The 72089-nt window shown below is 42.6% G+C and overlaps 3 protein-coding genes across 3 annotated transcripts; all 3 read left to right on the forward strand.

Annotated features, from left to right (window-relative positions):
- Window positions 1-3411: 3411 nt before the first annotated feature.
- On the forward strand, window positions 3412-15096 carry LOC127584157 (scavenger receptor cysteine-rich type 1 protein M130-like). Its single transcript, XM_052040737.1, has 5 exons — window positions 3412-3548; window positions 10255-10361; window positions 11091-11405; window positions 13357-13447; window positions 14985-15096. The coding sequence occupies exons 1-5, from the start codon at window positions 3412-3414 to the stop codon at window positions 15094-15096; spliced, it is 762 nt and encodes a 253-aa protein (XP_051896697.1).
- Window positions 15097-16279: 1183 nt separating this feature from the next.
- Window positions 16280-44052, forward strand: LOC127584158 (deleted in malignant brain tumors 1 protein-like). The gene is made up of 11 exons (XM_052040738.1): window positions 16280-16457; window positions 16885-17199; window positions 18611-18925; window positions 20063-20377; window positions 21193-21510; window positions 21746-22057; window positions 37630-37944; window positions 38329-38445; window positions 41360-41614; window positions 43394-43590; window positions 43927-44052. Exons 1-11 carry the CDS (start codon window positions 16280-16282, stop codon window positions 44050-44052), a joined length of 2763 nt encoding a protein of 920 aa, XP_051896698.1.
- A 216-nt stretch (window positions 44053-44268) lies between these two features.
- LOC127584159 (antigen WC1.1-like) lies at window positions 44269-52942 on the forward strand. Its single transcript, XM_052040740.1, has 8 exons — window positions 44269-44359; window positions 44783-45097; window positions 46313-46627; window positions 47668-47985; window positions 48223-48534; window positions 50389-50502; window positions 51483-51590; window positions 52809-52942. The coding sequence occupies exons 1-8, from the start codon at window positions 44269-44271 to the stop codon at window positions 52940-52942; spliced, it is 1707 nt and encodes a 568-aa protein (XP_051896700.1).
- The last annotated feature ends 19147 nt before the right edge of the window (window positions 52943-72089 follow it).

Below are 72089 nucleotides of genomic sequence, written 5' to 3' on the forward strand. Positions count from 1 at the left end.
CTGCTGAAAAAAACAAAGTTTCAGTTGACTGTTTGACACCGGTTCATTTGAGGCCACTACAGAGGCAATTGAAACCTAAAGTTACGGGACCCGGACGCCGTTGATGCTCCGTGAGGCTAATTGTAATGGGTGAGCGAGAGTGTTGAGTTAAGATACCAGTAGTAAATCTTTGGATCAGTGCAAGTTTCGGGCGGGGTAGAATCTAGGCTAAGAAGGTTTTGGAATTATGGACAAGCCCCCTGTATATATCAGTGTACTTGACGATGGAAACATTACTCGTAAACTTTGACTGAAGAACTTTTAAATCTGGAAGCATTGCAATATATGAAACTCATTTCTGCGCCCCCAGATGTGAAAAAAATTCTCACACATCAATTAGCTATCAAGAGCATCCGGTTCCCACACCTTTAAATTTCAATGAGCGCAGCGTTGACTTGAAAAGTTCTGGTGCCAAACAATGACTTAAAACCTTCTTTAACCGTTCATTGGTTCGAATAAAGTGAAATATAAGTATGAACGTTACTTCCCACGTTTTAACTCACGCCATTTCCTCCGACCCAGTGGCCTTCTGCTCTCTGACCTACACCAAGACTTGGAATAGTAAAGATTCTTCTCTAAAAATTTCAACACTGCATTCAAATATTTGTGTATTCTCATAATTCTGTTTCCTCCTCAAAACCTACAAGACTCTGAGGTAGTTGTCGTCCTCCTGTTGCTACCTCTTGAATTTCCCTAAATTTTTATGTTCGACCATTGGGGACCGTGAGGCACAGAAACCTGAAGTCCCACACCACCATGTTTAGTAACAGCTACTTTCTCGATCCGAAACGCCAACTGCCCATTTCCCTCCATAGATGCAGCCTGACCCGCTGAGTTCCTCCAGCTTTTTTGTATGTTGCTCCAGGTTCCAGCATTTGCAGTCTCTTGTGTCTCCATCAGGTTCCTGAACCGACCTGCATAACCCTAAGCATAGGAACACTGCCGACCAACCTTTGCACCACCACGGACTTGTCTTTGACTGTTTCTTTTCTTTTTACTAATGCCTTGTGTTGCACAGTCTTTTTTCTTCACTGTGTTGTATATTTTTGTATAATTTGTGTCCTGTGTGTTCTCTGAAACTATGTGCCTGTGATGCTGTTGCAAGCAAGTTTTGCATTCTACCGGTACCTCACCGTACTTGTGCATAAGATAATAAACTCGATTTGACTCGACTTAAACTTTCATCAGCACCAGGGCTACCTCCACAGAATTCTCCGTTACCTGGAACTTTAAGTAACACCTGGCTCGACAATCAGCAATCTGATTGAGAATATCCTCGTCTGCCTCCCGACGAATTTTGTTTGACAATACTCGTGTGAAGAGCCGCTTGAAGGCCTGCTGTAGGCAAGATTCAATCCAATTTTATATGCAAGGTAATCTCACTTAATTCGATGGGTTCTGTTTGATTGGCTGGGCGTCGGTAAAAAGGGGATAAGAATGAATGGAGTAAACGCGCACAAGTTGGAATAGAAGTTAAAACAGTGAATTATAAATAGAGGAGAACTGACAAATAGTTTTCAATATTTTACAAAGTTTCCAAGAAAATGACGATTTAGAAGAACAAAGCTGGTAAGGGAAACTGAACCAGTCTTTACAGTAGTGGCACTAATGAGTTTACGTTAGAATGTAATTTAGTAATTTTTCACAAACATTCCACGAATCTTCAGAATCAGAATCAGGTTTATTATCACTGACATATGTCGTGAAATTTGTTGTTTTGTGGCAGCAGTACAGTGCAAGACATAAAGACATAAAATACCTATAAGTTACAAAATGAATAGTGCAAAAGAGGAATAACGAGGTAGTGTTCCTTGGTTCATGGACCATTCAGAAGTCTGATGACGGAAGGAAGAAGCTGTGCCTGAAACGCTGAGTGTGGACCTTCAGGCTCCTGCATCTCCTCGCCGATGGTAGTAATGTGAATAGGGCATGTCCTGGGTGGTGAGGGTCCTTAATGATGGATGTCGCCTGGGACCCACGTACAAAGTCACGGCATCTGCACAAAACATATCTTTATCACACGGAATGCATGTTGTGGATGTCGGAGAGTTCAAGATTTCATGAAAAATAGTCATGGAGTGATGCAGCTTGGAACCAAGCCTACCAAGTCCGAGCCAACCCTCGCCACGCATTTTTACATTAATTCTACATCAGTCCCTTTTAATTCCCCCACATTCCCATCCCCCCCCCCCCCCCCCACACACACACCATCCCCTACATACTATCACTCACCTGCGCATTGGGGACAATTTACAGTGGTCGAGTAATCTACCAACCCGCGCTTCTTTGGGATGCGGGATGAAACCAGAGCACTCGAGGAAACCTACACGGTCACAAGGTGAACGTGCCAACTCCACACAGACAGTACTGGAGGTCAGGATTGAACCCGGGTCACTGGAGCTGTGAGGTAGCAGTTCTACAAACTGTACCACTGTGCCAATCGACGTTGGAAAACAGATGAAGCTACTATGTATGATGTAACTCCTCCGCCACTGATTCAGAGTATTGTCTCTCAATTTACTGTTGCGATACCAGCGTCCTCCTGTTTCCCTAACTGCATGCCTACCCCGCTCTCCTCACTACCTTTTCCAGTTACCATTCCAACGAAATCCAATTCTCTGTTTCCCATTCCAGGCTCCCAGGGAGATTGTCGAGCTCTTCCATCAGGTAATCCTCGCTTCATTTCTATTCTCCCAAGGGGACTGAAAGGGAGGCGTTGTTGACAGTCACTAGAGATCTTTGCTTCTTTCTGAGATGAAACTGCTGGTGTCATGAAGAGTGACAACACATGAAAACCTTAAAGGCTGGAGAACAAGGAAACGTATCCCTTATCACTGTTGCCGGCCCCAATCTGTTTGTTACTGTTGACTTCACCATTTAGTAATGAGATGGATATCGTGGGAAAGGACATCCCGATGGTGTCTCCATGGGCAGCCACTGGTGGGTACATCTTCATCCCCGCTCCCTCCCACTTCTGGCCGGAGAGTGACAGTGAATGGAGCGGACAGTTGATAGTTCCAACCACATACAGTATCCTCTCTCTGTCGCCCACCTTGTCTCCATCGTGCAAGCAACGATTTAATCACTACTCGATCTCCGGACGTTTGGAAGCTTGCTGTAAGTTTTTGCTTATTTAACATTTTACCGGGACCTGGTCTGATAATTCTACTGATCAACTCATGGTCCATTGTAACCGTTGAAGTGGGCGGGTGGAGGAGAATGCACTGGGCGACCCTTTGTTCAACTTATTGCGACTGTTTGACCTCTCTATGTTCTGTCATTGGTCTTTCAGAAAGCGTGAAGTTGAGGTTGGCGAATGGTGGCAGCCCATGCGTCGGTAGACTGTAGGTTCACTACTTGGGACTCTGGGGGATGGTGGACGATGATTCTTGGGATCTGACTGACGCCGCTGTGTTGCGCCGCGAGCTGGGCTGTGGGGCAGCGTTATCGGCACCGGGCGGGGATCCCTTTGGGGAAGGGACCGCACAGCTTGTGGCACAGAATTTTCGGTGCTTTGGGAGCAAGGCCGCTCTTCGGGAGTGAAAATCAGACCCGTAGGGTGATCACCCCTGGCCGCACTCCTACGATGTAGGAGTTATCTGCGCGGGTAAAATTCAGCCTTTCCATTCTAGAGCCACGAACAGTCTGCTGGAGGAAGTCAGCGGGTCGAGCAGCATCTGCGGGAGTTTTGGGTTGAAACCCCAAGTCCAGTCCTGATGCAGGGTTCCAACCCAAAACGCCAATAATTCCTCTCCCTCCACAGATGCTGCTCGACCCGCTGAGTTCCTCTAGCAGATTGTTTATTGCTCCAGATTGCAGAATCTGCAGTCTCTGGTGTCTCAGCCTTTCGACTTTTGCCTTCCGGCGGGTTTGATGGTTTCCAAGATACACAGGAAGAAAGTGACCGTGATGGTCGGTTCACCGAAACTGATCTTAAAATAAGTCAATTATCTATATTATTTCTGAGATCCTGCGATTGATATTTATATTACAATTATCCAACATTCTTATTTATTGAACACCAATTACCTGGTCCGGTTATTCTTGGCACTTTGGTTCGGAGAATGGGCAAAGAAGTGGCAGATGGAATACAGCGTAGGGAAGTGTGCAGTCATGGACTTTGGTAGAAGGGATAAAGGCATAGACTATTTTCTAAATGGGGAGCGAATTCAGAAATCGGAGGTGCAAAGGGACTTGGGAGTCCTTGTGCAGGATTTCCTAAATCTTAGCTTGCAGGTTGAGTCGGTTGTAAGAAAGGCAAATGCAATGTTAGCATTTATTTCGAGAGGACTAGAATATAAAAGCAAGGATGTAATGTTGAGGTTTTATATGGCATTGGTTAGATCACACTGGAGTATTATGAGCAGTTCTGGGCTCCATACTAGTCACCGGCAACCAACCAGAAATAGCCTCCTTTATTCCCACTCTTTGTCTTCTGCCAGTCAGCCAACCTTCCATCCGTGCTGGTAGCTTTCTGTAATACCACGGGATCCTGTCTTGTTTAGCGGCCTCATGTGCAGCACCTTGTCAAAGGCCTTCTGAAAATCCAAACAACATCCACTGACTCTCCTTCGTCTATCCTGCTTGTTACTTCCTCAAAGAATTCCAAAAGATTTGTCAAGCAATATCTCCCCTGAAGGAAGCCATGCTGACTTCGGCCTATTTTGTCATGAGCTTCCAAGTACCCCGAAACCTAATATTTAATAATGGACTCATTATGGTGTAGAATCAATACAATTAAGGATAATGATAAGAACACGTTCAGCTAATGTACTAATCTTGACAACGCACAAGATGTCTCTGTGAAGTGGGTAAATTCAGCCAATTCACAACATATAATGGGGTTCAAGTGCAAGTTGCAAACGTGGAAAAAGGTAAAAAAAAAAATGGGATTCTGAGACATAAGTGCAGTCTCAATCCGGTGGTGATAATAGTCAGAGCAATGTTTTTCTCACTGTACTGAAGGAGGATCAAAGTACATGTTTGCAAGACATGGTCGGTAATCAAATATACTATGCGGGAAATGATGTAGCAAGCTTCACAGTTGATCTGGGTGTAATCATTTCATGCTTTACTGTTGTGATCGTTCCTTGTTAGGCAGGAGGAAAAAGTATTGGGGCGCCATAATTTGACAATGCGACCTTTCAAATGTCACACGGATCAAATGTACCAACAACGCGGTAGACTGTAGGTCCCTCGCTTTCCTTGTACAAACAGGGACACAAGAAATCACGAGACAGACCGACAGACAGACTGACAGACAGACAGATAGACAGACAGATAGATAGATAGATAGATAGAGAGAGAGAGAGAGAGAGAGCACCTGGGAGTCAAAACAGCGAGGAAGAAAGTAAGATCAGAAATTAGAGTCGGATGAAAATAGAAGCAAATAGGGAGGAGAGTGAAAGCAGTGTAGTGCACATTCACCATTGCTGCAGTTACTTCAAAGGTCTGAATGGACATAGGGATAGTGAATAAAGCCATCGGGAGAAGACTTCAATGATGATTGTGCTAAGGGAATGGAGCACTGATTAATGAAGAGAATTTTATCCACGAGAACTCATGAACAGGAGCAGGAGGAGAGTCAGTGGCTCGGACACGGCACAACCGAAGTAAGGGGCTTATCGTGTGCTGTATAATTCTTTCATGTGACAAGCGTCGATTATTTTCCTTTCAGGTATACAAGGGTCTAGCATGTTCTTGAAATAAAGTGGATAGTTATGATAATCTCAAAGGTTCCGCTTTCAACATATCTGGGTCATTAATGACCGGGCCTTATTCTTCAGGGGAGGAAATCTGCCTCACTTCTCCCTTGCCGACTCTTAAATGTGGTTTGAAATGGCCTAGGAAGCTAGTCTCTTCATAGCCTACTGGAGGTCGGCATAAATGTTGACCTTATCTGTCCTGCAACCTGCACAAGCACTTTTTACAAAAGAACGAGCTCATTGTTTCCATTTATGGGCAGGGTCCTTCTGATTGGTGTATTTGTACCAGACTGAAGCTCATAATCTGCTGGTTATTTGGAAGTGAACGACCATTTAGTGAAAGAAAACTGCCGTAAACAGAATCAGCTCCAGCATTAGTTGAGGTCTTCAAATGTTAAGAAGCGACGATGCACGATAAACGAAATATTCTTATCCTACCGCCTAGACCAACTGCTGCGATGCTGCGAAATTATTTATTGATACAGATTCTTCTGCAGATTTGGAACTGTGAGTTTTGTGAATATGGAAAATATTTGTTTATCTGCCGATATTCTGATTATTATTCAAGTTTACCCATTCACATGTTTATATATTTATCTCTCAATTCAGTGGGGTACTATGAAATGTAAGTATTCTTACCTTGAACTTCAATGGTGCAATGTAGAAATGATTGGTATGGTGGGACAATGTAAATTCTCTTCGATTTACAGTTCTGACGGAGAGAGAGAGGAGACTGAAGCTGAGAACATAATGGTAGTTTTAAAAAAATGGACGCAAAAAGCTAACAGAGCAGAATGCTTTCAAAATATCATTATTTTTCTAAATTCGTAAATGTTTGACTATGGAAATTGAAATGGAATGTAGTTATTTACTTGGAAACGTTTCATTTAATACATATTTTGGCATGAGTGTTTTACGTTCAACGTTATCCTGCATGGAATCAAGTCTTCATTTCTCTCGGCGACATTCATACATTTCTGTTAAAGTGTTTATATTATTTGTATTTGATTGATAAAGTTACTGCCCCTTGGTCAGGTTTGCGTCAAAATTTGATGTTACTGAGAAACCGCGCCCAAACATTGAGAGCGCATCGTTTAATTGTGATGAAACTGAGGAGAGTTGCTTTGAATTTCAAATAAGATAATTCCAGCATTGAGAAACAGAATGTGGAGCCCGGAATGTCTGAAATCAGTGGGTGTGAAACATCAGTCAGAGCTGCACCTGCTGCCGAATGAACCCGCATAAAAATTCCTGGCGCTGATACTCATCAGTCACAGCTGATGCAGTAAACTAAACTAGTTGAAATATCACATTCAATATTACACTGTTGTGCAAAGATTTTAAATATCGAGTGATTTTACTGTCAGCATTTTGAATCCAACCTATATTTCAATTTCGAATAATAATGCTGAAATTGCAAAAAAACACAATTTGTTCATTTTCTTCTGACATATGAGGTTGGATTTTCAATTTCTAGCTTTCATTGTGCAAAGACGTGCAACGACTATTTCAATAAGAATGTCTTAGCTTACCCGTTGGGCTGTTTGTTGAAGGTAATGAGATATTCTGGCTGCTTTTAAAGTTCCGGCCACATCCATCACGCTGTAGAAGCTATCATTTGGCATTCAGTTTTATATTGGGAATGGATTCTGAATCTCTTTCCAAGTAGTCCAAAATATTTCGCAAATTCTGTGTCGTATTTATTGAGATTTTTCGGGCTGTTTCTGAATGTTTATTCACTGTCTTCTATCAGTCGATAACTCAGTTCAGTTTCTCAGCGTTGGCGGTTGGCTCTCGGATATAAGTACTAATCATTCCCAATAGAAAATGCAGGCCTACTTAAAGAGAAGCCGTATCTAATCCTCTGTATTTTCCCCAGAATATGGTTTGGATATATTGTAATCCTATATACTGTATACCGGTACAAAATGATCTATGCTTTTTTTTTCAAATTATGGAACAGGTAGAAACATGAAGTGTATAATCCTCTGAAGCAATCTCACAAATCGAATGGTTTCATAAGTATGTACTTTTACCTTTAATCGTCCTAATTCATGCGTTGAAACAAAAATGTCTCCTCAGATGACATCGCCATTTATTCCTCTGCTTTCCGAAAAAAAGTTAAGCCACCTCGGTTGAGATATCAGGAGTACATTCAGTTTTCTTCCCCATACATTAAACTTCTGTTTGAAAAATCTGTCAACGGCTGTGTTCATTTCTCCGCCATTTCCAAATAATGTTTGATTATATTCCTTTACTTCAATTATAACAACCGGTTTAGTGTCAGGGCAACATCCCTCTTCTGCTAGCAGTTAATTTCTGCGATGGCGATCTATGTTTGCTTGGCCTTTTATTTGTCTCGAAAAGTGACACCAATATCAATTTTTTTTAGATAATTTAAGAAAAGGGTCTTATAAATCATAGATTGGGAAAAAATAAAACTTTTCAATTCGATTGCAGAAAACACTTCCCAGTTAATATCACTTTAAAGCAAATTGTCATATTTCATTCAGACTTTGCATTTATGTGGCATGATATGAAGGAATAATCTTCAAGATAATGAAAGGCCCAGGATTATTCAGTATTCTAAAACATTTGTACATGTTTCAGTGGTAATGAATCTTTCAAAGTCTCTTTTAATTTCCTCCCTACTTCCTACAAATCATAAATAACACGTTGGGGCCAGTTTTTCGGCGTCCTTCCCCATGCAATATTTTCGACAAATAGTAGCATGAAGTCTATCACTGTTTTCAGTTTGTATTTGATTAGATTCATTGCCTGTTTTCAGGACGGTTATTGCAACTAATCGTATCGAGTGCTTAATTGATGAAATTTTCTGTCACAATTCATTTTATTTTACGATTCTCGGTGTTTTGTTGCTGATAAATTGGGTTTCTCTATTCAATGCATTATTATTAGTTTTAAATACATTATCTAGAAGCATGATTGGCTTAAATTAGGCGATTTAAAGGCTCAGCCCCAATTTACATGGAAGCAAAGGAGGCTGGAGGTTCCACATGCCCTATTGCTATTCATAGCACACGCCTTACTCTGGTTCCTTTGGGCTACACATTTTGAATTCATTCCCATGTTTTATTTTAACATATAGTGACAGGAAGAATTTATATGGATACAATGAATATTAGGTGCGTGCCTGACTCTTTTATTCGGCGGTGTTGCTCGCTCAGACGGCAGTAAGTTGTTTCCAGTTCTCTGATGTCGCATGGCGATGTTGTCTATTGGCCCATAAATTCTGTACTGAATGGTGTGAGTAAAGCCGGTCTTCAGATTTAAATGGCCTATCAGCAAAAATATTTTAGAGGCTTCTCTTCGCTTCAGAATACACCAAGAGTCAACTATTTGCCAATAATTTTTATAGAGGAAATGAGGTAATTTAATGTAAAACTATTAATGTTGTTATTACAATATTTTAATGTTAAACTAGTAAAAGGGGAAAGGCAGAATTTGGCTTAACGGCTTCTACCCATTTCAATCAGTTTTAATACTATCCGTAGCATATAAAGTTGAGCATAAAAATCTCTCGAGATATGAGGATGCAACTTAGCCAAAGCGGAACGCTGGTGATCAGCACCCAGCGTGGACTGTAGCATTGTGAGCGCTCTTGGCAAACGGTTCATTTCATTCGAGTTTTACTTCGGGATGTGAGAAATAACATTGGAATCAGAGTGCGGTCAATCTCACAGTAAGAACGCCACCAATATAAGCAACATAAATCTGCTGGAGGAACTCAGCGGATTGAACAGCATCGGTAAGGGGAAAGGAATTGTCGACGTTTCGGGTAGAAGCCCTGCATCAGACTGGTGATGGCGGTGAACAATAATGAAGGCAACTTGGCCCTCAAAATAAATGGACAGACTAGCATCAATACACATTATGTGGGCTATCCGGCGAGTCCAGGGAAATTAGCCTGACTTCCATTAGTCCTTTAATAAATACCGGACACAAACAGTGCTTCTACTTATGTGATACGTCGTTCTATAATCTAGATGGAGCAAATCCATCAGTAGGTCACAAGGAGGAAGTTCACCCCTCTGTTAATAACCACGTAAAAGATCTTTTCATATCGAAGAAGAAGAGTTAAAAAAGGTAACTTTCTGCAGTGAAGTTCTTAGAGATGCTTCATAAATGGCAATAAAAGGATTATGTCATAGAGACTGGTATCACCGCTCTGCAATATGTCTGGAATATTTCCATCTCAGTTAAGTGTGTGACTTTTCATTTTCTTACAGGAACCTCCCTCCACTTCACACTACCCCTCACACACAACAATCTCTAATTCTAATTTTCTCGTTACAGGCAGCACTGTGGTCTCTCAGGCTGACCCTTCAGGTGATTTCCCTTGATTTACACTTCGATAGGGGCTGGGGGGTTTTCATTGATTTTTACCGATGCTCTTCAACCCCAGTTGCAAGCTTCATTTCCGGTGCTAATTAGTGAGGCTATTGAAGGGCAGAGAGTGAGTAAACGGTTTTCCCGACACTATTGCTAGGTCCAAGGTAGCTCTCACCTCACCAGTACTTGCCGAGATCTCGATCGCACGGTCGAGCTCGGGATCAGTCTCTGTGGACGCCCAGCTCCGCGTTCGTTTCGCTGCAAGTCAGCACCTGGTATTCTGGCTTTCTGATGTGTACTGCGTCTGTCGGACACGGCAGAGACCCTAACAACATGTAAATATCTAGACGGACACATGACACACTAAGACAGAGAAGGCTAAAACGAGAGCTGATAAATGGGATTAGTGTGGACAGGTACCTGATGGGTTGAAGGGATTGTTTCTGTGCCGTATGACTCCATGACATACACAGAGTATTTCCCCCCACAGAGCTCCTTCCACCGTGCATGGAGAGCGGGGGTCGGGATCCCATCTATGGTAGCGCGGTCCACCCCTGCGCGCAACAGGTCCAGGTACAGCTGCTCAAGTTCATGTTCAAGTATTTGTTAAGATGGAGGCGCACTTAGGTGCAGCGGCGTATTCGTCCGACTCACACAATTGTTTAAATGTTAGTGTCATTCCTGATCTTTTCGGTTTTGCACTAACTCTGCACTAAATTTGTATTTTGCATATACCTTATTTTGCACTATTTGTATTTGCCCTTTTATGATTTTTTTTGTTTTTTGTTGCGTTTATTGTATGTCCTCTGTTCTATGTATGTCCACTGTTGTGTGAGTCTGGGGGAAACGACATATCGTTCCGCCATGTGTTTTTATAGCATGGATGAATGACAATAAAGTAACTTGAACTTGAACATCTGGGGGACAGTCCGCGCTCACAATAACAACAAGCTTCAACCACTGGCTGGGTGACGTTTATTCTTCTGACAACAGAAAGCGTGCAAGTGAGACTCGCCAACGGAGGGAGTCGATGCGCCGGGAGAGTGGAGATTCAGTACATGGGGAACTGGACAACCGTGCTTGATGCTGCATGGGACCTTCCGGACGCCGCTGTGGTGTGTCGGGAGCTGGGCTGCGGGGTCGCTCTGGCGGCTCCAGTCAGGGCTTACTTCGAGGAAGGATCAGGTCCCATTGCGACTGCGCTTTTGCAGTGCCGGGGAAACGAGACTGAGCTGCGGAACTGCCAGTCATATCCATGGGGTCACTATATTGTGCCCCACTCCAACGATGCCGGCGTCATTTGCGCAGGTAAAAAAAAACGACTGTGGTTTTTTACCTCGTGTTCGATAGTTTCTGGCATTTACTGGCAGGAAAATAAACCGGTAATCTCTCTGCGGGGCCAGAATTGCACTGCATGTGCTCCGTCCGCACCTCGCCTTCTCCTCCCGCTCTCCAACATTTATGGACCCGCTGCTCCAATGCACCACACAGGCGAACTGGCAATGCCCAAGGGTCGGCGTTCAGGTATGTGTCCTGCTGTCAGCGGGACTTGCACGGCTCCAAATTTCTTCCACGATCAACGACATATGGAGATATTATAAGATTATAAAACTATTGCGTAAAACCTTTTCCTTGATGGAAAGACTATTCCAAGCAAAATCAATAGCTCAGTGTCAGAAAGGTCATGAATCTGATGTGGGGAGCACAGCAACCCGGGTTCAACCCTGACCTACCGGTGCTGTCTGTTCTCCAAATAACATGTGGGTGTCCCCTGGGTGCGCTGGTCTTCTGCCACATCCCAAAAATGTGCCGGTAAGTAGGTTAATTGGCCCTGGTAGATAGCCCCTGGTGTGCAGGTGAATGGCAGAATCTGGGTGGGGTATTAGGAGAAGGGAGAAAATGAAAATGGCATTAATGTAGTTGAAAAAAGTATTTTCTTCAATTATCCTCATATAATGCTGAGATATTAGCACACGAGTAATATATTGTTAAGCATTTAGAAGCATAAATTAATTAAAACGTGAATATTAATTTAAATTCAGGGAAACCAAACCACAACTGGATTTTCATATCATTGTGCGACCCGTCTATTCATATGAATGCCGCCACAATATACATGCGAGGTTGACTGGGACAAGGCGGAGGGTAAATGGAAAATGCTGGAAATAGTCAGCACGTTGAGTCCCCGACCTGAAATGTGAACTGTTTCTCCTTACACAGACGCTGCCTGACCTGCTGTGTGTTTGCAACATTTTTTTTATTTTCATTTCCGATTTCTCGCATCTGCAGTTTTTTTTCATAAAGTTGAGGGATCTCGGCTAAGTAGAATTTGAAATGCCCCTGAGTTTACCGGAAAATTCAGAAGCCGATTCCATTGCGTTGCGCAATCGCGCAGTGCATTGCAGAGGCGCAAGGTTTTGGAGGGGCCAAATCGCCCGGTAGAGCAAGCCGGCGATTCTTTGTGGAATCTCCCACGAACTTACATCGCGCTCCGGTCCAACACTTCCTCTCTACCGGTGTTGCTGGTATTGTTGTTTGTCCGATAATCATTTCACTGCCACTAGAAGCAGTAAGTACCTCAGCGCTAAATAATCCCACTTCCATTCCGGTTCAACCATCGCCGCAGCATTTGTTCAGAACGGCAGGAAACGGCACAGACCCAATCCAATCTCAATCCTGATCCTTCATGACTGGTGCGGAAGAGAAGTGGCCAGAGAAATAGTTGATGCTTTGGGTTTAATTTCCAAATCTTCCCCAGATCCGGAGAACGTTCCATGATATTGAGAAATTACGAAAGTATCTCCCTTATTCAAAACCGTGGTGGGGGAAAGAAAACGGCAAACTACGGGCCGGTGAGATTAATAACTGTTTTAAGCAGAATGGTGGAAACTGTTACTGAAGACTTTATAGCGGCAATCGGGCAAAGCCCACATAGTTTTGAGAAAGGGAAATCATGTTTTGACCAATTTACTGCAGTTCTCTAAAGAAATAGCACGTGTTGTGGATAAAGGGGAATCTATGAATACATCAGGCCATACTTAGCTTTCTAGAATGCATTTGATAGAATGCACATTAAAGTTTATAGTGGAAAAGTAAACCTGATGGTGGAGCTGGTAACATGTTGGCATGAGTAGAGGATTGTGCTGGCTGTGCTATGTAGAAACGGCAGCTGAAACGGCCTCATTTTCACTTAGCAACATTTATGTGCCTTACAGGTATGTATAAAAATATTTTAAAAATATTTAATATGTTGAATCCACACCGGTGTCACAACCCACACCAAATCCATTCTGCCTTGCGAAGTTTTCTGAAGATATATTCTACCTGACACCACGAGGGCGTTCGAAATTGTAACGCGCCGTCAATTATTCAGCTGCAGTGCCGAAGCTCTCGGTAAAACAAAATAAAAGCTCTTCACTTTTCTGTGGAAAAAGAGCAGAGAAAAGTTATTTTATAAATAGTGCTCAGAATTAAAGACATGTTGGGCGGGGCATGAATGAGAAAATATGTTTCTACATCTGAGTTGAGCTAAGCTTGTTACCATAAACTCAGCAAGTCATTAATTATCCCATTAGGAATTTCAACAGAAAGGCGATGGTTATATTTTATAACCTCAGGCACACCAATGTCTACTAATAGATATTATTTACTTATTTGCCTTGATATCTTTGCTCGTTTACCCAGCTTAGTTTTATTTTGTAGGTGCCATTCCCACAAAATGCGTGCCATCGTCCTTCTCTATGCGAATATGTATTTGCCAATAGCAGAACCATTCTGATACCATGCTTTAAATTTTTATCACAGTCTTCATCAGTTTTAATGACTATCCTATTACAAGTCATTCAGAAACTTCGCAGTTTCCCTCTCCTTCTTGTGAGAACGATCTTTATTCTCAATGATAAACAATAATTTTAGACGGCACATCTTTGTGATCTAAGATTTTCCACCAATTAATTCACTGCATGGCCACATTTAAATGTTATGTTGTATTCTGCTTCGAGCCCAATTTTTAATCCCGTTACCCCGAAGATTACTCCACATACTATTATGGACTTGCACAGAGTTTGGGTGGGATTAATTTCTACATGATTTACACTCCATTAAATGTTGAACGAAACGATTAGCGGTAGGTTTACTTGTTTTAAAAAAAACGGAAGGTCCTTATGATACATATGGATCAGATAGAAACTGATTATATCAACGTTTCCTTTCCCGTGTACAGCCAAGAGTCAAAGTCAAAGTAAAAATCGAGTTTAATGTCATATGCACAAATGCATGTATGCACAGGAGCAATGAAGAAACTTACTTGCAGCAGCATCACAGGCACATGGCACCATGTAAGCAGCATTCATGAGAAAAACATCAATTAAACATGAATTATACACATTTTTACAAGAAATAATATAATTAGAACAAAGTAAAACTAAGTCCATTTTAGTGTAAAGAGATCAAGGTTGTCATAGTGTTGCTACACTGGAGTGACTAGGGGTGTGCCGGTTGGTTCAACAATCGAATGGTTGAAGGGAAGTAGCTGTTCTTGAAGCTGGAGGTGTGGGACTTCAGGCTTCTGCACCTCCTGCCCGATGGTAGTTGCGAAAAGATGTCATTTAGACAAAGATGACAAAAGCACACAGCATTTAGAGCACGCATCGTCTAACTGAAAAATCGCTGCCTAAAAGTGAAATTATTTGTATGATTATGATATTTTAATGTAACATTTAATTTAACATTCTTGTTTTCGTCCGATTCACAGGAGACACCAAACCCAGATTAGTGAATGGGAACAGTCCTTGTGCGGGGAGGCTGGAAATTCACGAGAATCGAACCTGGAGGACAATTTGCAGTGACGAATCCTGGGCCTTAACATCTGCTGATGTTGTTTGTCAGCAACTGGGTTGTGGCTCTGGAGCTGTGGCGCCGCCTGATGCTCACTTTGGAGAAGGAACAGGTCCAGTTATCGGCCCGCCCGGCTGTGAACATCAGCGAGATCTTGGTGTGATCTGTTCAGGTGCAAATTACGGAGCATTAGCGAAACAAACGGTCAAAAGCGGGAAAATATTCGACCGCCTCAACACAGATAGCTATTCTAATCATAGTTTCGTTTTAAATGTTATAACTTATGCAAATGTTAACAAATTATAAAACTATTGCATAAAAGCTTTTCCTTGATGGAAAGACTATTCCACGCAAAATCAATAACTCATTGTCAGAAAGATCATGAATCTGATGTGGGGAGCACAGAGACCCCGGTGCAATCCTGACCTACCGGTGCTGTCAGTTCTCCGAATGACCACGTGGGTATCCCCTGGGTGCTCTGGTTTCTTCCCACATCCCAAAAATGTGCCGGTTGGTAGGTTAATTGGCCCTGGTAAATTGCCCCTGGTGTGCAGGTGAGTGGCAGAATCTGGGTGGGGTGTTGGGAGAATGGAGAAAACGAAAATGGAATTAATATAGAATTTGTGGTTGATGGTTGGTGATAAATACTCCTCGTAATTGACTGCAGAGTTTGTCTTATCTGCCATTTGCCTTACAGTCATACCGCAGGTCTCTGAGATATGGAATGCTCAATTACATTGTCATTAAAATATCTCATTCACTAAAAAGAACGGTAGAGACGGTCAGGATGGGCTTGATATTTGCTGCTCCTACCGCTGAGCGGTGACTTCTACTCCAGTTGCATGTTACAGCCTTTAGAACTCAATACGGATTAACGGGAGTAATAAATCTCCTCCCCACGCTCAGTCCAACGTCTCTGTCTTTGAACTACTTCACTGTTCCAAATGATATTTAATGTAAGCTGGAGGAACAGCACTAATCATCCGACTCGGAGGTGCAGAGGGATATGCGAGTCCCCCTATCTGATGAGGGCAGGGGGTGAAAGGTGGCCGCGACAAGAAGTGAATGCGGTGTTTGGGTCATAATCAGATCAGCCACGATCTTATTGAATGCTGGAGGTGGTTCAAGCGGCTGAGTGGCCCACTCTTGCCTGTAATTCGGATGGTCTATGTCCATGTCCCGTTTCCTTATGAGTTTCGAAACAAAATCTCAACGTAATTTAATTTGCCAGAACTTAACTACTTACAGTTTGTTAAATCCTTTTCACAGGAACCATCGCGCCTCGACTGGTGAATGGAAACAGTGCTTGTGACGGTAGGTTGGAGATTTATGCGAAAGGCACTTGGATGACTGTCTGCGGTGTTGGATCGTGGGCCTTATCGAGTCTGGACTTCGTTTGTAAAGAACTGAACTGCGGCTCTGCAGTAGAAGCACCGCTTAATGCTCATTTTGGAGAAGGATCGGGACCCGTTATTGGACCGCCTGGCTGCAGCCATCAACAGGACATTGGAGTGATTTGTTCAGGTACAACTTCGGAACGGAATTGTTACAACTTGCTTCCTTTCTCCCGTTGCAAAACAGCACCCATTCCAAAGACTTTAGTACGTTAATTAGCAGCTTTAAATTGCCCCTAGAGTCCCGATAAGCGGTAGAATGCGGTTTCAGTTGATGAGAATGTGGGGAGAATATAATACATAATAGAATCCGTGCAGATGGGTGCTTGATGGTCGCCGCAGACTTGGTGGGCCGAAGGGTCGATCTCCATGTTGTATCTTTCTACGAGTTTATGCCTTGCTGTAGGTTGATGATAGCAATAGCAATAATAGGGACATTTATATCCCTGCACGAATGTGTGATTTAGCACTAAATGCACCTTGTCATCGGATCTTTACTAGTTAAGACGTTAATGACGTTTACTTTAATACGGACTATTTCTATTACCACTGTTTAGAAAGCAGAGATCTCAGACTGGTGTCTGTGGACTCCCGATGCTCCGGTCGTCTCGAAATCCGCCAGCGGCAGCAATGGGGGACAGTCTGTGACAGTTACTTCGATTTGGAAGACGCTGCGGTGGTCTGCTCGCACCTCCGGTGCGGGACAGTAGCGGCGATCCCAGGAAGAGCTCAGTTCGGGAAGGGAACCGGCCCAGTGTGGAACCAAAAGTACATGTGCCGGGGCTACGAATCCCGATTGTGGGATTGTCCCATTTCTCCTTGGGATCGATTCAGCTGCTCACATGAAAGTGACGTCAGCGTTATTTGCTCGGGTGAGTCTGCTAAATCTGAAATAAAGCTGAATATTTCTTTGGACATTAAGCACATCTCTGCTATTATTTCCAAACTATTTACCTCATGTAAATTGGTACTGAACAAAAGTGTTTCAAATCGGAACTAAGAACGGCTGGTGTCTTCCGCTTTTTCTGTTTCAAATTAAATCCAAAAACATTGTTTTAAATCTGCAACCAGGAACAGTTGGTAAACATTGTTCCTGTAACACAGCGTCGAGTGGAACATAGTCAAAAGTGAATGACGAGCTGTTTTCATACATTGACAGGACGAGTCATTTCAGTGCTTCGGCCATTATACAGTATGAGTGATCATGGATAATAGAAGAAATGAATACTCACATTGAGTATTTTACCTTCCATTTTGGATGTCTAGATGCGTATTGCTGCTGGTGCATGACCATTGACGGCGGTGGGTGTTTCCTTGAATGCAGGAAACGTGGCGGCTAATATTTGCAAAGCAAATTCACATCAATATCCATGCGATGATACCTACCGTCTGCTACTGTTTGGTCACACTGCTGTACAGATTTGCCTTGGCTAATGCACTGGCGTTATTTCTCCTGCTTTACTTCAAAATAATGTAATTGAATACCTTCGGGGAAGCTGATAAGTTTCGACTTATCCTCATCTGGAAGATTGCAGCTCAGTCCTGTTCTGGAGTGTCCAGAACATTCTGGCTCAGACTCCAAATGCATGCAAGGCTGGCAAATATTAATTTAAGGGCCCCGAGAAATGATTTGTTGATTTTAACGTCAGTCAGTTGTTCCCCACACAAGTTTGGAGAAAGTTTAATCCACTTGCCTTGAGTTCCGTCACATTAATAACCGACGTCGGGTACCGCTCTTCCAGTTTGAGTTACTATTTCCCTAGATTAAGCAGTGGAAATTGCATGACATTTCCATAAATTACTACCTCGGTGAAATGGTAATACCAACGTAATAAATGTACTGGCCGTGCGTTCTGAGAAGCCCGGCACAGTGGCGCAGCTGGTGGAACCGCTACCTCACAACACGAGTTCAATCCCGACCTCAGGAGCTTATAAATTTTGGGTATACACGATCTCCCTTCACAAGGATTGCACCCTCACCTTCCCCCCTCGTCCCGGTTTCCTCCCGCATCCCAAAGCCATGCAGGTTGGGAGGTTAATTGGCCATTGTGAATTGTCTCTATTGTGTATGTCAGTAGTACAGTGAATTATAGAGAAATGTGGGGAGAATGATATTAATATAGGATGAATGTGCATGGGTGGTTGGGCTCGGTGGGATGAAGAGCCTGTTGCCCTGGTGTTTCTATGACTTCATTTCTATTAAGAAAATTGGGTGAGAACTAGCAAAGCATAAAATATTACCGCTTCCGTTTAACATTTTCGTTCAATGCATTTCTGCTATAGAGAAAAATTGGGTTCCGAGACTAACAAATGGGGGAAGCCGCTGTGATGGGCGAGTGGAGATATACTACAACCGCAGCTGGGGAAGAGTGCAAGACAACCTCTGGGACATTAATGACGCCAATGTGACCTGTCGGGAGCTGGGCTGCGGCTATGCGATATCTGTCTACAGTTCTTCAAAGTACGGAGAGAGCGAAGGGCCCGTGTGGGTGAATGAAGTTACCTGCCAAGGAAATGAGTCGCAGCTCCAGATGTGCAACTCATTGACATTGAATCCATTTCTCGATGACAGCGATGGCGTAGGCGTCCTGTGTTCTGGTGAATAATTGGTTTGATTTTTCAGAAATCTAAGGGCACTGTTTACACGTGTGTGAAGACACGCAACATTGTGCCTCGGGTATCTCCGATACAATATACCTGGAATGTGGGTCCGCCCTCAGTCATTCTTCCCCCCATTCTTTCTCCTCCTTCATTGATCTCTCTTCCACTCGCTCCAATTTTTCCTTCTCCTACCATAAAACTGATATCCTGCTGGATCCTTTGACAACTTTCCTCGCTAACAAAGACTCCAACAATTTTCATGTGATCTGCAAACGTACTAATCAGACCATCTAAATTTGCATCCAAATCATTTATATGTATTGCAAATAAAAACGGAGTTTCCAGGTCTGATACTTGCGGAACACCACTGACCACAGACCACCAGTCAGAATAACAACACCCTCTACCACTACCTTCTGTCTTCTATGACCAAGTTAATTTTGTATCCAACTTACCAACTGAATGTGGTTAACATGTACTGTTGTAAATTGTATAATTTCCGTCTGTATATTTGGACAGAAGATCTGTTCTTCTACTGGTAAATAGTCAAATATGCAGTCTGTCGTTGGAGAGAAACATTTTGCAGTTCAAATTTGTATTTCAAATTTGTCACATCGGCGCGAAGTAATCTGTGGGTAATCTTGTAACTTTAGTGTATGTGTGCTGGGGGTGGAGGAAGGTACCTTTTGCAAAATTGAAGATCTGGTGATATCGAAGCATTCAAGTACATAGGCAAGGAATATGCCTACAGGTAGCCGGAGATAGGTGAAACGACTAAAACAAAGCCACTGCAAAAACATGCAAAGACAACTTAAATTGTTTCCATAACAGTGTGCTCTGTCTTGGAAGGTAAACGGGGGAGGGCTAAAAAGGGGAACGGGCAGTTCAGTCGCTGGAGACATGACATTGATTGTTGCTGACAAAATGCTTTCATGAATAGGTGGATAAGTGTTACTGTTGCAACAGCCATAATAAGCCGAATTAGCAGCATCTATATTGTACTTCCTAGACAATTTTAAGTGGAATATCAATCCAGACAAATGTTTATCACTGGCTTTTCTTCAACTTCTGTCTCAGTTGAGCAAAGGGTTTAGTGCACATTTGGAAGTATGATCTGTTGTTTGTTGCCCACAGAACACTTACAATTACGGCTGACCGGCGGCGGAAGTCCATGTGCTGGTCGAGTTGAAGTCTACTACGGTGGAGCATGGGGCTCGGTTTGCGACGATTCCTGGGATCTGGCGGACGCTCAGGTGGTTTGTAGACAGTTGGGTTGCGGGAACGCTTTGGAGACAAAACTTTCTGGTCGCTGTGGACAAATCTCAGACCGAATATGGTTGGATGAACTGAGTTGTTCGGGTTACGAATCTTTTCTGTGGCAATGTCCGTCAGCACCATGGGGCGAACACGACTGTTCTCACAAAGAAGATGCGATGGCTATGTGTTCTGGTAAGGATCCATCAATCTGTTTATTTTCTGGAGGGCAAGGGTGAGACTTCATTCGAGAACTTTGTCATTGTATATAAAACGCAGGGGCAAGCCAATGAATCTACAGACAAAATCATTCACTACACTACCTTCTTCCTCAATTCTTCAACGAACCGAATTTTCCCTGCTTCCGAACATTTCTTCCTTCTCATTCTTCAACCAAAAGTTATCTTTGAAATGCGTCTCTACTCTTATCTCCTGTAGTATCGCAGTTTCTAAAGACTCATCGGGTTAAAAAAGAACAAACGAATTGTTAGGTACTAACTTCCAATAATCACGATTGAGTTTGCAATCTCACAATTTCAAATGTCTTCCATTTGGTTAGAAAATTTGCAGGTGTGAGGAGGGATGAAGGATGACCGGACGATTGATCCAGGTGGGGAAGGTGGGGTGTGGATGGGAGACAGAGGCAGGTGGGTGTTACCCTGTATCAGGCCTGCTTCCAACTATCACCCATCTGTCTCACATCTCCCCCCACTCTACCCACCCCCCTACAATAAGGGGAATGGGGAGGTGGAGGGAATTTGTGGATGAATCTTGTCACAAAGAGAGTGGTTGAAATCTGTAATCTACTGCTTTAGAGGTGATGGAGGTCGTTTCTAACAACATTTAAGCGATATTTATTGGAGCGCTTGAAATACCCTGACATAGAAGGAAGATTAGTTTGATATTGATAAGTACTTGAAGGCTTGCATGGACATGGTGGGCCGAAGGGCTTGTTTCCGTGCTGTTTGACTCTATGACCTCTAAATGGTCGTTGGTCATTTCGTTGACAGAACACAAAGAGCTGCAGCTGGTGAATGGAAAACATCGCTGTGAAGGAAGAGTGGAAGTGTTTTACAATGGGAGCTGGGGAACGGTGTGCTCGGAGTCACTGGATGACGTTGATGCAGAAATCATCTGTAAACAGTTACAGTGCGGCCCTGTCCAAAGTATTCTGTATGACGCACGAACATTCGGAGAAGGATCGGGAAACATTTGGCTCGAAGGAGTGGCGTGTGATTCACATGAGTTAACTCTTTGGCAGTGTCGGTCAGACCCATGGGGTGAACACAACTGTAACCATAAAGAGGATGCAGGTGTTGTTTGTTCAGGTGAGCTCACGGACCTCTGTACGTGCGCTAGTCAGTTCGGATATTGGTGTGGAATGACGAGGAATATTTCCTTTCTCGACAGAAGCCAGAATGCCCAAGGAGTTTCACAGTTTAAATAATTGTCTTCGAGAATCTGGATTGACACCTGAACCATCAGGTATGTTCTTTGCTTCATGAGATCAACTGTCGTTATTATCAGTAAGTATCTACTAATTATTCTCTTTGCTATAACTAGGACAACAACTGCGTTTGGTCGGGAGAAACAGCAGCTGTTCGGGGAGGGTGGAGATACTGTCCAACAACAGCTGGGGTACAGTGTGCGATGACTCCTGGGACCTGGCCGATGCTAACGTTGTCTGTAGGCAACTGGGCTGCGGCTCCGCTTTATCGGCTGCGGGAAGGGCGGCCTTTGACCAGGGCGACGGTGTGATCTGGCTGGATGAGGTGAAATGCACGGGAAGTGAATCCTTTCTCTCCGACTGTGGTTCCTCGCCGCCAGGTCAGCACGACTGTGATCACAAGGAAGATGCCGGTGTCATTTGTTCTGGTAAGGATCAGAGGATTATTTCCTTGTTCTAGTTTCTCCAATTCTTCAACCAGATCTACGTTTAACGTGCTATGTAAGATCCACACATTGCTGATCCTGAAATGTGTGTTCAATAATTTCCACAGGTCTGGATTTACCTCCCCCTGGTTCTCGTCCATCTGCTGCAGGTAGTCATTATTAAAACTATAATTATTGTTCATTTTATGATCAATTTGCTTGGCTTTAATAATACATTATGTTTCTTTTTTTAAATGTTAGCAATAGAGCAGATTCCACCTCGCTGAAATCTCTTTCCATGGCTGTTCCAAAGAACTGTTTTATACCTTATTTATCCATGTCTTAATATATCTTGCATATGGAACATAAAAGAGTACATCATAGGAACAGGCCCTTCGGCTCACGATGTTGTACCGAACTAATTAAACTAATAATTAAAAGCCGGACTGTGATCCCTTCTGCCTGCACAATGCCCACATCCCTCCATCTTTGCATATTCATTTGCCTATCTCAGAGCCTTTGAAACGTCTCTATCATATTTGCCTGCACTACCATTCCTGGCAGCGCATTCCAGGTACCCACAACTCCCTGTGTAAAAAACTTTCCCTGCACATCTCCTTTGAGCTTACCCCTTGTCACCTTAAATGCATGCCCTTTGGTACTAGACGTTTGGACCCTGGGACAAAGGTACCGGCTGACTATCTGTGCCTATCATAATCACATAAACTTCTATCAGGTCTCCACTCAGCTTCTGCTGCTCCAGAGAAAACAACACAAGCCTGTCTTCAAAGCACCTTCCCTCTAATCCAGACAGTATGCTGGCAAATGTCTTCTGCACCCTCCCCAAATCCTGTACATCCGTCCTACATAGGGACGACCGTAATTGAATGCAATGCTCCCGATGTGGCCTAACCAGAGTTTTATAAAGCTGCAACATAATTTCCCGACTCTTGAACTCAGTGCCTCGACTAATGAAGGCAAACTTATCATACGCCCTCTTCACCACCCTATCAACCTGTGCAGCCACTTTCAGGGAGCTTTGGACTTGGACCCCAAGATCCTTCTGTACATCAGTACTGTTAAGGGTCCTGCACTAACTGAGTACTGTCCCTTTACATTTGATCTCCCAAAGCACAACACTTCACACTTGGCCAGATTGAACTCCATCTTCCATTCTCCGACCACGTCTGCAACTGATCTAAATACTGCTGTATCTTTTTGCAATCTTCTACACTATCCACAACGCCACCAATCTTTGTAAGGCAAACTTAATAGCCCACCCAATCCACATTTTCATCCAAGTCATTTAGATACGGCGCAAACATCAGAGATCCCAGTACGGATCTCTGCGGAACACTACTTGTCACGGACCTCCAGCCAGAATAAGTCCCATCGACAACTACTTCTGTCTTCCATGGGCAAGCCAATTCTGTATCCAAGCGGCCAGGTCACCGTGGAACTCAAGTATCTTAGTCTTCTGGATGACCCTACCATGTGGGATGTTGTCAGACGACAAACTAAAATACATGCAGACAACATCCGCAGCTCTACTTTCATCGTTTGCCTTCGTCACCCGATCGAACAACTCAATCAAGTTAGTAAGATATGACCCGCCCCACACAAAGCCATGCTGACTGTTTCCAGTAGTCTCCATGTACATAAGAAACAAATCTGCTTCACGATTTATCTAATCTAGAGTGGTATCAAGCGTTCTCAGGTACGTTCACAGTGATCGAGCGATGTTTAGACTATCACGATGAACACAAAGAGTGGATACTAAATTAATAAATGCAGGGAATAATTTGGGATTTTATTTCACTGTGTCCTGTGTTGTTATTCTGTAATTTGTGACGAAGGACGGAAGGAGAAAGCAGTCTCTATCCCTGCTACCGTCTGCATAACACTCGGATCCCTTTTCGTCTGTGAGCTCATCGCATTGGGAGCGTTAACACGGAGAAAGTCATCAAGAAGAGGTGAGGCTCAAGCAATGCTGCCGATCAAATGTGATGTCGTAAACTGTTTGCCCTTTTCATAGAACGTCATGATTTGGATAGAAATAAATGTAACTCGTCTTTTTGCGATTTCACTTATTTACTTCACCATCCGAATTAGTAAGATGTAATTTTTAAAATGAAGTATTTAAAATATGGAGTCATACTCACAACCCCAGTGCGTCAGGTGTGAATGGGATTCAAAAACTCAAAATAATAAATCGAATGCATTTGGCGAGAGGAAACATGGCCAGGCAAGGAATACGCAGTGGGTAGGTGGAAATCGTTAAAGGTAAAATAACTAAGAGACAAAGTGTTTGAGAATACATGGGAATTATTTTTTCAGTTCGTCGAGGAATAGAATTTGGGATCAAGAGGTTTATGCGGAATCTGCATAAATTACTAGTTAGAGAGCGGGAATGGGATTGTGTGAATGATAGTTGTGAAGAGACCTTGACTTCCTTGGGATTATTTTCTTTCGAACTGCGTGTGATTTTATTGAGGTGTGTTAAAGTTATCAGACTCCTAGGCAGGGTGAAGAAGAGAAATGTGCTTAATTTAGCAGGGAGGCCGACAATAGTCTCTAGAGAAAATAAACCCAACACGGTGAATGCCTCTTTTTATCTATGATTCAGCTGCGCGACGCACCTCAACTAATTTGGCCAGTATATATCCCTTCAGTGTATTGAGTGGAACTGTACACAGTACTCTTAACTAGTGTCTATGCAGTTGCAGTATAATCTTCTTGACCTAAATCCTAAGGCGTAACCACTGTGGAAAGTATCCCAGAAGCAACAGTACCTAGATTGTTTGTGTATTGCCTGCTCAGTACTTTCACCCTGAATTTAATTAACCATCACACCCAACCATTGCAATTTTACGTCTATTCACAAGTGGAAGAGTGATGCACTCGAAACTACATCAGACTTTACTTTTAAATGTGAATGCTGTCATCTCCTCGCCTTCCCTTCAACAGGTCATATCATCTTCGACAGGGATTCCCCTGTTGGAATATACGACGCAATTTATCAAGAGGTTGAGAGTATTCAACGCAGCGGGGTTTCCTCTAAAATTGGAAGCTTAGGTATGTTTTCACTTTTATACCGAACATTTACTGGAAAACTACCATCTCTTAAAAAATGTTTTAATTCTCAACGCATTCACTGGACACGAGCAGAAGTCAATGTTTACATTTGTAGATCTGGTATCACTGTCCGTCTCTGTGCCTGTGTGTGTAATCAACGTACCTGTAACTCGTCCGTGGGTGATTTGCTTGTTTACTTTACAATCTGAATCAGTAAAACGCAATATTTAGCATTAAATATTTAAGATAGTGAGTCATATTCACAACCCCAGTGCATCAGGCGGGAATAGGATTCCGAAACTCAGAGGAATATAGGGAAGATATTTTGAGAGAGCAACCAAGTCCAGGCAATAGCTGGCCAGCTGGTAGGTGCAAATCATTAAAGGTAAAATAACTGACAAAGTGGGAGTTTAAAAAGACATATTCTTGTGTTTAGAAAGACCTATAAGGATGTTTTAAAAGAATTGTTTCCTAAATAGTCGAGGCAGAGTATTTGGGATCTCGATTGCTCCTGCAGAAAACTCGGGTTAGAACATGGTGAGTTGAATTTGGTACGTTTTCATTTCGCAGCTATCACTGAAGTAATCAGTTTGCTCTTTAGTGCAAAGCGAAGGACATGAGGCTTTTGCATTTCCTTTCAGGCTTTCCATTGACTTCCTCAAAAAGAATAGGTCTGTTAATTATGTCTAACTGATAATTGATCTTGATTAGCTGTGTCCGTTTACCTCTGAAATGAATGTAGTCCTTTGATGAATAATCTTCGATGCCTAAATCAGTCGCTCCAATAGCGATTCATTTTGTTCTATTTAAACATTTCTGGTTCACCTTGGTCCACCAATCTGGTCGAATATTGCAGCAACAGTTTGGGTCATGGATCAGAAAATCCGCAAAGACAGTCCACCAAGACTCACGGCGGGTAGATTTTAAGGATCCATTGTTTTTAACTGTTATCAAAAAAAGTCATAGAAGGTTACAGAGCCATTAAATGACTTTCGCATAGCCTTCATATTGGGGAAGTGATCTTAATTACTAACTATAGGAGCATGTGAGCCAAATTTTGCCGATCTCATGACGTGATATAATTGACTGGGGAATGATCTAGGCGGTGTTTTCTATCATAATTGCTGAAGCCATTTAGCCACGATCTCTCAAGCCACGAAATTTTTGTGGATTAAATTACAGTAATACGCCCCCGATTCGTTGAGGTCGGCATTTCGTTTCAATAACAACTACTTTTATTAACTCTCAGGTGAGGTTTGCTTTGAGTTTGAGGATGGCGAGGATGGAGTCACGGACACTCAATACAGTAATTGTCAGCTGCCTTATGGCTCTGATGAGTTCCTCGACGTTGAAAACAAGCTCTACTATCACGATGAGCTGAGTCAATGAAATTCCCACAATCATCGCCGCTGTGCAGGAATGTAAGATCTTCGTTTAACACAACGTTTCAATCCGAGACGTTAACTGCGATGCCAAGAAATCAAGATGTTTACACAGGTCATTCCGCGGTACTCCTTGTTCTGAGATGGAAAGAAATGAGATCTTATTTTTTAACATGAATCCTCACAGTGCTCAAACGGGACCTTCTGACTATCGGACATTAGATCCAACTTGTCCACGGCCGCCCAGCAGTCAGACAAAGCAAAGAAAAAAAATGTTTTAGGCACAGAGTAACTAAGTCTACCCACTTATCAAAATATGTCACATGTATGTGTGTATGGCTACATTGATGTTTTAATGCTTCCTGACCGTGCGTAGTGTGCGTTTCCTTGTGGTATATGCATCCCTTTGTTCAACAGATCGTCCTATCAATATTGAAATCACTGCTTCGATTTTATCTACAATTTGCATACTTTATTATTCTGAGTAATTAACAACTTTGAAACAGGGTTTACTTCAGTTTACTTTTCTGTTTATAAAATTATAGTATTATTGCAAACACTTTCCTTTTGAAAGAACAAAACCATCCTGAAACTGAAGAAAATGACTTCTATGTTTCTTAATAACATACGTACAGGAGCTTCCTTTTGTAACAGCTTTGATTTTCAATGCCGATAAATAAAATACCTGTCCGTATTTCCTAGATTCTTGTAAACGACCTTTCAGCCCAGTAATATGTGCAGAAACGGATTCAAACACCATATCGTTTGGAATACATTTAGGAAAGTATTTCAGTTCGAAATCATGACTTTGTTGATGATAATGCGATTTATTCAGTTTTATAATCAATCGGGGGGGGGGGGGGTGGGGGGGGGGTCACTTGGAGCGCATCGCCTCGATGCCGCCTCTGGTTGAAACGCAGCGCGCCAGAAATGACATTGCGCCCATTCAAAAAAAAAGACAATGTAGCACCGGTGCAGTGATGTCATCGCAGCAACAGGAGCCTCCCCGGTGTGAAAGAGCGCGGGAAATGGGTCTCTGCGGATATGATGTTCCTGCCATCTGCAGGCATTTTTTGGGATATCTTCCAGCCTGGTGACTCATGTACTTCCTGCATGATAAAGTTCATCTGTCCCGGGCAGCTGCATATCAGAGCACTCCCTAACACAAGAGATTATGCAGATGCTGGAATCTGGAGCAACACACACACAAAATGCTGGAGGAACTCAGCAGGTCAGGTAGCATCTATGGAGGGAAATGGACAGTTGACTTTTCGGGTCGAGGCCCGTCATTGGGACCCTTCATCCAAGGCAGAGCTGACAGGTTCTTGATTGGTAAGGGAGTTACGGGGAGAAGGCAGGAGAATGGGGTTGAAAAAAAAAGCCACGACTGAATGGCGAAGGAGACTTGATGGGCCGAATGGCCTAATTCTGCTCCTGTATCTTATTGTGCTATGGCCTGCCTGAAACAAAGATAATCTCAGATATACGACTTTCATTTTTACAGCGCTAATTTTGTCCTTGCGCCTTGGGAATGTCTGATTATAGGTGGAGACCTTCAGACGATAATTAGTTTTTTCTCTCGAACTCTTTTTTGTATTTTACTTCGGGATGTTGTATATTTTTTAAAGCAACGAAGTGCTGTTATTGTTCAACCGCAGTGTCCCTAAATTGCTCAGCATCCGCCAATAGGTAGTGATCCCGAAATGTCAACGAGTTTTTTTCCTCCCAGAGATGCTGCTCGATCCGCTGACTTCTTCCAGCACAGTATTTGTTGCAGCAGGGAGAGATCCTCGTCCTTCCTCGCACAATTGTTGCAATAGCAGGATCCACCAGCAGAGGGCAATGAGAGCTATAAAATGGGAAAATGGCAGGGTATTATTCTCGAAAAAAAAGAGAAGGGAAGATAACCTTCTTATCACGGGGCATTATTTCCTTGAAATGCAGAGTGTTAACGGTTAATTACTTTTATCAAGTACGAATTGGTGAAAAATATGTCTTGGAAAGAATAATATATGTGTTGTTTAACTCAGGCTAAAAACAATCTGCTGGAGGAACTCTCTTGTTCGAGTAGCATTTTTGGGAGAAGAGGAATTGATGACGTTTGGGGTCGAAACCCTGCACCAGGACTGGGATTGGAGAAGGGAGATAGGCAGTATAAATAGAAGAAGAGGGTGGTGAGACAGAAATCCTAGGTAATTGGTGGACTGAGGAGAATGAAAGATGACCGGCAGTTTGCCCAAGTAGCGGAGGGAAAGGGGTTTGGAGTTGGAAGACAGTGGCGGGAGAATGATAGCTGGAAGCAGAGGGATAACAAAGGGAACGTCTGTGGTAAGGTGAAGACCAAGATTTCCCAGGCTATAGAATATTTTTATTCATCTCTTGCATCTCAGCTTCACCGGCAAGACCAGTATTTATGCCCTTCCCTAATTGTCCTTGAAAATGTGATGGCGTGTCGAATTCTTGAGCTGCTGTAGCCTCTGGTATAGGGTAGAACAGAATTCTGTAAGGTTACAGGAAACCTTTCTGTAAAGGTTACAACACCACTCTTGGCAGAAAGTTCCAGGATTTATATTCATTGTCGATGAAGGACCAACGATATTTTTCCTTGTCAAGAGTGTGCGGGACCTGGAGTGGAACCTACAGGTGGTGCTGTGCCAATGCGTCTGCTGTCTTTGTCTCGCTTGGTAATAGAGGTGACGAGTTTGGGAGGTGAAGTTGGTGGAGTAACTGCAGTGCATGTTGAAGATGGCATTCAGTCCAGCTACTGTGCTGAAGTGGTGGAAGTAAGAATATTTGGGTGGTTGACAGGGTCCCATTATAACTGGCTGCTTTCTGCTGAAGATGTTCAGCTTCTTGAGAGTTATTGACCTGTCACTTATCCAAGCAAGTGGATATCATTCCATCAAGCCTTGTAGGTGGCGGAAGGGACTTTTGGCGTCAGGAGGTAACTCACTCACAAAAGGATAACCTGTCTCTGACCTAAGGCCAATATGTGTCTGATCCCATTTGGTCTCTGATTAGTGGTAATCCCCAGCACATTGGTGGCGGGGACTTGGTACTGATAATTCCATTGAACTTCAAGTGTTGGCGGTTAGTTCCTGTTATGTTGAAAATTGTCAATGTTTGGCACATTTGTGTGCAAATATTTCTTGACATTTTCAGTCCATGCCTGACTGTTGTCCTGGTGTGGCTGCATGGAAGCGTAGGATGCTTATTTACAGAGGATTTACGAATGGAATTGAACATCGTTTAACCATCATTGAGCATCGGGACTTTTGCTCCAATTATGATTTCGGTATCTTCTGTTCCTCCTTGCTTATCCCAGGGGATTGTAAGGTTTATGGTGCGCTAGAGTATGTGCATAATTATAGGCACATTATCGAAATTCTACAGGAAGGTGGATCCAATAATCCTCTATTTTTCAAATATTTCTGTGTCAGAGTCACATCATACTTGTGCGCTAAGATTTTTCGCATGATAATTTACCACGGCACCAATTATTTCCCCTCACTCTCTGCTCTGAGAAGGTTTTGACAGATATTAAGCTGGCTTCGTTGGAAGGGTTTAGGAAGACAAAATAGAGCTCAGGGAGGATGTATGATGGAAAATTAAAGTGACATAGAAATGAATGTCATTCTTGTTTACTGACCGGAAGTGATCTGCAAAGAGATTACCCAATCAAGGTTTGGATTCTCCAACGTAGAAGAAATGACATCGTGAACAATCAATTTCAAGGAATTATGACTGAAGCAGCTGAATCCTTAAATGATGAGAAGTGGAAATGTAAACTGACAGGTGTTGAGTCTTCTACCGTTGCATGAGAGATGCAGAGAGGAAGCTGCGTCTGAAGGTAGCATCATGGAAACAAAGGGTCATGGTGTCATACTGCACAGAAACAGTCTCTTCGGTGTAAGTAGGACTGATGGTTCATGTTAGAAGTGATGGAAGTTACAAAAGCTCGGGGGGTGAAAGTTGACGACAATGGCAAAACTATCTTTGCCCAAGATGGAAGGAGAGCCTTAAGAATAGAATTGCAGGAAACAGAACAGATACGCTGGAGACTCCTGTGAAACATACTGGTGGCGAAACGACTGCTGAGGGAACAGGAACTGGTCTTGGAAGCACTGCAGCAGAAAGCGTGGATTTTCAAAACAATCATGGCGTTCCTCGCTGACGTTGTCAAGGAAGAACAGTGGGGGGTTTGGTCAGAGGAGGAGCATCTGAAAGTAGAATATGGGTTACAATTGAGAACAAAGTGATGAAACCAATGGGTTTTGTGCGAGAGCAGGAAACAGTATTGTTACGGACTGGGTTACTATTGATAGAGCACAGTAGTGTGTCTGTGTGTGTGTGGCGTGATGACGACAACAGAAGATAAGGACGTAATGACGTTCTTGCAGCAGTCAGTCGGTGTCAGTCAGAGAGAAGAGAGAGGGAGAAGAGAGAGAGACACCAGCCTGCTAGTCTCTATCGATGGATGAAAAAAAATCACAGTGCCTGTCACTACAATCCACTTATGGATTTTTGGAATACTTCAGTGGAGTCCACTTTGGCGTTAACCTGTAGTGGGAAACAGGTATTTGTGTGGACGGCCACGATAAGAGTGCCTTTCCGGGTGGCAGATGCTTCGGAACAAAGCGGTGGAGTAATCACTGCTGAGTAGACACTGAGGTGTTGCATGGGTTCCATCGTGGAACATTTGGATTTCATAATTACTCTCTATTTTCTCTCTACGTTTTGTCTTCAGTCAACAGTGGCTTTTGAAGAAGCCTTTGCTCACGTTTCATCTTACCTGGACTTGGAGTTTGGGAATTTGCCACACACACACTTCGTGTTTAATTTTTGGGGTTAATGTTTAAGATCTAACATTTATACTTTTATTTTTCTTATTATCATAAGTAGTTATTAATAAAATAGTTTTTAACACTGATACATGACTCGTTGTGTTTCTTTTGTTGCTGGTTCGTAACAGTATAATACTCTCCAATGTAGCAGTGAGTAGTTGAGGTTGGGGAAGTGGGGGTGGAGGTGGGGAGGAGTGTGGGGTTGGCAGTGGTGTCAGTAGGATTAAGAAACGTATCCACGTATCCCAGAAAGGACCGGTAATAGCTTGTCCCGTGAAGATTCTCATACCTAAGGTTCCTGAGATTTCTAAATAGAAGAAAAGAATACACGATGAATGATGTGGGCGTCGCGGGCGAGGCCAACATTTATTGCTCTTCTCTAATGGCTCTTTAGTTGGATGGTGAAGCATGTGGACGTTGTTATGAGCATTGTTAAACTCGGGTTCCGACAGAACAGGAGTATTAGAGTCATATAGTCATAGAGCTATAAAAAATGGGAACATGCCCTTTGGCCCAACTCATGCGCGCCGATCAAGGTGTCCAACAGAGCGAGTCCCATTTGCCTGCGTTATTGTAGTATCTTCAGATCGAATATTTTGGGAAAATATAGAGGACGGGGAGGGTGCCGAAGAGATTTACAAGAATGATTCTTAGTGTGAGGGGGGTTTGTTACGTGGCCAGACAGAAGAAGATATGATTTCACTCCTTGGGACAGAGGAAATTATGAAGTGATCTGATAAACAGTTGAATGGCAGTGCTGTGCAGATAGAGATGGGAGAGAAGTCTGTTCTTTTGTTCTAACATAGGATGACTGATATTTACTTGGTCTTAGTTATTTATCATGTGTTTTTACATCAGCCAATGTGGACCGCGGCGTTATCTGGCGCTATGAACCAACTGAAGTTCTTTAGCATGGGTTTAGGCTGACGTCTTCAAACTTGGTGTATCGGAAAATGGTTTAGCATATATCTTCTGGGTAAATGCTTTGATGAAAAAACATCTTTCCCTTCCTGAAAAGGGCACAATTGGATCTCTGTGCCCACTTTAAAGAGTAAATTCACTCTTGTTGCCTGGACGCACAAGGTTCTGACTCTGAGTTGAGAATGTAAACAACAAGTTATGGCTCAGTGTTCAAGTATTTCAGGGGAACCAGTTAAACTCCAACAGAATAATTATCGCAGTTCAGGTGCTTCCTGTCAGAGCGACAAAACAACAAATGCAGAGCAACTGCTCTGAGGCAGTGCAGACCGCAGAAGCGTTGTGGAATATCAGCCGCCATGTCAATAATCGCTGTTAAGGAGAGACTTTCCTGGTAGTTTACGCGGGATACACGAAATCTCTCCCCAGCATTGTTCTTTTTTCTGTGATTGTAATTTCTGGCAAATGTCCCCACCAGTAACTTTCCTTTCCTGAAGACTTAATAGGAGATCTCATCACATTTCCATAAATGATCTAAAAGTAGCAAGTAAAATTTGTGGGCGTAAAGTGTGCATAGTCGCGTGCAGCAGAACTCAGGTACTGAGTACTGAGAACTCACTGGACAGTGGGTGTAGAATCAATACGATTAAAGATAATGATACGTTGAGCTTATTTACTAACCTTGACAGCACACAACGAGTCTCTTTAACGTGGGTAAATTCAGCTTTTTCACAATACACAATGGGGTACAAGTACAGGTTCCAAACGCGGGGGAAGGTAAGAAAATACAATGGGATTCCGATACGTAAATGTCGCCTCAATCTAGTATTGATAATAGTCAGAGGAATGGCGTTTTCACTGCATTAAAAGAGAAATAAAGTACGTGCTTGCAAGGTATGCTCGGTAAAGAAATAGGCAACATGGGAAATGTTGTTACAAAATTCTCAGTGGACCTGGGTATAATCATCTCGAACGTTTACAATTGTGATCATTCCTTGTTATACGGAGAAGGAATTCTTAGGTACCATAACTTTACAATGCAACCTTCCAAATGTAACACCGATTAAAGGTATCAACAACGCGGAGGAAAGTGAATTCCTCCTTACCCGTCTACACGCACAGACAGACGGGATTATGAGAGAGATAGATAGAGAGCTGGAGAGTCAGATAGATAGATAGATAGAGAGAGGCAGATGAATAGACAGATAGATCAACAGACAGACAGACAAAAAGAGACAGTCGCGACAGCGCGGAAGAAAGTAGGAACAGAAAATAAAATCAGATAAAATAGAACCAAATACGGAGCAGAGTGAAACCAGTGTAGTAACACATTCAACATTACTGTAGTTACTTCATAGGTCTGAATGGCCGTTGGGATATCAAATAAAACCATCCGGAGAAGACTTCAGTGATGGTTGTGCGAGGAGAATGGTGCACTGATTAATGAAGATAATTTCCTCCATAAAAACTCGGCTTTGACAGGAGCAGGAGGAGAGTCGATGGCTCCTGAAGCTGCTCTTCCACTCAATATTATGATAGATCGGCTTTGTTATCAGGTCCACTCTCCTGCAGAGTCTTGCAAGTCGTTCATTGTACACAATCCAAAAGCTATTTGTCTCATCCTTGTATTTTCTCAAGAGTTGTTGAAATATATGGACCGGTTACTTCTTATCAGTGTTAAAACCAGATTGAAATAAAAAACACAATTGGGCTTGCACTTCGACAGAACGTCTGAGATCCGGCAGATTGCCAATTCTTTGTGACGAAAGAGGCGAGAGATTTACAAACTTGGGCAGGGCAGAACCGAAGGAAGGGGCTTCTTTTATGTTGTCAGATTCTCTGATGGCATAATTCTTTGATCTAACAAAAGACGACTGATTATCATCTTTGAAGGCAGGCAAGGGTGCGGAATGTTTTTGAAAACAAAAATGGATAGTTATGGTGATCACAAAACCGCCGTTTTCAACATACCTCGTTCACCGATGGCTGGGCCCTCTTCTTCTGCAGAGAAGGAAAGCTCCGACCTTTCACCCTTCAGATATATAGCAACGTAGTTGACACATGAACGTCATTGGAAATAGCCTTGAAAGCAAGACTCTTCAGAGCCAATGAGGGATCGCCATAAAAGCTTACCTTACCAGCCCTACATCCTGCCCAACCAAATCATACAAAAGGATGAACCAATTGTTTCCATTTATGGAAAGGTTCCTTCTGATTGGTGTATTTGCACCAGATTGCAGCTCACAAGCAATGTCTACTGGTTACTTGGGAGTGAACGACCATTTAATGAAAGAACACTGTTGCAAGAGAATCAACACCAACACGACAGGGGTTTTAGAAAGTTTGGAATAGACTGTTCACCAAACGCGAAATATTCGGATCCCAACGGCTAGACCAGCTGCTGCGATGCTGCGAAGTTGCTTATTGATACAGTTTCTTCTGCAGATATGGAACTGTGAGTTTTGGGACTATTGAAAATATTCCTTTATCTGCCTTATTTAGATTAATCGAAAAATGTACCTAATCGCATTCTTATATATTTATCACTCAATAGAGCGTGGTGGTAGGAAATGTAATTATTTGTTTCTTGAATTTCAATGGTGTCATGTAGAAATTGTTGGAATAACGGGGCGAAGTAAATTCGACACGATTCAGGCAAATCAAGTGGAGACTGAAGCTGAAAATATAACGAGTAGAATTGGGAGGTGCTTTTAAAATTGGACACAAAACAACAAGAGAGCTGAATTCTGTCGAAATGTGATTACATTTTTCAGATTCGGGAAGTTATGACTATAGAACTTGAATATTGAATGTAGTTATTTACTTTGTGAATTATCATTTAATACTTATTTTGGCATAATTGATTTTATATTCAACAGCATCCTACGTGAATGAATTCTTGATTTCTCTCGGGGACATTTCTGTTAGAGTGTTTATATTATTTGCATTTGATTGCCAAAATTCTACCCCTGTTCAGATTTGTGTCAAAGTTTGGTCTAACCATAAGCCACACCTAAACAATACGCGCGCATCTTTTAATTGTGTCGACTATGACAATCATGAAGACAGAGAAGATTTTATTGGAATTTATAATTCATTAATTATTCTGAACCTGTGAGAATAGAATATATCGGAGCCCGGAGTGTCTGGAATCAGTGGGTGTGAAACATCAATCAGAGCTGCACCTGCTACTGAATAAACCCGCATAGAAATTCCTGACACTGATACTTATCAGTCACAGCTGATGCAGCAAACAAAACTATGTGAAATGTTGCACTCTATATTACACTGCTGGGCAAAGATTTTAAATATTGAGTAACTTACATTGTCCAAATGCAATCCTTATTTCAATTCCGAATAATAATGCCGAGTTTTAAAAATGCACAATTTGTTCGTTTCCTTATGACGTATGAAGTTACATTTTCAATTTTGATCTTACATTATGTAAAGACGTGCAATATGGTTTTTTTTCCTGTAGAATGGCTTCACGTGCCCTGTCTTGTTTGTGCAGAATTTAGTAAAATATTCGAACATGTTTCTAAATTTCCGGCCTCTTCTATCATAACTTGGAAACGATCAATTAGCATTCGGTTTTAAAGTGGGACTGAATTCTTAATCTCCTCCCACGTAGTCAAAAATATTTCGCAAATTCCATGTAGTGTTCACTGAGACATCTCGGTTTGTTTCTGAACCCTCTTTCACTTGCTTTTCATTGTCTTTTGTTAGTTGAAACTCAGCTCAGTTACTTAGCATTGACGGTTTGTGTTCGGATATGCTATAAGTATGAATCACTCCCCACAGAAAATGGAGGCCCACTTAAAGAGAAGCAGTATCTAACCTTCCTTATTTTTTCCCAGAATATAGTTTGGATATTCTAGTTAGGATTATTTGCAGGTACAAAAAGATCTATGTATTTTCCTGCAAAGTATTGAACAGATAGAAAAATGAAGTGTTCAATCCAAAGAAGCAATTTCACAAATCCTATGGTTTCATATGTACATATACCTTTAATCTTCCCAATTCATGCGTTCAAGTAAAAATACGAGACTCCTCAGATGACATCGTAGTTTTTTCCACTACTTTCCGAAAAAAGTTGTCAGTTTTCTTCCCCATACATTGTACTTCTATTTAAAAAATATGTGAATGGCTGCGCTTATTTCTCCGCCATTTCCAGATAATATTTGATTATATTCCTTTATTTTCATCATAAAAATCGATTTAGTTTCATGGCAACAACCCACTCTACTAACAGTTAATTTGTGCATTTGCCGATGTATGTTTATTTGGCCTTTGTGGCTTCGAAAATTGACACGAAAATTCATTCAGGGTAATTGGCCTAACTTCCATTAGTTCTTAAACAAATACCACACACACACACACACACACACACACACACACACACACACACACACACACACACACACACACACACACACACACAGTTTTTCTACTTCTGTGATACGCGGTTCGATAACTTTAGAAGGAGCAAATCCAATAGCAGGTCACAAGGAGGAAATGTGCCCATATGTCAATAGCTACGTAAAACAACTTTTGATATATATCAATAAAGCAGAATTAAAAATGGGTTTCCGCAGTGAAGTACTTCGACATCATCCAAAAGTGCAAAAAGATGAAGTCGTAGAGACTTTGTATCACTCTTCTACAATGTGTCTGGAATATTTTCCTCTCAGTTAACTTGGTGACTTTTCTTGATTTTCTTACAATCAACCCCTCCTCCCTCACTATCCCTCAAACACAACGAGCTCTAATTATTATATTCTCATTACAGGCAGCACCGTGGTCTCTCAGGCTGACCCTTCAGGTAATTGCCCTCCATTTTCATTGATTTTTACCTATACTCTTCATCCCCAGTTGTGAGCTTCACACACGGTGCCAATCAGTGAGGTCACTGAAGGGCACAGAGTGAGTGACCGGTTTCCCCGACACTATTGCCCGGTCGAAGGCAGCTCTCACTGTTTACCTCACCATTCCGTGCCGAGATCCCGATCGCATGGTCGAGCTTTCGATTTGTCTCTGCGGACGCCCAATGCTGCGTTTGTTTTTCTACACGTCAGCTACTGGCATTCTGTCTTGCTGATGTGCCCTGAGTCTGTCGGACACGGCAGAAGCTCTCACAGCAGGTAAATGACAGGACAAGCACTTGAAACGCCAAGACACAGAAGGCCAAAGACAAGTGCTGGTAAATGGGGTCAGCGTAGACGGGAACCTGATGATAGGAGGAGGGCCTGGTTCTGTGTCGTTTGACTCCGTGACATCTGGGGGACGGTCCATGTTCTCGATAACAATAAGCTTCAAACATTGACCGGGTGACCTTTGATTTTCTGATTTGTAACAGAAAGCGTGCAGCTGAGACTCGCGAACGGAGGGAGTCAATGCGCCGGGAGAGTGGAAATTCACTACAACGGGACTTGGGGAACGGTGCATGATTTTCTTTGGGACCTGCCGGACGCCGCTGTGGTGTGTCGGGAGCTGGGGTGCGGGGTCGCTCTGGCAGCCCCACCCGGGGCTCATTTCGAGGAAGGGTCAGGGCCCTTTGTGACCGGGTATGTAAAGTGCGGCGGGAACGAGACTGCTCTGCGGAACTGCGAATCGTATCCATGGGGTCATTATCCTTTGACGCACTCCAACGATGCCGGCGTTATCTGCGCAGGTAAGAAAAACACGTTGTTCTTCCTCCTCTTCCTGTTCGATAATCTCTCGCATTTGCCGGCAGGAACATAAACCGGTCATCTCTCTGCACGGCCAGAATCGCACTGTGAGTACTCGGTCCACGCCTCGCCGTCTCCTACTGCTCTCTAACATACATTTTATGGAGCAACAAACAATGTGCTGGAGGAACTCAGCGGGTCATGTAACATCTGTGGGAGGAAAGAAACTAGTGACGTTTCGGGTCGACAATTTCTTTCCTCCTACAGATGCTGTTCGACCCGCTGAGTTCTTCCAGCGGACTGTTTGTTACTCCAGACTCCAGTATCTGCAGTCTCTCGTGTCCCCGTCATGCATTTTATGGACTTACGGCTCCATTGCACGGCAGAGGCGAACTGGCGATGCCCAGGAGTCGGCGTTCGGCGTGTGCTTGGTGCTGTCAGCGCGCCATGCCCGGCTCCAAGTGTCTTCGCCGATCAAATAAATTTGGAGAATGCTGCAAAAAGTATTTTAATCAATCGTCCAAATAAAATGCTAAAATATTAGCACATAATTAACACATTGTGAAAAACAACGCTTAGTGAAAGAACTTATTTAAAACGTGAATATTAATTGAAATTCAGTGAAACCAACCCCCTGAGCTCGAGTTTCATATGACTGTTCGGCCCATCTGTCCATATGAATGGGACAACAATATAAACACAGTGAGGCTGGGACAAAGCTGAGGGGAAACGGAAGATGCTGGAAATACTCAGCACTCTGACGAAGGTTCCCGGACCTGAAACGTTAACTATTCTTCCTTCCACAGATGCTGCCTGACCCATTGAGGGTTTGCAGCATTTTCTGTTTTTATTTCAGATTTCCAGCTTTTGCCTTTTTTTAATCTTCCGTAAAACTGAATGAACTCTGCTCAATAGAATTTGAAATGTCCCTAATTTTACCAGCAAATCCAGGAGCGAATTCCATTGCGTTCCGCAATCACGCGGTGATTTGCACAGATTGACACACTCACACGAGCAAGCCAGCTATTCTTAATGGGCTCTCCCGGGAACTGACAGCGCACTGCGGCCCAACACTTCCTCTCTACCGGTGTTGTTGGGACGCTCTTTGTCGGACAATTATCTCACTCCCATTATACATTCAGCATTCCTACTGGGAGCAATAAGTTCTTCAATACTAAAGAAATTAATTTCCATGACGATTCGATCCATCGCCGTATTTGCTCAGAACGGCAGGACACGGCACAAACTCACTCCAGTCTCAATCCTGGTACTTCACCTTAGGTGCATAAGGAAGTGGTCAGAGAACTGATTGGTTTTACTTTCTCAATAGAGCTTCGAAAAACGTTCCATTAGCTTGAAAAACAGTCTCTATACCAGATGCAGAATAGTCAATTGGATGCTCCACTGCAGTTTGTGCTTAAGAGTCTGGAATTTAATATGTATCCCCATGATTTTCACTCCTCGTGGAGAGTGTTTTGGACTCAGCCACAGCTGGTCCTGCTGTGTAGAAAGTGTGGCTGAAACGGTTAGCCCCATTTTTTCCAAGCAGTATTTACTGTATGTGTCTTACAGGTAATTGCGTGCACGAAAAAATATTGAAGGTGTTCAATACACGCCGGTGACACAACCCATAGCAAATGCATTCTGTGCTGATAAACATTCCGAAAATATATTCCACTTGACAGCTGACGGTTATTTACTTATTTCTATTCCTTGTTGCCACATTGGGCTTTAGGCAGCTTTAACATCAGGAAATCGTCATTTCACCTGTCCGTTGCTTGCTGATTGTCCCATCGTGCGACGAGTTAAACTTTCTTTAGCTCTTACAAGGGATATATCAAGCATATGATTTGATATTCTGCGCTTTCCTGTACTGCTGCGTACGCACCAATCTTCGTCACTGGGAAGAAAATTATACTGATTTGTCGGCAGTCAATCGATATAAACTAATCATACATTTCCTGCACAGCCGATGTTCTGTGGTTTCTGTTTGCACTAACCACAGCACTGTCTCCTTCAACACCACTGACCTGCCATCTCCACAGTTTGGAAAGGCGGAATATCCATGGTTTCACCATCACCCCGCGTTCTTATCCCAGTCACACAATATCCAGACCCCACATTTAACATCCTGAACACCATATCTAACGTTTGTTGGCGTACAGACTGCAGTCCAAGAAGGAGGCAAATCAACGCCTCTCAAGGGGAAGGAGGAAAGGAAAATAAATATTGGATTGCACACAGAGTGCACAAGACAACAAATATGCCTGGACTGATACCGCCCATTGCATGGAAACAGTACAATGTATTTTGTCCTCGTCCTTTTTTTATCTGCAACTTTTAAAACAATTTTTGGATTTTATCCATCTTCACGATAAAAGACAATCTGTTAGCACAAAAATTAACAGAAAACACATCTTTTCTCATACTTACTCTGTCCAACATTTCCTTAACCCTAAACACCGTTTAATGAAATAACTTCCCACGATAGACTTTTCCAAAGGAAATTGTATAACTATCTTTTTCCGAGAGGTATAAGCAATCCGTTCGGGTGACTGGTGAAATGATTTATCCAAATTTAATTTTTAAACATGCCCGGCAATGAAACTCTGTCAAATTGGGTTCTGTACAATTATATTATAAATATTTGGTTTACTTTTAGCTGTTACTCTACAATTTTAAATTAGCAATTTAGTTATATTTTGTAATCTACGGCACATAATGTCTACATTTTAGACATAGTTTACTTATATCCCTTGGTACCATGGCCCCTTTCCCCAGCTTAGTCGCATTTTGTAAGTCTCATTCCCACAAGTTCCATGCCATTGTCCTTATCTATGCGAATATTTATTTGCCAATAGCGAAACCATTCTGACATCATGTTGATGTGTTTTGAATTTTTATCACAGTCTCCCTCATTTTTAGTGAGTAACCAACTATAAATCATTCAGAAACTTCGCTATTTCCATTTCATTTTGTGAGAACAATCTTTATTATAGATGACTAACAATAGTTTTCTATGGGCGCATCACTATTATATAATATTTCCCACCGATTGACACATCTAAATGTTATGGTGTATTCTATTCCACAACCAGTTTCTTAGTTACATTGCCTCTACAGTTACCCTACATATTATTAAGGTACGGAGTTTGGGTGGTATTTATTGTATATGATTTCCATTGCTATGTGCTCAACGTTCAACGAAACAATAAGCGATAGATTTATTTGTTTAAAGGGGGAAAATGATCCTTAAATGATCAAAATGTCCTTTCTCGTGTTCACGCAAGAACAGCACAGCATTTACAGCATGCCTCGTCGAAATTATATAACGCTACCGGAATGTGAAATTATTCGGATGATGGCGGTATTTTAATATAAGGCATCCTAAAAGTCTTGTTTTCCTCCAATTCAAAGGAGGCACCAAACTCAGATTAGTGAATGGGAACAGTCCTTGTGCGGGGAGACTGGAAGTTTACGAGAATCGAACATGGAGGACAATTTGCAGTGACGAATCCTGGGCCTTAGCTGCTGCTGACATTGTTTGTAAGGAGCTGGGTTGTGGCTCTGGAGCTGTGGTGCAGATGGATGCTCACTTTGGTGAAGGAACTGGACCAGTTATCGGCCCGCCCGGTTGCGGACATCAACGGGATCTTGGTGTGATCTGTTCAGGTACAAATTACGGAAGTTTAAGGAAACGGTCAAAAAAGGGAAAATATTCCGCCGTCTCAACACAGATAGCGAATATAATCAAAGTTAAGTTTTAACTTCTGCAACTTACTCGAAATTTGACAAATTATAAAACTATTGTGTAAAAAAATTTCCCATGATGGAAAGAATATTCAGCGCAAGGTCAATAACTCAAAGTGGGCAGCACAGAGACCAGGGTCAAATCCTGATCTGTGCTCCCACTGACCATGTGGATGTCCCTGAGGTGCTGTGGTTTTCTCCCACATCCCATAAACATGTTGGATCGTAGGTTAATTGGCCGCTGTAAATTGCCCCTACTATGTCGTAGAATCTGGGGATGGGAGAATAAAAGAATAAGAGAATTTTTAAAAAAAGGATTAATGTAGGATTAGTGTAAAGTGGTTGATGTTCCGTGCCAAATATTGGTCATAACTGACAGCAAAGTTTGTCCCAGTTGCCATTTCGCAATCTTGTCATTGAGATGGAACTCAACAAACAGGTCCTTGAACTACAACTGAGGTATAGATTGCTCAACTACATTGCCATTGCAAATAAAAATAGCCCTTTGAGTAAAAAAAAAGAACGTTGGAGGTTCAAGCGGGCTTGACATTTGCTGTTGCTACCACTGAGCAGCCTCCTTCTGCTCCAGTTGCATGTTATAGCCTTTAGAATACAATACAGTTCAATTGCAGATAATAATTCTTCATCCCAAGCCCACCGCAACGTCTCTGTCTTTGAACAACTTGACTTTCCAATGATATTCATTCGAAACTGGAAGGACAGCACCAAATCATCCAACTCGGGAGTTGGGGAGGTCCTAGTTTATGATTAGACTAGGTTGTGAAAGGAATCCTCGAAAAGAAGTGAATACAGAGTTTGGGTCATAATCAGATCATCCACGATCTTATTGAATGCTGGAGGGGCTCGAGGGGTCGAGTGGCCTACTCCTGCTTGTGATTCGGATGGTCGAAAACACGTCCGGTTAGTAATAAGTTTCTATGAAAATCTCAATGTAATTTATTATGCAACAATGTAAATACAGTTTGGTTAAATCATTTTTCACAGGAAACATCGCGCCTCGACTGGTGAATGGAAATAGTGCTTGTCACGGTAGGCTGGAGATTTATGCAAATAGTACTTGGAGGACTGTCTGCGGCCTTGGATCATGGCCCTTGTCGAGTCTGGACTTAGTTTGCAAAGAACTGAACTGCGGCTCTGCAGTAGAAGCAACGCTTAATGCTCATTTTGGAGAAGGATCGGGACCTGTTATTGGACCGCCTGGCTGCAGCCATAAACAGGACATTGGAGTGATTTGTTCAGGTACAACTTCGGAAGGGAATTGTTCATTAGCTTCCTTCCATTCTCCCAGGATTGTTGCAAAATAGCAGCCACATCCCAAAAACGCAGGGATTACGAGGTTAATTGGCCGCTGTAAATTGCCCCTACTGTGCAGGCAAGTGGTAGAATATGGATTGAGTTGATGAGAATGTGGGGAGAATTAAAAAAAAGATGAATGGTGAATCAGTGTAAATGAGTATTTGATCGTCGGCGCCGACTTTGTGAGCCGTAGGGTTGTCTCTGTGCTGTACCTCTATATCAACTAGTAGTCTGGTGATAGCAATAGCTGAAATGGGGCATATTTTTACACTGTACGAAGATGTGATTAAGCGCTAAATGCACCTTGTCATCTGATCTACGCAAATTAAGACGTTAGTGACATTTTCTTTAAGATGGATTATTCTTTATGTAACCTCAATTTAGAAACCAGAGATCTCAGACTGGTGTCTGTGGACTCCCGATGCTCCGGTCGTCTTGAAATCCGCCAGCGGCAGCAATGGGGGACAGTCTGTGACAGATACTTCGATTTGGAAGACGCTGCGGTGGTCTGCGCGCACCTCCGGTGCGGGACAGTAGTGGCAATCCCAGGAAGAGCTCAGTTCGGGAAGGGAACCGGCCCAGTGTGGAACCAGAAGTACATGTGCCGGGGGTACGAGTCCCGATTGTGGGATTGTCCCATTTCACCTTGGGATCGGTTCAGTTGCTCACATGAAAGTGACGTCAGTATTATTTGCTCGGGTGAGTCCGCTAAATCTGAAATAAAGCTTAATATTCCTTTGGACAATAAGTGATTCTGCTAACTTCTGCTATTGTTTAGTGATACTACTCAATAGATTAATCTTGGCGAGTACACTGGCGTTATTTTTCCTGCTCTTATTCAAAAAAATGTATTCGAATTTGGAAAAGCTTTGGAACCCTTTGCAAAAGCTGATAAGTTTCGATTTATCCTCATCTAGAAGACTGCACCTCCGGTGGAGCACCGCCGCCTCAGTCCTGGTCTAGAGCGTTCACCGCACAAGTTTCTGAAATGGAACTTGAATCCAGAACAATCTGGCTCGGACTCCGAATGCATGCAAGGCTAGCAGAAATTAATTCAATGCCCCATGGAAATGAACTGTTGATTTCCACGTCAGTCAGTTGTTCCCCACATAATTTAGGAGACAGTTTAATTCACTAGCTTTGAGTTCTATCACATCAATAACCGATATGAGATACCGCTCTTCCAGTTTGAGTTGCTTCTTCCCTAGATGAAACAGTGAAATCTGCATGACATTTCTATAAATTACTCCCTCTGCGAAATGGTAATGCCAAGTAATAAACGTAGCGGCCGTGCGTTCTCGAAGCCCGGCACAGTGGCCCAGCTGGTAAAACCGATACCTCACAGCTCGGGTAACCTGGGTTCAATCCTGGCCGCGAGTGCTTATAAATGTGGAGCTAACACGTGCTCCCTTTACACGGATTCCACCCTCCAACCCCTACCTCCCACCACTGCCCCGGTTTCTCCCCGCATCCCAAAGCCCTGCAGGTTGGGAGGTTAATTTACCATTGTGAATTGTCGCTATTGCGTAGGTGAGTGTCAGAATCTGTGGCGGATTGAACAGAAATGTGGGGAGAATAAATAATGATATTAATATGGCATGAGTTTACCTGGGTGGTTGATGGTGATGTCGGCTTCAGTGGGCTAAACAGCCTGTTGCCCTGCTGTATCTCTATATGACTTCATTCATATTAAGAAAAATGGGTGAGAACTAACAAAGCATGAAGTATTACTGCTTCCGTTTAACATTTACTCTCAATGAATTTCAACTGTAGAGAAAAATTGGATTCCGAGACTAACAAATGGGGGAAGCCGCTGTGATGGGCGAGTGGAGATATACTACAACCGCAGCTGGGGAAGAGTGCAAGACAACCTCTGGGACATTAATGACGCCAATGTGACCTGTCGGGAGCTGGGCTGCGGCTATGCGATATCTGCCTACAATTCTTCAAAGTACGGAGAGAGCGAAGGGCCCGTGTGGGTGAATGAAGTTGCCTGCCAAGGAAATGAGTCGCAGCTCCAGATGTGCAACTCATTGACATTGAATCCATTTCTCGATGACAGCGATGGCGTTGGAGTCCTGTGTTCGGGTGAATAATTGGTTTGATTTTAAAGAAATCGAAGGGCACTAACTTCTCGTCTGCGAACATTCGCAAAATTGTACCTCGGTTATATCTGACACGTAATATAACGGGATGTGAATCCGCCCGCAGACAGTTTTTCCCCCATTCCATTCTCCTTCCTTTGTTCTCTTCTGTCTTCCACCCTCTCGCTCTCTCCGCTCTCCTATCTCAGAAATTATATCCTGCTGTATCCTCTGACAAACTTCCTCTCTGTCCACATCTCCCCAACTATTTGTGTCATTTGCAAATTACTAATCAGACCATCTACATCTTCATCCAAATCATTTATATTATTACAAACAACAGTGGTCTCAGCGATGATCCTTGCCGAACACAGCAGGTGACATATATAGTTCCCATGTGACTAACATGTGCTGTTGAAATTTGCATAAATCCATCTGTATATTTGGACAGAAGATCTGAACTCCTACTGATAAATATTCCAATATGTGATACGTCTTTGGAGGGAAATATCTTGCTGTTTAATTTTGTATTTCAAATTTGACACATCAATGACAGCCAATCTGTGTATCTGGTGTAATTTTAATCGTGTGTGTGTGTGTGTGTTTGTGTGTGTGTGTGTGTGTGTGTGTGTGTGTGTGTGTGTGAGTGGCCGTGGCTTTGGGTGCGCGTGCGGGCGCGCGCGGATCTGTTTGTGAGCGTTTGCACTGGGGCTGTAGGCAGATATATCTAGCAAATTTGTAAGGCTGATGATCTTGTGCGATCGAAGTACTCAGATGCATAATGAAATGAATATGTATAACAGACAGCCAGTGATAGATACAATGACTAAAATAAAACCACTGCAAAAACAAGCAAAGATAATTTAAATTTCTTCCGGAACAGTGTGCTCTATCATCGAAGGAAACGGGCGAAGGCTGGAAGGGGGACCGGTCTGTTTGGTAGCTGAAGATGTAACATGGAATGTTGCTGAATGCTCGCATGTTATGATAAAACGGTTTCATGAAGAGGTAGATAATGTGTTTTAAGTGGAGTATTACCGTTGCAACAACCCTACTGGGCAGAATTAGCAGATTCTATATTGCACTTCCTAAACAATTTTAAGTGAAATATTAACCCAGACAGATGTTTATCACAGGTTCTCCTTCAACTTTTATCTCAGCTGAGCGAGGGGTTTAATGAACATTGGAAACATGGCCTTCTGGTGTTTGTTGCCCACAGAACACTTAAAATTACGGCTGACCGGCGGCGGAAGTCCATGTGCTGGCCGAGTTGAAGTCTACTACAGTGGAGCATGGGGCTCGGTTTGCGACGACTCCTGGGACCTGGCGGACGCGCAGGTGGTTTGTAGACAGTTGGGTTGCGGGAACGCTTTGGAGACAAAACTTTTTGGACACTGTGGAAAAAGCTCAGACCCAATGTGGTTGGATGAACTGAGTTGTTCGGGTGACGAATCTTTTCTGTGGCAATGTCCATCAGCACCATGGGGCGAACACGACTGTTCTCATCAAGAAGATGCGATGGTTATGTGTTCTGGTAAGGATCCATCAATCTGTTTATTTTCTGGAGGGCAAGGGTGAGACTTCATTTGAGAAATTTGTCATTGTATTTAAAATGTAGGTGCAAACCTATGAATCTGCAGATAAAATCATTCACTTTACAACCCCTCTTCTCACTACTTGAACGAACCGAATTTCCCTGTGCGTATGAACATTTCTATCACAGACACTTCTCATTATTGAACTAAAATTCATCTTTGAAATTGGTCTCTACTCTATCTCCTGGTATATTCCACTTTCTAACGACTCTTTGGGTCAACAAAAACAGGAATTGTTAATAGATTATCTTCTACTAATCACTACTGATTTTGAAATCTCATAATGTGAAACATTGGTACATTTATTCAGCACATTAATACTGATAGTAGGTTTCAACACATTTATCAGGTCATTATTCAGCTTTCATTTCTTCCAAGAGCCAGCGTCCATAGTGTTACAGCTTCATTTCAACTTGACGGAGACACAAGAGACTGCAGATGCTGGAATCTGCAGCAAAACGCAACATGCTAGAGCAAAGCAGCTGACGTTGCAGCGTCTGTGTGTGTGGAGGTGGGGTGGACTTGCCGCCGTTTTGGGTCGAGACCCTGCTTTAGGACTGAGAGTGGAGAAGGGAGATGGCCGGTATAGAGGAGAAGGGGAGTGGTGAGACGGGAGCTAGTAGGTGATTGGTGGATCGAGGAAGGGTGAGGAATGACGGACAGGTGGGTCCTGGTGGGGGAGCTGGAGCGGCGGGGATGGGAGACAGAGGCAGGTGGGTGATACCTTGCACCAGGCCTGCTTCCACCTATCACCCGCCTGCCTCTGTCTCCCATATCTACCCTCCTACTCAGAAAGGGGAAGATGGTAGTTAAAGGGTATATATTTATAGGTGCACTTAAAATGCCGTAGTGTAGAAGGAAAATGGAATTAGTATTGGTATGTCCTTGAAGGCCGGCAGAGACATGCGGGCCGACGGATTTGTTTCCGTGCTGTATGACTGTATGGTGTCTGAAATGTTGTTGGTAATTTCGTTGACAGAACACAAAGAGCTGCAGTTGGTGAATGGAAAACATCGCTGTGAAGGAAGAGTGGAAGTGTTTTACAATGGGAGCTGGGGAACGGTGTGCTCGGAGTCACTGGATGAAGTTGATGCAGAAATCATCTGTAAACAGTTACAGTGCGGCCTTGTCCAAAAGATTATGTATGATGCAGGAACATTCGGAGAAGGATCGGGAAACATTTGGCTCGACGAGGTGGAGTGTAATTCACAGGAGTTAACTCTTTGGCAGTGTCAGTCGGACCCGTGGGGTGAACACAACTGTAAACACCGGGAGGATGCAGGTGTTGTTTGTTCAGGTAAGACCGATAGCCTTTGCATGTGCGCCAGTCAGTTCGGATATTGGTGTCGAATGACTCCGAATATTTCCTTTCTCGACAGAAGCTAGAACGCCGACGGCGTCTCTAAGTTTAAATAAATGTCTTCGAGAATCTGGATTGACACCTGAACCATCGCCAGGTACGTTCTTCTCTTCATTCTGTCAACTGTTGTGGATTTTACCAAATATTTGATAATTATTCTCTTTGCCATAACAGAACAGCAGCTGCGTTTGGTAGGGAGAAACAGCAGCTGTTCGGGGAGGGTGGAGATACTGTCCAACAACAGCTGGGGCACCGTGTGCGATGACTCCTGGGACCTGGCCGATGCTAACGTTGTCTGTAGGCAACTGGGCTGCGGCTCCGCTTTATCGGCTGCGGGAGGAGCGGCCTTTGCCCAGGGCGACGGTGTGATCTGGCTGGATGAGGTGAAATGCACGGGAAGCGAATCCTTTCTCTCCGACTGTGGTTCCTCGCCGCTAGGTCAGCACGACTGTGATCACAAGGAAGATGCCGGTGTCATTTGTTCCAGTAAGGGTCCGAGTTTATCCATTTCATCAACCCGGTTGACATTTAAACTTTTATGTAAGGTCCACAAATTTGATGATCCTGAAATGTATGTTCAATAATTTCCGCAGGTATTTATTTATCTCCGCCTGGTTCTCCTTCATCTGCTGCAGGTAGTCATCACTAAAACCATGCTTTATTACTTGCTTTCTGATTGATTGTTCAGGCTTTAATTGCATTTTATGCTTCTTTTTGTAAATGTCAGAAGATATAGCAGATTCCACCTAGCTGAACCATTCTCTTTCCGCGGCTCTTACAAAGAATTCTGTTAAACCTCATTCATTCTCCTATTAATCTATCCTGTACATGGAACATAGATCGTGGAATTTAGAACAGTACAGCCCAGACACAGGCCCTTCGGCCAACGACGTTGTGCCCAATTAATTAAAATAGCAATTAAACATTTATCTAATCCAATCCCTTCTGTCTACACAATGTTCGTATCCCTCCATGCTCTGTGCATTCATGTGCCCATCTAAGATCATCTTAAACGTCTCTGTCGTCTTTACCTCCACTACCACCCTTGGCAGCGCATTCGAAGAACCACCACTCGCTGTGTAAAAAACTTGCCCTGCACACCTCCTTTGAAGTAACCCCTCTCACCTTCAATGAATGCCTTGTATTATTAGACATATAGACACTGGGAAAAAGATACCGACTCTCTACTCTATATATTCCTATCATAACGTTATAAAATTCTGTCAGGTCTCCACTCAATCTCTGCCGCTCCAGACGAAACAACACAAACCTGCTGCCATAGGACATGCCCTCTAATCCAGGCAGAATGCTGGTAAACCTCTTCTGCATCCTGTCCAGAGCCTCCATATCCTTCCTACATGGGGCGAGCAGAATTGAATGCAAAACTCCAGTTGCGGCCTAATCAGAGTTTTATAAAACTGCAACATAACTTCCCGAAGCTTGAACTCAAATGCCTCGAAGAATAAGGCAAACATGGCACATGCCTTCTTTACCACCCCATCAACTAGTGCAACCACTTTCAGGGAGATATGGACTTGGACCCTAAGATTCTTCCGTACATCAATGTTAAGGGTCTTTCCATCAACTGAGTGCTGTCCCTTAACATGTGATATCCCAAAGTGCAACACCTGGCCGGATTTAAGTCTATCTGCTATTCTCAGCCCAAATGTGCAATTGATCTATATCCTGCTGTTTCCTTTTGCATTCTTCTCCAATATCTACAACACCACCAATCTTTCTATAATATGAGTACTTACTAGCCCTCCAACCATGTATTCATCCAAGTAATTTATATATATCACAGACAGCAGAGGTCCCAGTACGGATCCATGCGGAACACCACTAGTCACTAACCTCTAGCCACAATAAGTCCCATCAACCACCACCCTCTTTGTCTATGGGCAAGCCAATTCCGAATCCAAACGACCAAGTCACGCTGGATCTTGCGCATCTCAACTTTTTGGGTGAGCCTACCATGAGGAACCTTATCAAACGTCTTACAAAAATCCATGTAAACAGTTGCACAGCTCTACCTTCATTGATCACCTTCGTCACCTCCTCGAACACCTCAATCAAGTTATTAAGGCACGATTTGCTCCCACATAGCCATGCTGACTGTCCCCAGTAGTCTCCATCTACATAAGAAACACATCTGCTCCGCGACCTATCTAATCTAGACTGGTTTCAAGTGTTCTCTGGTGCGTTGACAGATACTTAGAGATGTTGAGAGTAACACGTTGAACGCAAGAAGAGGATACTAAGTTAGTAAATGCATTGAATAAGTTAGAATTGCATTTGACTGTGCTCTGTGTCAAATTGTTCTGTAACTTTCTGATTAAGGACAGAAGGGGAAAGTAGTCTCCATCCCTGCTGCCGTCTGCATCACACTCGGGTCTCTTTTCGTGTGTGAGCTCATCGCATTGGGCGCGTTAACACGGAGAAAGTCATTAAGAGGTGAGGCTCAAGCAATGCTGTCGATCAAATGTGCTGTCGTACACTATTTGCACCTTTTCATAGAATGCCATGGTCTTGTTAAAAATAAGTGAAGTGCCTCCGTTTGGGATTTGTTTACCAGGCTAATTAGTAAAATGGAATATTTAAAATTAAATATCTAAAATATGGCGTCATATTCTCAACCCCAGTGCGTCAGAGGGAATGGGATTCAGAAAATCAAGATAATAAAGTGAATGTATTTCGCGAGAGCAAACAATGTCAAGAAATACCTGCATAATGGTAGGTTGAGATTATTAAAGGTAAAATAACTGATACTCAAAGTGTTTAAGAAGATATGGGATACTTTCCTCAGTCGTCGAGCAATAGAGATTGGGATCGAAATGATTATGCCGAAACTACATAAAACTCTAGTTACAGCACAGTGACTGGAATGTTGTGAATGATAGTTATGAATAGACCTTGATTAGCTTGCGTGTATTTTCTTTGGAACTGCGTGAGTTCTGATTGAAGTGTATTAAAGTTATGCGAGTCCAAGGCAGCGTGAAGAAGAGAAACGTTGTTCAGCTAGCAGGGGGCCGATAATTTTCTCTGGAGAAAATAAACCCAACACAATGAATGTCTATTCTTAAGTGTGATTCAGCTGTGCTGCACATTTCTACTGAGTTCGATATCCGCACTGTGGCAAATTCACCGGAACTGTCAACAGCGTTCTAATTAGTGTTTATGTAGTTGCACTCTAAGCTTCTTGATTTTAAATTCTACGCCTTAACCACTGTGGAAAGTATTGCAGAAGCAACAGCACATGAGTCGTTTGTGCATTGCCTGCTCAGTACTTTTAACCCTGAATTTAATTAACCATCATGCCAAACGATTTCAAATTTACGTCTATTCACCAACGGAAGAAGAATCCATTCGAAACGACATCTGTCTATTTGATTTTAAATATGCATCCTGTCATCTCCTCGCCTTCCCTTCAACAGGTCACGTCATCTTCGACAGGGATTCTCCTGTTGGAATATACGACGCAATTTATCAAGAGGTTGAGAGTATTCAACGCAGCGAGGTTTCCTCTCAAATTGAACGTTCAGGTATGTTTTCACTTTTATACCGAACCTTTGCTGGAAAACTACCACCTAATCCTAAAAATATTTTAATTGTCAACCCATTCACTGGACACGAACAGAAGTCAATGTTTACATTTGTCGATCTTGTATCACTGTCGGTTTCTGTGCAGTCAACGTAACTATCTCGTCCGTTGGAGATTCGATTTCTTTATTTTACCATTCGAATTAGTAAACTGCAATATTTAACAGTAAATATTTGAAATAGCGAGTCATATTCACGAACCCTATGCATGAGGCGGGCAAAGGATTCCGAAACTTAAAGTACTAAAGGGAAGGTATTCACCGAGAGCAAACAAGGCGAAGTAATACCTGGCCAACGGGCTGGCACAAATTGTTACAGGTAAAAGAACTGATAGAGAAGGTGTGTAAGAAGACATAGAAATTCTTTCCTCAATGATCGAGGCATAGAATGTGGGTTCAGGAAGATTATGCTGAAAATGCATAATGCACGTTGAAATGGATTCGACACGTTTTAATTTGGTAGGTGTGACGGAAAATAATGGATTTAATCTTGGGTGAAAAGAGCAGGAAATGAAGCGTTTCCATTTCCTTTCCTGCTTTCCATTGACCTTCTCTGAAATAATCGCTCTGGTAATTATATCTAACTGATTATTGATCTTTATTAGACAGTGTTCTTTCTGTGGCTGTTTTCCCCTGAAATAAGCGTGGTCTTTTGATGCCTAAATCAATCTCTCTAATAACGATTCATTTTGTTCTGTTAAAGCATTTCTGATTGCACTTGGTCTCCTAATCTGGTCGAATATTGCAGCTACATTTTGGGTGCCACTGTTCATGGATCAGAAAATCCGCAAAGTCAGTCCTCCAACTCTCAGGGCGGGTAGATTTTAAGATTCCATTATCTTTCATTGTTATCAAAAATTTTAAAAATTATTAAAGGTTGCAGAGCCTCAAAATGACGTTGGCATAGCTTTCATATTGTGGAGTGATCTTAATTACCAACTTTCGGCGTATTGACTTAGACTTGAACCATATTTTACCGATTTCCTGACGTGGTATCATTGACTGGGGGATAATCTGGGCGGTGTTTTCTCTCATAATTGCAGAAGCCATTTGGCCATAATGTTTCACGCCACGAGACTTCTGTAGATTAAATTACAATACTCCCCTGACTCGTTGATGTTGACATTTGGTTTCAATGACAACTGCTGTTTTAACTCCCAGGCGAAGTTTGCTTTGAGGATGCTGAGGATGGAGCCACGGACATTCAATACAGTTATTGCCAGCTGCCTTATGACTCTGATGAGTTCCTCAATGTTGCAGACAATCTCCGTGATCGCAATGAGTCGAATCCATGAAACTTCCACAATCATCGCCGCTGTGCAGGAATTTAAGTGCTTTGTTTAACATAACGTTTCAATCGGCAATCCTTGTCTGAGGTGCAGAGAAATGAGATTGCTATTTGTTAACATGAAGGCTGCCGGTGTTCAAACGGAACCTTCTGACTATCGGAGATTAGATCCATCTTGCCCACGGTCACCCAGCGGTCAAACAAAGCAAAGAAAGATGTTTTAGGCACAGATTAACTAAGTCTATCGACTTAATAAAAATGTCACATGTTTGATTGTATGGCCACATTGATGTTTTAGTGCACCCAGAACGTGCGGAGCGTGCATCCATTTGTTTAAATGATATTCTTTTTAATATTGAAATCACTGCTTGGATTTTCTCTAAAATGTGCGTGCTTTTTTATTCTTAGTAATTACAGTACTAACTTTGAAACAAGGTTTATTTCAGTTTACTTTTTTGTTTATAATATTATAATTCTACTGCACTTTTCCATTTAAAGAGAAACCAATCCTGAAATTGAAAAAAATGACTTCTATATTTCTTAATAACATGTGCATATGGGCTTCATTTTGTAACAGCTTCGCTTTTCAATGCCAATACATAAACTATGTACCCGTATTTCCGAAATCCTTGTGAACGACCGTCCAGCGCCTGGACTATGTGCAGAAACGATTTCAATCACAAACTCCACAGCATTCTATCGGTTGGAATACAGTTACGAAAATATTTCAGTTAACAATCATGACTGTGTTGATGTTAATGTGACTTAATCATTTTTATACTAAAATATACAAAGATCATCTCGGATATACGATGTTTAATTTTACTTGTGTTATTCTTATCCCTGGGAATGTCTGATATTTGGTGGCCATTTTTGAGACAATAACTAGATTTTCTTTGGAACTCTTTTTGCAATTTTCTTCGGAATGTAGGATGTTTTTACACAACAGAGAACTGTTGTTCAGCCACAGTATTCCAAAATTGTACAGTATTCGCCAGCAGGTATCGATCAGTCCTGATGCAGGGTTTCGACCCGAAACATCAACGATTCCAACCCTCCCACAGATGCTGCTCGACCGCTGAGTGCTTCCAGCAGAATATCTGTTGCAGCAAGGAGAAATCGTCGTCCTTCCTCGCACAATTGTTGCAAATAACAGGATCCACCAGCAGAGGTCAATGACAGCTATAACAGCGGGAAAACTTCAGGGTATTATTATACAAATAGATGGCAAGATATCCATATCACGTTGCAGTATTTTGCAGAAATGCAAAGCGTTAATGGTTAACTACTTTTATCAAGCACGAATTATTGAAATATTGGTCTTGGAAAGAATAAAACCTGTGTGGTGTAACTGAAGCAGGGAACACTCTACTTGAGGAATTCTCTGGGTCGAGCAGCATATGTGGGAGGAAAGGAATTGTCGACGTTTTGGGTCGAAACCCTGTATCAGAACTGGGAGTGGATAGGGGCCAGTATAATGCAAAGAGGGTGGTGATTGGTGCACTGAGGGTGAAAGAAAACAAGCGGCTTGCCCGGTAGGAGAGGAGTTTGCAGTTAGAAGACAGTGGCAGGTGAATGATAGAGAGAGGCAGAGAGATAACAAAGGGTATATCTGTGGTAAGGTGGAGACCAAGATTTCCCAGACTATAGAATATTTTTTATTCATCTCTTGGATCTCAGCTTCACCGACAAGACCGATATTTATACCCTTCCCTAATTGTCCTTTGAAAGTGTGATGGTGGGTCGCATCCTTGAGCTGCTGTAGCCTCTGGTAAATGATACAGCAGAATTCTGTAAAGTTACAGCAGACATTTCTGTCATGGATACAACAGAATTCTTGGCAGAAAGTTCCAGGATTTACATCCATTGACGACGAAGGACAAGCAATATTTTTCCATGTCAAGTGGGTGCTGAACTTAGATGAGAACCTACAGGCGGTGATATGCCCATGTGTGTGTTGTCTTTGTCTCTCTTGGTGATAGAAGTTGCGAGTTTGGGAGGTGCCGTTGGACTAGCAGGGACGAGTAACTGCGGTGTACTTTCAAGATGGCATTCACTCCATCTGCTGTGCTACAGTGAGCGAGATAAAGATGTTTGGGTGGTTGATAGGATGCCAATTCCTCCTGATTTCCCCTGGTAGTGTTCAGCTTCTTGTGAGCTGTTGACATGTCACTTATCCAAGTTCCATAGGGCTTTGTATGTGGCGGAAGGCAATTAGGGCGTCAAGAGGTAATTCACTCGCAAAAGGATATCCAGCTTCTGACGTGTAGCCATTATATGCTTATTATAGCCATTATAGCAACTTTAGTTTATGATCAACGGTAATGTCTAGCACATTGATGGCGGGGACTGGGTGATGATAATTCCATTGAACATCAAGTGTTGTTGGTTAGATCTTGTTGTGTTGTGTCATTGCTTTGCTTGGCATTGTTTGGCACTTCTTTGTGCAAATATTACTTGGAATTTTCAGTCCATGCCTGACTGTTGTCCTGGTGTGGCTGCATGGAAGCGCAGGCTGCTTATCTACATGGGATTTGCGAATACAGATGAACATTTTTAACCATCAGCGATCATCGGGACTTCTGCTCCAATTACTGGTTCGGTATCCTTCTGTTCCTCATTGAGTATCCCAGGAGATAGTAATGTTGATGGTGCGCTAGACTGCATGCATAACACATTATTGCAACTCTACAGGAAGGTGTATCGGAGAATCCTCTATTCCTCAAATATTTTTGTGTCCTTGGCTGTGTCTTATCATACCTGTGTACTGACACTTTTCACCTGATAACTTACCATGGCAACAATTATTCCCTCACCCTCTGCTCTGAGAAGGGTTTGATAGATCTTAAGTTGGCTTCGTTGGAAGAGTTTAGGAAGACAAAACAGAGGTCAGAGAGGGAGTGTGATAGAAAATTAAAGTAACAGAGAAATGAAAGTCATTCTTGTGCACTGACCGGAAGTGATCTGAAAAGAGATTACCCAATCAGGGTTTTGATTCTCCAACGTAGAAGAAGCGACATCGTGAGCGGTGAATTTAAAAGAAGCGGTTGAGTCCTCAAATGGCGAGAAGGGGAAGGGTGAAATGACGGCTGTTGAGTCTTCTACGATTACATGAGAGATACATAGGGAAGCTGCGAAAGGTGGAATCATAGAGACATCATGTCATTATGTCACACAACACAGAAACAGGCTCTTCTGTCGGAATCACAATCAGATTATCACTGACACGTGACATTTGTTGTTTGGCGGCAACAGTACAGTACAAGGCACAAAGGTTATTGTAAGTTACAAAAATAAATAAACAGTGCAAAAGAGGAATAAAGAGGTCGTGTTCATGGTTTCTCGGACCGTACATAAATCTGATAGCTGAGGGGAAGAAGCTGTCTTGAACAGTTGAGTGTGGGTCTTCGGGCTCCTGTACCTCCCCCCCCCCCCCACCCCCGAGGGTAGTAACGTGAAGAGGACATGATCCGGATGGTGAGCATACTTAATGATGGATGCCGCCTTCTTGAGGCACCGCCTCTTGAAGATGTCCTCGATGCCGGGGAGGGTTGTGCCCTTGATGGAGCTGGAGCTGCTTTCTATCCTGCGCATTGAAGCCTCCATACCAGGCGGTGATGTAACTGGTCAGAGTGCTCTCCACTGTACGTCTGTAGAAATTTGCAAGAGTCTTTGGTGACATACCAAATCTCCTCAAACTCCTAATGAAGTAGAGCTGCTAGCCTGCCTTCTGCATGATTGCATCAATGTGTTGGGCCCAAGATAGATCCTCTGAGATGTTCAGCAGGTCAGGCAGCATCTATGGAGGAATATTAACAGTCGACGTTACGGGTGGGAACCGCTCATCGGGACCGGAAAGTAAGAAGGACGAAGCCAGAATAAGAAGGTCAGGGGAGGGGGAGGAGCGCAGTCCTGATGAAGGATCTCGATCCGAACCATCGACAGTTTATTTCCCTTCATAGATGCTGCCTGACCTGCTGAGTTCCTCCAGCATCTTGTGTGTGTGTGTTGCTCCACATTCCAGCATCTGAAGAATCTCTTGTGTCTCATCTGAGATGTTGACACCCAGGAATTTGAAACTGCTCACCCTTTTCACCACTGACCGATCAAAGAAGACTGGTGTGTATTGTTCCCCACTTCCCCTTCCTGAAGTCCACAATCAATTCCTTAATATTGCTGACGTTGAGTGCGAGGTTGTTGCGACACCACTCAACCAACTGATCTATTTCACTCCTGTACGCCTCCTCATCGCCATCTGAGATTCCTCCAACAACAGTGGTGTCACTGGCGAATTTATAAATGGCCTTTGAGCTGTGCCTAGCCACACAATCATGTTTGCAGAGAGAGTAGATCAAGGGCCTAAGCACGCATCCTTGAGGTGCGTCTGTGTTGATTGTCAGTGAGAAGGAGATATTACTAACGATCTGTACTGTCTGTGGTCTCCTGATAAGGAAGTCGAGGATCCAGTTGCATAGTGAGCTACACAGGCCCAGGTTTTGAAACTTGTTGATTATTACTGAGGGGATGAGGTGTTGAAAGCCGAGATGTAATCGATAAACAGCGGCCAGACATATGTTTTGCTGTTTTCTCTGTGCTCCAAAGCCAAATGGAAAGCCAGGGATATTGCATCTGGTGTAGACCTGTTGTGGCAGTAGGCAAATTGCAGTGTGTCCAGGTCCTTGCTCAGGAAGGAGTTAATTCTAGCCATGAGCAATCTCTCAAAGCACTTCATCACAGTAGGTGTGAGTGCTACCAGGCAATAGTAGTTGAGGCAGCTCACCCTGCTCTTCTTGAGCGCCGGTATGATTGATGCCCTTTTGAAGCAGGTGGGAACCTCTGTGAGAGGCTGAAGATGTCCTTGAACACCTCAGGCAGTTGGTCGGCACAGATTTACAGTACTCTACCAGGTACACTGTCGGAGCCTGATGCCTTGAGAGGGTTCACCCTCTTGAAGGATATTCTGGCGTCGGCCTCATAGACTGAGATCACAGCGTTGCCTGATGCTGTTGGAATTCGCACAGATGTATTATTATTCTCCCTTTCAAAACCTGCATAAAAGGCGTTGAGTCCATCAGGGAGTGAAGCATCATTGCCATTTAAGCCGTTAGGTTTTGCCTTATAGGAAGTAATTGCATGCAAACTCAGCCACGGCTGTGGTGTGCCAAATAGGCTCTCTAACTTCACATGGAATTGCCTTTTCGCTCTCACAATGGCTTTTCATAGGTCGCACCTGGACTTCTTGTACAGTTCTGGATCTCCGGCCTTGAACGTCACAGATCCAGCCCTCAGCAGAGTGTGAATCCACTGGTTCATCCAGGACTTCCAGTTTGGGAAAACTGGGTATGTTGTTGACAGCACACACTCATCCACGCAGGTCTTGATGAAGTCGGTGATGGCTGTGGCATATTCATTCAGATCTGAAGATGAATCCCTGAATATGGTCCAGTCCACTGATTCACAGCAGTCCTGTGAACGCTTCTCCACCTCACTTGACCACACTTTCGTGGTGCTCACCACTGGTGCTGCGGCCCTCAGTCTCTGCCTATATGCCAGGAGTAGAGGTGCACCCAGGTGATTGGACTTGCTAAAGTAGAGGCGGGGATGGCACTGTAAGCGTCCTTGATGGTGGTGTAACAGTGATCGAGTGTGTTGTCTCCTCTGGTTCCAAATGTGACCTGTTGGTGGTAGTCTGTCAGATATTCATTCAAGCTGGTCTCGTAGAAGTCCCGTGCAATGATTGGGAAGGCGTCAGGTGTACTGTGTCGTGACTTCGAATCATGGTGCTCAGCTCCTCCAGTGCCAGCTTCACATTTTCCAGGGGTGGAATGTACACCGCTATCAGGATGACAGCGGAGAACTCACTAGGCAGATCAAATGGATGACACTTGACCGCCAGATGCTCGAGGTTGGGGGAGTACGACTGAGACAGAACCGCCACGTCTGTGCACCACAAAGAGTTAATCATGAAGCAAATGCCGCCGCTTCTGCCTTTACCCGATGCCGCCGTCCGGTCCATGAGGTGGATGGTGAAGCCTTCGGGCTGGAGCCCTTTTCCGGAGTGCTGGGGGTGAGACAAGTCCCGGTGAACCAGAGTACACAATAGTCCCTGATGTCCCTTTGTGTTTCATATTGGAAGTGACAAAAATTACAAAGGCTAATGAGGAGAAAGGTGATGACAATGTAAAAGCTATCCTTGCCTTAAGTGGAAGTAGAGCCTTAAGAACAGAATAGCGGGAAATGGAACAGCTACGTTGGAGACTCCTGTGAATCATGGTGGAGGGGAAACCACTGCTGAGGGAAAAGAACCTGGTCTCCGAAGCACTGAAGCAGAAAGTGTAGTTATCAGTAGAGACATGACGGACTTAGAGAAAAAGAGAGATATGAATGGCGTTCCTTGTTGAGGTTGTGAGGGAGGAAAGGGGCGGGTTGGTCAGAGGAGGAGCATCTGAAAGTGAGAGATGAGTGAAAATTGAGAGCAAATGTGCTGAAACTACTGGGTTCTGTGCGAGAGCAGGAAGCAGTATAATATTCTGCAATGTACCAGTAAAAAGCTGAGATTGGGAGAGGTGGAGAGTCGGTGGTGTTGGCAGTGGCGTAAGTAGAACTGAGAAGAGGTTGCTCCACGTATCCCACAAAGGGATACGTGGAGCTTGTCCCATGAAGGTTCTCAAAGATAGACATTTGATTTGGAGAAAGGGAATGGAGTAAAAAAAAAGATCTTTATTAGTCACATGTACATCAAAACACAGTGAAACGCATCTCTTGCGTGTAGTGTTCAGGGGCAGCCCGCAAGTGTCGCCACGCTTCCGGCGCCAACATAGCATGCCCACAACTTCCTAACCCGTACGTCTTTTCGGAATGTGAGAGTAAACCGGAGCACCCGGAGGAAACCCACGCAGTCACGGGGAGAACGTACAAACTCCTTACAGACAGTGGCCGTCACCCGCGATATCAAGTAATCACTGTCAATGAGACAGTCTCCTGGTAGTTTCCGTGGGATACACGAAAACTTTCCCCAGCAGTCTTCTTCTATTCTGATTGTAATTCCCAATAGATGTCCCCACCGGCAATTTTCCTTTCCTAAAGCTGAATAGGAGGTCGCATCATATTTCTTCAAATGATCTAAACGCAGCAAGTAAAATTTGTGGGCGTGAAGTGTGTACAGTTCCGTGCAGCAGAGCACAGCTGCTGCCGCTTATTGAACAGTGAGTGTAAATCAATACAATCAAGGACAATGATAAGGGCACGTTCAGCTAATGTACTGACCTTGAAAGCGCACAACATCTCTGATTAAAGTAGGTAAATTCACCCAATTCAGAACATACAATGGGGTTCAAGTGCAGGTTGAAATCGCGGGAAAGGGTAAGAAAATACAATGGGATTGCGATACCTAAATGTGGCCTTAATCCAGTAGTGATAATAGCCGTGGTCATTTTTGGGCGCCATAATTTTCCAATGCAACCTCTCAAATATAACACCAATTAAATGTATCAACAACGCGGGGGACAGGGAATCCCACCCCTCCGTCGACAAACACAGAGACACGATTTCAGGAGATAGGTCGAAAGAGAGAGAAAATGAGACATAGATAGAAAGTTAGATGGATAGATAGAGAGGTAGATAAATGTATAGATAGATAGATAGATGATAGATATATGAATAGATAGATAGATAGATAGATAGATAGATAGATAGATAGATAGATAGATAGATAGATAGATAGATAGATAGATAGATAGATAGATAGATAGATAGATAGATAGATAGATAGATAGATAGATAGATAAACAGATAGAGAATGAGAGAGAGAGAGGGAGAATACAACGAGGAAGTAAGTCGGATCAGAAAATAAAGTCAGATGAAAATAGAAACAACTAGGGATGAGAGTGAGACCGTGTAGTAACACATTCAACAATGCTGCAGTTACTTTATAGGTCTGAGTAGAGGTAGGAATATCAAATGAAACTATCGGCAGTAGACTTCAGTGATGGTTGCGCGAATAGAATGGAGTGCTAATTAATAAAGAGAATTTTCTCCATAAGAACTAGGGATTCACAGGATCAGTAGGAGAGTCAGTGTCTCCTGAATCTGCTCTTCCACTCAGTATTATGATAGGCCAGATCTTTTTCATCAGGTCCATCTCCTGCACAATCTTGCAAACACTTCACACCCCACATTCCAAAACGCTACTTGTGCCATCCTCGAATATTCTCAGAATTGATAAAAGATATGGACACGTTACTTCTTATCTGTGTTAAAACCAAATTGGAAAAAAAACAACAACTGGGCATGCACTTGGACAGAACGTCTGAAATCCGGCAAGTTGCTGACTCCTTGTGACTAACTACGCGCGGACTTTAAGAGCGCGGGCAGCGGAAAGCAAGGTCTCCTCCTGAGTTGTCAGATTCTGTAACTGTATCGTTCCTTGATCTAACAGAAGCAGGTTGTTTATTACCTTTCGTAGTGGACAAGGGTCTGGAATGTTATTTGGGAAAACAAACGAATAGTTATGGTGGTCATGAGATCACCGTGTTCAACTGATTTGGTTCCCTGATGTCCGAGCCCTCTTCTTCAGGGACGGAAAGCTGCAACCCTTCACTTTCAGATGCATAGCAACGTTAGTTGACTCTTAAATGTCATTGGAAATAGCCTAGGAAGCTCGTCTCTTCAGAGCCTATCAGTGATCGACAGTAAATGTTGACCTCACCATATCTACATCCTGCCCAACCACCGCTTATCAAAGGATGAACCCATTGTTTCTATGTATGGACATGTTCCTTCTGATTGGTGCATTTGTACCAGATTGCAGCTCACAAGCAATGCCAGCTGGTTATTTGGGAGTGAACGACCACTCAGTGAAATAAAACTGTTGTTAGCTCATCAACTGCAACAGTACTGGGGTTGTAAAAGGTTTGGAATAGATTATACACCATCACCGAAATATTCAGATCCCAACGCCCAGAACAGCTGCTGCGATGCTACGTGGTTACTTATTGATACAGTTTCTTCTGCAGATTTGGAACTGTGAGTATTGTGACCTTAGAAAATATTTGTTTATCTGCCGATATTCTGAATATTATTGACATTTAGCGATTCGGATGTGTGTATAGTTATCACGCAATTCAGTGGGGCAGTATGACAAGTAATTATTCTTTCCTTGATCTTCAACGATGTGATGTACAATTATCGGTCTGCAGATTTGGCATTCTGAGTTTTGTGACTATGGAAAGTAGTCACTTTTCTGTTAATATTATGATTATTAGTCAAATTTACCAACTCGATTTCTCACATACTTATGACTCGATAGAGTGGGATAGTAAGAAATGTAAATGTTATTCCCTTGAATATCAATAGTGTAATATAGAAGTTATGGTTACGGCGAGCGATGTGAATTCGACTTATGAATCTGACGCAGAAACAGGAGACTGAAGTTGAAAATTCAGTGGGTAGATTTGGGCGGTGATTTTAAAAATTAGGCAAAAACCATCAGTGGAGCAGAAGGCTTTCTAAATATGATTATTTTTTTCATTCGGAAATTTATGACCACGCAAATCGAATATTAAATATTTATTTACTTTGTGAAGTTTCATTTATTACATATGTTGGCATTATTCATTTTACCATCAGCCGCATCCTACCTAGAATAAGTTCTTCATTTAACCCGGTGACATTTCTGCCAAAGTGTTTATATTACTTGGATTTGATTGCCAAGTTAATATGCCCTGGTCAGATTTGTGACAGAGAGTGGTGAAAATATAAACCGCTCCCAGACATTGAGAGCGCATCGTTTAATTGTGTTAATCGTGACAATCGTGAATACAGAGAACATTTTATTTGTATTTCTAATTCATAAATAATTCTGAGCCTCTGATAATAGAATGTATCGGAGCCAGGAATGACTGAAATCGGTGGGTGTGAAACATCAATCAGAGCTGCACCTGCTGCCGAATGAACCCGCATAAAAAATTCCTACCGCTGATACTGATCAATGACAGCTGATGCAGCAAACAAAACTATGTGAAATGTTGCATTCAATGTTATACTGCTGGGCAAAGATTTTAAAGGCATAGTTACTTATGTTATCCAACCATGGAATATCACCTTAATTTCAATTTCGAATAATTATGCTGACGTTGCAAAAATGCACTGACTGTTCATTTCCTTAGGATATATGAAGTTGCGTTTTAATTTGAAACTTTTATTGTGCAAAGACATGCAATAATTATTTCAATAAGAATGTCTTCACATTCCCCGTTCTGCTGAATGTAGAATGGAATGAGATATTCGATCGTATTAAATTTTTCGGCCACTTGTATCATATAGTAGAAACATCATTCAGCGTTTATTTTTATATTGGAAATGAATTCTTACTCTCTTTCCAAGTACTCCTAAACATTCCGCAAATTCTCTGTGGTGTTTACTGAGATACATCGCGTTGTTTCTGAATCCTCTTGCACTTGCTGTTCACTGTCTTTTATCAGCCGATAATTCAGTTCAGTTTCTCAGCGTCGGAGGTTTGTGTTCAGTTTAAGATCTAATCACTCGCAATAGAAAATTGAGGCCGGCTTAAAGAGAAGCCGTGACTAACCTTCCATATTTCTCCCAAAATATAGTTTGGATATTATAATCCTATATTTGCAGATACAGCAAGTTATATGTATTTTTTTGCAAATTATTAAGCATATTAAAAAATGAAGCAATTTTATAAATCGAATGGCTTCAGAAGTATGTACTTTAACCTTTAATCTTCCTAATTCACTTGTTGAAACAAAAATACGAGTCCCCTCAGGTGACATCGGCGTTTTTTCCACTCCCGAAAAAAATGTGAAGCAACCTCTGTTGAGATACAGCAGTACATTGAGTTTTCTACCTGGTACATTACACTTCTGTTTGGAAAATCTGTCAATGGCTGTGGTTATTTCTCCGCCAATTCCAGATAATGTTTGAATATATTTATTTCAATTACAGACACCGGTTTAGTTTCAACGAAACAGCCCTCTTCTGCCATCAGTTAATTTGTGCGTTTGCCAATATAAGTTTCCTTGGCCTTTATTTTTTGTATCGAAAAGTGACTCCAAAATTCGTTCTTGTAGTTAATTTAAGAAACGGGTCTTATAATTCATAGAATGGAAAAAGAAAGGTAAAACATTATTCCTCGATTCAGTTGCAAAAAATACCTCCTAGTTAATATCACTTTAAAGCAAATGCTCCTATGTCATTCAGACTTTGCCGTTTATGTGGTATGTTATGAATTCAGCATGGATGTGATTTGCTTAAATCGCGGATATATCATTAAGTGTATTTTTTGTCAGCTTTAGATACCTTTTTAAAGATGGAGCGGATAATGCATGGATTTCCCGCTTCGAGTGAAGAATGTTATTAACATCTGTTCCTAACTTTAACTGCACTAGCAAAAGCACTTTATTCCCTGAAGTTGCTCGGTATAAGTGCTGTGTGAGGAATTAACTAAATTTTTAGTGTTTTGGTCGCTGTTAGGCGTTTGGTCTAGCACTTGAGTATCGTAGATTTAAACATGAATTATAATGATATAGCTTCAGCTTATAATGATCAGTAGTCGAATTATTAATTGCATATTAGAAAGGCATAGTTTTAGAATCCAGGGAGCATGTGCCATTAAACACTAATGCCCAGGAAGAAATATTCTTAAAAATTCTGAGCGGTTTAACATTACTTAATATTGTAAAACATTTGTACTTATTAGTAATTGGTAATGAATCTTTCAAAGTTTCTTTTCATTTTCTGCCTACTTTCTACAACCTATGAATAACACGTTAGGACCAGTTTTGCAGCGTCCTTCCCCGTGCAATATTCTCACCAAGTGATAAATCTCCCACTGTTTCCATTTGGTATTTTATTAGATTAGTTCTCTATTTTCAAGACGGTTAGTGCACCTACCGGGTGCTTTATCGATAAAATTGCAGCCTTAAGGCATTGCATTTTATGATTCTCTGTCCATACAAAACGTTTTTTTCCTGATTACTTGGGTTTCTCCAATCAATACAAAGTAATTTTAAATAACTTATCTAGAATTATGATTCAGCCCATGGATTAGTGCGATAAATTCGGCTATATTAAAGCTCAGCTGTAATGTACATTGAAGCAAAGGAAGATGGATGTTCCATATGATCTATTGCCATTCATAGCACATTCTTTACTTTGGTTCCTCTCGGTAAAACATTTTATTTTCATTCCTATACCCAATTTTGTCATTGAACTGGAAGAATTCGTATGGGTATCGTGAACAGAAGGGTCGTGTCAGACTACTTTGGTGGTGTTGCTCATGCAGACAGTAGTAAGGAGTTTACAGTTGTTTGGCGCCGGAGCGTGGCGACTCGTTGCTAGCTGCTCTCTACAGATCCACTCCTTACCCTTACTATAATCGTTCTACATTTTTAAATTTAAACTCTATGTCTCTAACTATTACTAATAATGTTCTTTTAAATCTTCCTACAGATCTGGCGATACATTGTACACTGCACTGTTACTGTTTTCACCTGTACTACTTCAATGCACTCTGTACTAACCTAATGTAACTGCACTGTGTAATGAATTGACCTGTACGATCGGTATGCAAGACAAATTTTTCACTATACCTGGGTACAAGTGATAATAATAAACCAATACCAATAACATTGCGGTTTCGTCCATTGGCTCATAAATTCTGAACTGAATGGTGTCAGAGAATCGAGTCTCGTGACGGTAATGTTTTATTGGCAAATATATTTTGCAGCTATTTGTATGCTCTAGAATATATCAGGACTCAAATAATTGCCAATAATTTTCACAAGATACCATGTAACTTTTTTTTAATTTTTTGGCAGACATAAGAAACTGTTATTAATTTTATTGCATACAACTTTTCACTTTCTTACCCCTGTTATTAAATCCCATAACATATAATGCTTGCCACCATGAATCTCATTTGGGCTTTTAAATCTCTGGCTCACGAATCGTGGCTGTTCGTTAGTTTTGACATTAGGATATCATTAATGTTAACAGAAAAAAAACAGCATTTCAATTAATCGCTTAGATTAGTTGTAATTGGTTTTAATACCACATGTAGCCTATACTTTTGAGATTAAAATATCTCTTTAAATCGTCGGGAGACAACATGTTGATGGAAGTTTGCCACGGCGGAATACTGCTGATCAACTGTCAGCATAGACTATGGCAGTATGAGAGCTCTTGGCAATCGGTTCATTTCACTTGGGTTTTACTGAGGAAGTTAAAAACAACATTGGAATCAGAGTGCGGTCAACCCCACTGTAAGAGAACCATCAACATAAAAAACATACATCCCACTGGAGGGATTCAGCGGGTCGAGCGGGACCTGTGGGGGAAAGGGAATTGTTGACGTTTTGGGTCGAGACTCTACATCAGGAATGCTGATGATTAAAGATGGAGCCCCTCAGCAATGTCTCCAGAAGGCATCCTGGCTCTCCAAGCTCCTAGCATTAATAGAATTTAGATGGGCTTCCGTTAATCCCAGGAAAATTAGCCTAACTTCCATTAGTCCTTCAAGAAATACTGAATCTACTTCTGTGATATGTCCTTTGAGAATTCGAGAAGGAGAAAGTCCCAGAGCATGTCACAAGGAGGAAATGCGCCCATCTGCCAATAGCTAGCTGAAGAACCTCCGGTGTATATAAATAAAACAAAGTTAAAATAAGTTTCCCGCAGTGAAGCACTTAGAGATAGGTCATTAATGAAATAAAATGAAATCATAGAGACTGCTATCACCCTTCTGCAATGTGTCTGGAATATTTCTCTCTCAGTTAAGCTCGTTTGTGGTTTTTCTTGTTTTACTTACAAGAACCCACCCTCCTCCCCACACTACCCCTGACACACAACGGGCTCTAATTCTAATTTTCTCATTACAGGCAGGAATGTGGTTTCCCAGGCGGAACTTTCAGGTAATTTCAACTTCGATGAGGGTGGGAAGTTTGCATTGATTTTATTGATTTTCTTCATCTCCAGTTGCGGTCTTCATTAACGGTGCCAGTCAGTCAGTGGGAGTCACTGAAGAGCAGAGAGTGATTAATGGGCTTCCCTGACACTATTACCACATCCAAGGCAGTTCTCACTGCTGACTTCACTATTATGTTCTGAGAACGGGATGGCATGGTCGAGCTCGGGATCTGTTTCTGTTGATGCCCAGTGCTGCGTTTGTGAAACTCTCGCACCATATAAATGTCTAGTTGAGTACTTGCAATGCCAACGTATTGCAGGCTACAGGCAGGTGCTGGTAAATGCGATCACTGATGCGTACCAGATTATGGGCATTGAAAGGATGGGCCGAAGGCCTTGTTTCTCTGCCGATTGACTCCATGACAACTGGGGGACGGTCCATGCCCTCGATAATAACAAGTCTAAAAGACTGGCCGGGTGACCTTTTATTTTCTGATTTGCAACAGAAAGCGTTCAGCTGAGACTCGCGAATGGAGGGAGTCGATGCGTCGGGAGACTGGAGATTCAGTACCAGGGGAGCTGGGGAACTGTGCTTGATATACTTTGGGACCTGGCGGACGCCGCTGTGGTGTGTCGGGAGCTGGGCTGCGGGGTCGCTCTGGCAGCGCCAGGGAAGGCTTACTTCGAGGAAGGGTCAGGGACCATTGTGACCGGGTCTATAAAGTGCGGCGGGAACGAGACTGCTTTGCGGAATTGTGAATCATATCCATGGGGTCACTATCTTGTGTCCCACACCAACGATGCCGGCGTTATCTGCGCAGGTAAACAAAAACATCCACTTGCTTTTATGAAAAAATTGCTTATCAAATGAAAAATCAAACTTGACTATTGATTCCATAACAACGTGTATATTGCCCAAACATCAGCAAAGTGTCCTTTATGGTAGATTGATTTTATTAAACTCCACTGATTTTATTAAACTGCTTCGATTCCTTGTTGCGAAATTTGGCTTTGTACAGCTTTGACGACAAGGAATGGTCAGTTCTTCTCAGAGTTGCCAGTTGAGTGTCTCCTCTTCAGACGAGGTAAAGTTTCGTTAGCTACAAGATTGGAAATATGGAGCATGTGATTCAGTATTCTACTCTCTTCTGTACAGCTCTATAGGCACCAATGTTCACCACTGAGAACAAAAGTATTCTAATTTCCCAACAGTCCATAGATATAAACTAATCATACATTTCCTCCACATCGCATGTTCTGTGGTCACTGTTTGCTCTAACCACAGGAATGTCTGCTTCAACATTACTGACCCACGATCTCCACAGTTTGGAAAGGCGGAAAGTACATGGTTTCGCCATCATCCCCGGTTTCGAGTGTTACGCGTCGGTGTCACACAATGCTCAAACATCCCTCCCCCCTCACATTTAACATCCTGAACTCCAAATCTAGCAACGTTTTGTGGATACATACTGCAGTTCCAGAAGGAGATCTATCAACCCCTCTCAAGAGGAAGTAGGAAAAGAATATAAATATCGGATTTGCAAGTAGTGTGCACATCACAACCCATAAGCCTGGAGAGATGTCGTACACTGCATGAAAATAGGGTTCTGAACGAAGATGATGTAAAGTATAAAGTATTTCGAACCACATCCCTTTTTATCTACAACATTTTATTATTCAAATGTTTAGCCACGTTAACTTCATAAAAGCAAACGACAATATTGGCTCAAAATATTCTTTGCAGCGGTGCATTCCACAGTCTAACCATCGCCTTTCTGCTGACATTCTTAATAGAAAAGTTAATGATTTCCTATGTTTATGACACGAAGCTCCGTTTAAATCAGCTGAAGAAGCATCTTTTCTCGACTTACCCTGTCCAATATTTCAATAACCCTAAACTCTGTTTACGAAATATCTTCCCATTGTCATTATCTTCCCAGCCTTTTCTGGAGAGCGATAAGCTCTTCGGTGTGGTATCTGGTGAAAGTGGTTGTTCCAATAGAATTTGTATACTGTACATGCATGGCAATCTAACTCTGTCCTACACAGAGTTACAAGTATATTATAAATGGTTGGGTGGTTTTTAGCTGTTGATCTACAATGTAAAATCAGTTATTTAATTATATTCTATAATCTTAGGCAAATTAGTGTCCAGTCATAGAGATTATTTACTTATATCTGTAGGGACCCTGGCTCCTTTACCCAGCCTATAGGTCAGTTCATTCCCACAAAATGCAGGCCGTCATCCTTATCTATGGAAGATGTATTTGCCAATAGCAAAATCATTCTGATATCATGTTGCTATGCTATGAATTTTATCACAGTCTTCGTCATTTTAATGACAAGCCAATAGGCAGTCATTCAGAAACTTTGTAATTTCCCTTTCCTTTTGTGAGAAAAACCTTTCTTATCAATGATGAATAATAATTTTCCATGGCGAATCTCTATGACATAACATTTTCCATCAATTGTCACACTGCAAAGTCACTTCAAACTTTTGTTGTATTCTGATTGGCAGCCAATATTTAATCATGTTTACCCTACCTTTACACAATTATTCTAGTCGTATGGAATTTGGGTGGTGTTCATTTGTACATGATCCCCACTGCATTAAATGCTTGACGAAACAATAACCAGTAGATTTTCTTGCTTTAAGAAAATAAAGTCCATGAGCTACACATGGATCAGTAAGAAATTCAGCACATCAACATGTCCTTTCTCGTGTACACCCAAGAACACCAGAGCATTTAGAGCACGCCTCATCTAACTGACTGGACACTACCGATAAGAAAAATTGTTCGTATGATTATGGTATTTCAATATAAGCATCTTAACATTCGTGTTTACGTCTGATTCACAGGACGGGTCAAACCCAGATTAGTGAATGGGAACAGTCCTTGTGCAGGGAGGCTGGAAATTTACGAGAATGAAACCTGGAGGACAATTTGCAGTGACGAATCCTGGGCCTTAACGGCTGCTGATGTTGTTTGTCAGGAACTGGGTTGTGGATCTGGAGCTTTGGCGCCGCCTGATGCTCACTTTGGTGAAGGAACGGGGCCAGTTATCGGCCCGTCCGGCTGCGGACATCAACGAGAACTTGGTGTGATCTGTTCAGGTACAAATTACGGAGCGTCAGGGAATCGGTCAAAGTGGCTAAGCATTTGTCCGGCTCATTATGGATAGCGATTATAATCAACGTGTAATTTTAAATGTTGTAACTTACGCCGAAGTTGACGAATTATTAAACAAAGCTATAATGTAATACCTTTCCCTGGCAAGACTATTCCACGTAGGATCAATAGCTCAGAGTTTGCGAAAAATAATGAATTTGATGTGGGCAGCATCGTGATGCAGGGAGGACAGCCGATGCCTCACAACGCCAGAGCCGCGTGTTCAATCCTGAACTCCAGTGTCGTCTGTTCTCACAGTGAACATCAGGTTTACTCCGGGTGCTCCCAAACTCCAAAAACGTGGTGTTTGGTATGTTAATTGGCTGTTTTAAATTTCCCCTCGTGTGCAGATGAGTGGTAGAGACTGGGGGTGCGAGAATGATGAGAGAAGAAAAAAAATGGGATTAGTCTGGGAATAGTGGTAAGTGGTTGATGACTGGTGCCAAATGCTCATCATAATTGACTACAGATTTTATCTAAGTTGACATTTTGCAATCTTGTCAGTTGGATAAACTACAAACAGATATATGAAAAACAACTGAGGTATAGAATGCTCAACTGTATTTCCATTATAAATAGAAATGGTCTTTAAGTAAAAAGAACATTGGAAATGATCCGAGTTGAGGTGGGTTTAACATTTGCTGCTCTTTCCACTGAGCGGCTTCCTTATGTTCCACTTGCATGTTACAGCCTTGAGAACTGGACCAAATAGAGAGAATAATTCTCCATCCCACACTCACTGCAACGTCTCTGCCTTTGAACGTCTCCACGCTTCCAATAATATTCAATGTAAGCTGGAGGAATAGCACCTAATCATCCGACTCGGAGATGCAGAAGGATCTGCATGTCTTCGTATGTGATTAGGATAGGGGTGAAAGCGTTCCACGACAAGAAATGGATGTGGAATTTGGATTATAATGTGATCAACCAGGATCTTATTGAATACTGGAGGTGGATGGAAGGGCTGAATTGCTTGTAATTCGGATGGTTATATACATATTCGGTTTACTTATAAGTTTCTATGGAAAATTTAAACGTAATAAGCCATAATTTAAACACTTACAGTTTGTTTAAATCCTTTTCACAGGAACCATGGCGCCTCGGCTGATGAATGGAAACAGTGCTTGTGACGGCAGGCTGGAGCTTTATGCGAATGGTACTTGGGGGACTGTATGCGGTGTTGGATCGTGGGCCTTATCGAGTCTGGACTTCATTTGTAAAGAACTGAACTGCGGCTCTGCAATGGAAGCACCGCTTAATGCTCATTTTGGAGAAGGATCGGGACCCGTTATTGGACCGCCTGGCTGCAGCCATCGACAGGACATTGGAGTGATTTGTTCAGGTACAACTTAGGAAGGGAATTGTTACAGTAGCTTCCTTAGTTTCTCCCAGGATCGTTGGAAAACTGCAGATAGATGTTTGATGGTCGGCGCCGACTTAGTTGGCCGAAGGGTCTGCTCAGTGCTGTATCTCACTCTAAGAATTTATGACGATGTAGATTGGTGCTAGCAATAACTGTAATGGGAGCATATATTCTTTCCCTGTACGTAGATGTGATTAAGTCCTAAAAGCACCTTGTCATCGGATCTATGCTGATTAAGGCGTTAATGACATTCGATTTAGAATGGGCTATTGTTTTTATTGCCACTGTTTAGAAAGCAGAGATCTCAGACTGGTGTCTGTGGACTCCCGATGCTCCGGTCGTCTCGAAATCCGCCAGCGGCAGCAATGGGGGACCGTCTGTGACAGATACTTCGATTGGGAAGACGCTGCGGTGGTCTGTGCGCACCTCAAGTGTGGAACAGTAGCGGGAATCCAAGGACGAGCTCACTTCGGGAAGGGAAGCGGTCCAGTGTGGAACGAGAAATACATGTGCCAGGGATTCGAGTCCCGATTGTGGGACTGTCCTATTTCACCTTGGGATCGAATCAGTTGCTCACACGAAAGTGACGTCAGTGTTATTTGCTCGGGTGAGTCCGCTCAGTCTGAAATAAAGCTTAATATTTCTTTGGACATTAAGCACATCCCTGCTATTATTGCCAAACTATTTACCTC

The sequence above is a fragment of the Pristis pectinata genome, chromosome 29, assembly GCF_009764475.1.
Source record: "Pristis pectinata isolate sPriPec2 chromosome 29, sPriPec2.1.pri, whole genome shotgun sequence".
NCBI classification, from domain to species: Eukaryota; Metazoa; Chordata; class Chondrichthyes; order Rhinopristiformes; family Pristidae; genus Pristis; species Pristis pectinata.

Coding starts and splice junctions, on each gene's coding strand:
- LOC127584157 (XM_052040737.1), top strand. CDS start 3,412: ATGGTGGACGATGATTCTTGGGATCTGACTGACGCCGCTGTGTTGCGC. Junction 3,549..10,254: donor CTTGTGGCACAGAATTTTCG/GTGCTTTGGGAG, acceptor CACTATTGCTAG/GTCCAAGGTAGCTCTCACCT. Junction 11,406..13,356: donor TGCCGGCGTCATTTGCGCAG/GTAAAAAAAAAC, acceptor ATGTTGAATCCA/CACCGGTGTCACAACCCACA.
- LOC127584158 (XM_052040738.1), top strand. CDS start 16,280: ATGACTGTCTGCGGTGTTGGATCGTGGGCCTTATCGAGTCTGGACTTC. Junction 16,458..16,884: donor CATTGGAGTGATTTGTTCAG/GTACAACTTCGG, acceptor ACCACTGTTTAG/AAAGCAGAGATCTCAGACTG. Junction 41,615..43,393: donor TCTTGGTGTGATCTGTTCAG/GTACAAATTACG, acceptor ACCTCAATTTAG/AAACCAGAGATCTCAGACTG.
- LOC127584159 (XM_052040740.1), top strand. CDS start 44,269: ATGGTAATGCCAAGTAATAAACGTAGCGGCCGTGCGTTCTCGAAGCCC. Junction 44,360..44,782: donor ACCGATACCTCACAGCTCGG/GTAACCTGGGTT, acceptor TTTCAACTGTAG/AGAAAAATTGGATTCCGAGA. Junction 48,535..50,388: donor TGCCGGTGTCATTTGTTCCA/GTAAGGGTCCGA, acceptor TTTCTGATTAAG/GACAGAAGGGGAAAGTAGTC.